Source organism: Lepisma saccharinum, chromosome 14 (genome assembly GCF_977018435.1).
Source record: "Lepisma saccharinum chromosome 14, izLepSacc3.1, whole genome shotgun sequence".
Lineage (NCBI taxonomy): Eukaryota > Metazoa > Arthropoda > Insecta > Zygentoma > Lepismatidae > Lepisma > Lepisma saccharinum.
This window is the reverse complement of record NC_139242.1, coordinates 50,775,657-50,847,745: the sequence shown is the minus strand read 5'-3', so window position 1 is coordinate 50,847,745 and position 72,089 is coordinate 50,775,657. Positions and strand designations below refer to the sequence as shown.

The 72,089-nt window shown below is 39.9% G+C and overlaps 1 protein-coding gene across 1 annotated transcript; it reads right to left on the bottom strand.

Annotated features, from left to right (window-relative positions):
* Positions 1-16,300: 16,300 nt before the first annotated feature.
* LOC145998359 (uncharacterized) lies at positions 16,301-21,511 on the bottom strand. The gene has a single exon (XM_083134767.1). It carries the CDS (start codon positions 21,509-21,511, stop codon positions 16,301-16,303), a length of 5,211 nt encoding a protein of 1,736 aa, XP_082990893.1.
* Positions 21,512-72,089: the final 50,578 nt, after the last annotated feature.

The window sequence follows — 72,089 nt, the reverse complement described above, 5'->3', positions numbered from 1 at the left end:
ACCAACACAATGTAATTTCCTGTTCATTCTCGTAACCTACTCCATATTCGAGTGAACATATTTTTGTTTAATGTCGTAAGTCATTTCAAATGTAGGTCAAAAAGCAAGGTAGCATAAAAGCAAAATTTGCAGAAGGTAAAAAATAGCTTAAAAACTGATGCCGGAGCTTTTCTTCTGTCTAATTTTCTCTCATTGTAGGTTAGTTTAGTTCGTAAAACAAATTACGCTGAGAACCAAAAGCCTATTAGCAGGTTGTAGTAGATTACACTGAGGGGGAGTTTACACTAAAAGAGACAGCCGCCTTATAGGAAAATGTCGTAAGTCATTTCAAATGTAGGTCAAAAAGCGAGGTTAGCAAAATTTGCAGAAGGTAAAAAAATAGCTTAAAAACTGATGCCAGAGCTTTTCTTCTGCCTAATTTTCTCTCATTGTAGGTTAGTTTTAGTTCGTAAAACAAATTACGCTGAGAGCAAAAGCCCATTAGCAGGTCGTGGTAGATTACACTAAGAGGAGGGGGGGGCGCCTTACAATAAAAAAAAGCAGCCTTATAGGAAAATATCGTAAGTAATTTCAAATGTAGGTCAAAAAGCGAGGTTAGCATAAGAGTAGGAGGTAAAAAAATAGCTTAAAAACTGATGCCAGAGCTTTTCTTCTGTCTAATTTTCTCTTATTGTAGGTTAGTTTAGTTCGTAAAACAAATTACGCTGAGAGCAAAAGCCTATTAGCAGGTTGTAGTAGATTACACTGAGGGAGCTTACAGTAAGAGGGAGGCAGCCTTATAGGAAAATGTCGTAAGTCATTTCAAATGTAGGTCAAAAAGCGAGGTTAGCAAAATTTGCAGAAGGTAAAAAAATAGCTTAAAAACTGATGCCAGAGCTTTTCTTCTGCCTAATTTTCTCTCATTGTAGGTTAGTTTAGTCCGTAAAACAGTTTACGCTGAGAGCAGAAGCCTATTAGCAGGTCGTGGTAGATTACACTGAGGGGGGAGGGGAGAGGGGGGGGGCCTTACAGTAAGAGGGCGACAGCCTTATAGGAAAATATCGTAAGTCATTTCAAATATAGGTCAAAAAACGAGTTTAGCATAAAAAATAGCTTAAAAAGTGATGTCAGAGCTTTTTCTGTCCATTTTTATCTCATTGTAGGTTAGGTTATACCCAAAAACAAAAACCTTGGTGATTTTTCGAGTGAGGAGTTGGCAACACTGCTCATGCCTTACGAGAGAAATCCATTAAGGCGAGAAAGTAGGTCAAAGGACTGGCCCAGAACGTAGCATTCCACCTACTCGAAATGAGCTCCAAATAACTTTTGATGGAGCAGAAAGAAAATAGTGATCTTGGTGTCAAACATTATGTTTTTGTGTATGCTGAATCCGAATATTATGTTTCCTAATCTGACATGTTTGAAAATTGTTGTGGTTTTTTTCCTCTTTTTTAAACAAAAGAACCACAAATATGACTAAACCTATGATACATTTTTTTTCTTTTTTTTACTTTATTTCAGAATGATAGAAACATAGAACCATGGATCCACTTATGAATTTGAAAAGACCTGCACCTGTGAGCCATCATCTTAAGATGTTTCTTATCAGTTCCTTCAGAACATTGCCACAAACAAAGGATTTAGCTACTTCAGATATTCAAGATACTCTCCTCAAAGCTGAAACACTGGGTCAGGTAAAGCTAGACACCTTCGTGAAGGAAAGGATGATGGCCCCTGGTAAAAGTCGCACACAAGGCAAGTTAAGTGATCCTCTAAATAAGTCAAATGCAAAGACCTTTAAGTCCCTCTATGAAGTTAAATTGGTAGTAAGTGGCAAGGAAACCATTTTGAAAACTACCAGGAATATTCTCCAGCGCCTAGTAACTGCCTATGAGGCAGGTCGTAATGTGGATCTAAATCGCATTTTGTGTCATGAACTAATGCCAATTCCAATCTTCCTTGCCAACACAAACGGAAGTCTGAGAACAGGAAACAAAGCCATTCTATCTGATGTGATGACCAAGAATGTAATTTGTACACCTGATATATCAATTCCGTCTGCGTCATGCCTTATAATAGATGGTCAAGCATTAGTTGTTGCACTTGGAAACCCTGCAGGAGTTTTAAACTTTGGTCAACTGGCAGATGCATTTCTTAACCTTGTTGTTTCTATGGGAAGAAGCTTTAAGAGGATTGATGTCAACTTTGATCGGTATAACGCAACTTCAATCAAGGCTGGAACAAGAGATAGGCGCTTGAAACATGCTCATTTAGTAAGGAGAGTAATAGAAAATGGATCCGTGCCAATCCCCAACAAATTCAGTGACTTTCTTGCTAACTCGGAGAATAAGAAAGATTTGGCCTGTTTTCTCTCTAATCAATTGATCAACAACGCTCCTGAAGACAAAATATTTGTGGTTTCCGGTGGATTTCACAAGGAGGATGACGTACGGACCAACAATCGTGATTTGTCTATTGAAGGATTGCAGGCAAACCACGAAGTGTATAGTGCAGGAGGCCTTAGAAAGATCGCTTCGCGGGCTTACAGCAGACGACAATATGGGGGTGTGTCTGCGAGAACCAATCAGGTCTGCGAATGAGCGAGCCCGGTTGCCACAGCTAGCTCGCTGCACCCTTCTGGAAGGGTGAGTGACCTCTGCCTTTTGCTACCTCGGCCTGTTTGTTCGGCTGAGGAGCAGACGACACGAGAGGATCGGCAATAGTGTGCGAGCGACGTCTGCTTTTAGCCCGCGAAACGCTCTTTCTACGGCCTCCTGCACTATAGTTCACTGTCTTAATTCTGGTGCTGATAACATTGCTGTCTCAGCACGTGATGCAGATGTATTAGTGCAATTGGTAGCGTTATTTCACAAGATTAGATGTACGAAATTGTGGTTGCGAGCAGGAACATAAAAAAAATAAAAGAAAATACATTCCAGTACATGAAGTCAGGCAGAAGCTTTCATTTACGGATCCTGTCTTCGAAACTCTCATCCAATTCCACGCCATAACAGGATGCGACACAGTATCCTACATTGCTGGGATCAGTAAGAAGACAGCATGGAAAATATTTAACACTAATAATAATGATCTACTAAATCTTGGTGTTGACGAATTGAAACAAGAAGCAGCACACAAGGCAGAGAAGTTTATATGCAAGTTGTGTGGTGTACCGAATGCAAGCAGCTGTGATGAAGCCAGAGTAAAGCCGTTCAGCAAAGAAAAAACACCACAAGCACTGCACCCCACTACCGATGCTCTACGGTTTCATGCACAACGGTCCCACTATCAAGCCATGGTGTGGAGGCAGTCGGTCATACCAAAACCTGTGTTACCACCACCTACTATCTTGGGATGGAAAATGGTTGATGGACAGCTCGTTCCAAAACTTCAATCGCTGCCACCAATTCCACAACCCTGCTACGACATTGTCACCTGTGGATGTTTGGGTGGTTGTATATCCGCTTCATGTTCCTGCAGGAAAGGCCAGCTTGTATGTACTGCAGCTTGCAAATGTGCAGATACTGGCACTAAGGAGTGCATGAATATTCGTGACTAGAAAAAACGTTATACTATTTTTGTAGGCAAAATAAGGTTGAATAAGGATAACGTGCGGATTTATCATACACTGGTACTGTTAATATTTCAATATGATCTTATGCTTTGAATAATATTATTATTTTGCATCTTTACTTCAGAAATGTTCTATACTTTTTTTCTGTATTAAAAACGTACTGTTACACTGTTTTATTCCTAGTTCAAAAGTATGGATACGAAACATTGCATGGATGCACGTAGCCGCCATTTTGTTTTTTAGCGATTTGGAACAAACAGCTTAAAATTTCAGATTAGAAAACATAATATTTGGATTCAGCATACCCAAAAACATAATGTTTGACACCAAGATCACTATTTTCTTTCTGGTACTTCAAAGTTAATAGGAACTCATTTCGTATAGCCGCCATTTTGTTTTTTAGCGATTTGGAGCACATAGCTTAAAATTTCAGATTGGAAAACATAATATTTGGATTCAGCATGCCCAAAAACATAATGTTTGACACCAAGATCACTATTTTCTTTCTGCTCCTTCAAAAGTTAATAGGAACTCATTTCGTATGGCCGCCATTTTGTTTTATAGCGATTTGAAACATATAACACCAAAATCGAGAGTGGCAAACAAAATATTCGTAATCAGCACATCAAATACATTCAGAAAATGTTGTTTGCCCGCTTTTCCTCAAAAATGCTTCCTACAGTCGGAATTTTCGAAAATTGTCCCAGTCTAATATGCAAATTTTCAAAAGTGAATGATTTTCGATTGTTGGACAAGAGAGCCTTGTACGTACATGGAAAAATTTATCTCGATTTCCACCCGACACAAGAGGAGTGTACTTGAAATGAACAATATCACTTGAGACACTTGCTGTTAAGTCACTTTTAATTCCATGGAGTGCAAATCGCTTCCCTGACAAAATGTCCGATACAGAGTACAAAACTTTGTACCCCTTGTTTTTTAACAATAATCCGTCTGGCGACAATGTATTTACTGATAGAGGGGGAAATCACATTGTTTTAGCTGAATTGTTACACAACATCTTGTATCAACAATACTGCACAGAATTTCTTTTGTTTCTTCAAACAAAGTCGTTCAGAACTGTGCTGAAGGCAATGAGACGAGAGTCTGGAATCTCTCCCCTTCAAAGGGTTACATTTGCATGTAAAATGCCCCTTCTTTCACCAAAATGTAGAAAAATGCATAACATGACTTTTAAAAGGTCTAAAAAGTTTAAAAAATGACCTACACTCCAAAAAGGGTCAAGAAATGCAAACAAATGCCCTAACAAAGGCATCCCAATTTATTAACTTAAGTGTAATACACGTTCCTATCTACTTATGCAATGTTTCTGCATTACCAAAAAAAGATGCATTTGCATCAAAATCCTAGCCCTAGTCATTAGCCTCTTATGTAGTTGATTAAAAAAAATAGTCAGGAAAGATACGGTTTGCTTATCTTTACGTTTACTTTATGCTTAGATAGGTTAATCAGGACTGGACCCTTCTTATACTCATACACTTTGCATTGAGATCTGAACCACTTCACAGTGACACCATTGTGAATCGAAACCTCAAGGCAATCAGAGAATATCTCAGGTCTTCGGGTAAAAATGTGGCTACGGATTCAGGACAACATGTAGTCAATAATTGATGACTTATAACTGGAGAAAATACTTAATGGTAAGGAAGGTACATCTGCATGTAAAATAGAACTAGAAATGTGAAGAATGTAATGGGGAAGAAAGAGTGAAGTTGGAGAAACCAAAATGTAAAGTAATCTTGAAACCGAGAGAAATTGTTGATAAGCCAATTCATGAATAAAAAATAAGACATCGTGTGTCAAAAAATCGGGAATGGAGAGTATATGTGAACTCGGAATATCCTGTTCATCGAAAATGAGACATGCAAATAATATTGCTGGTTTAAAAACTATTAAATTACGTAGCAAAATGGATATGAAGGTAGTATTGAAATACAATCTTCAGGATTGCGTAAAAAATATGTATCTTCATACATAAAACGTATCTGCCCGTAGGTAATTAAACGAATGGGTTCTTTCTGGCATAATGCTGTAATCAAAAACTTCCTATATTCGTCCCAACACGACATCAATGGACCATCCAACTTACGATATCACTTTAATAAAGACATGCCTAACAAGGAAATGCTATGATACCAACTAATTAACGTTCTAGTCTTCTTAAACCCGAAGGTTTATGGCTACAGCAACACATGCCTTTCAACTGTATCTATGCTGGGCAAGATCAATCCAATCTTTTCCAACCTTACCGATTTTCTGCCGGCCCATCTTGGCTACAGGTCTCTTACCATCAGTTTTCCCAACAAGAATCCTGTAAACTCTTCTTTCCTGACCCATTCTTGCCACATGGCCTGCCCACCTAAGTCGTCTTCATTTAATATCTTGACATGAATAGAAATTATGAAGTTCTAAATTATGTAACCTTCTCCACTCACCTGTCTCGTCATCCCTTTCAGGTACAAATATTTTCCTACGGATTTTATTTTCCAATAGTCTCAATTTATGTAATGTCTCTTAATGTATATGTATATTTTATTGCTATGATACATCTAACGATTATTGTACCTTGTTCTTTCTTTCTTTCTTTCGTTTGTCTTATTTTCATATTTTGCACCTTTATAGGCCATTTACCCGACTTCACCATTGACTAAACGAATTAAGTGTACTCTGTTTGGTAACGTTAACAAAGATAAAGGAATAAATGCATCAACCTAAATAAAGTTCGTACATTCACTCGCTGATCTATTCCAACTCGCTTACAAGCTAAAAGATGGCAACACCTGGCTCTTGACGGTTTAATGACCCGCCAGTTTACGTCCGCGTGGAAAAAGAGTGCACGGAAATGCCCCCTTTTAGGCAAGATTCCTCCACCTAATTGATCGTCTTCTAACCCGCGGCAAATTCTCCCGTCTCCTCCAATCTTTATGAATGACCGACCTCTCCTCTACGAAATGGGTCTCAATTTACCCCTCAGTGCGATATTACCCAATTCTACCATGTAGAGCTTTGGCTAGATTCCCCCTTCGGCTGATACAGCGACAGACTTTTACCCCCCAATCGCACGTTCCACTCCAACTTTTCCCCTTCTATATAAACAAGAGATAGACGGAAGACAGTGTTGCCAGCAGTCAAAAATTAACAATGTCTTTGATAGCTGAAGGTGTAGTTAAAAATGCGTACTCCAATTTGTGATGGAAAGTAGAAGTGTATACTTCAGAACGGTGGTAACGGAAATGGCAGGTCAACAAGAAATATGTACCTATGTTGTTGTTATGCTCAGTATTACTGTATTTCTGTAGTTACTCTAGTTTAATAGATGCGGTGGTGACAACACAGCCTTCCCGTTGGCGTAGAGGTAACATCGTCGCTTTGTAATTCAGAGGTTCCGGGTTCGATACACGGTTGAGGCACATTGCACAGTGGTTCGGATTCCACTTTAAATGTAGGTCCAGTCCCGATTAGCCTATCTGTGCATAAAGTGGACTTCAAAGAACAACAAGTCAAATCAAATAGAAGAGAACACAATTCGATTCTCTTCCTTTTATGACATGTAATAATTTATAATATTTTTCTTTTCATTCAACCAAAAGATCACTTTTGATAATGTACATGTTTTTCACTATGAGAATCCACTTTATACTATTTCGGTTTACTTTAAACAATATTTATCCAGTGGGGCATCTCATCTTTATTTAATTCTTAGGCGAGATGCCCAGACGTATCGTTTTATGAAATGTAGGTCGTATTTCACGTACAGAAATTGTAATATGATCCTTTGAAGCAAGACTAATTTAAGGTTGGGTCAAGAATATAACGTTATCAGTAGACTAAAAAATGTAGGTTTTTAAGCCGTTTATTTCTTAGGTCTGGCAACTCTCTTCGAATTACCCTATGCTATGGTATGGCATATGGGTAAATGTTTTGAGTTCGAGTTTTTAAGTTAAGTTTTATGCACAGGTAGGCTAATCGGGACTGAACCAACAGTTTAAAGTGGGATCCGAAACACAATGTACCTCCACCGGGTATCGAACCAGGGACCGCTACATGTTTTTTTTTTAATCAGTTTAAAACTTTGTGTCATTTAAACGTAACGATCCCTAACAAGTAGCATAATTTTCCCCAATGAAATTCCCTCTCGTTGAATGTTAACAAATAGAAACAACAGGTTCGTGGTAGGAACAATAATGACAGTCGCGACAAGCAATCTTGTCCTCAGTTGACGTCACACATGCTTTCTCTATACTCTTCCATACTATATGGTAGGAACGTCCATTTTTTTTTGTATACAGGCTAACTTACTACTTCAGAGATTTGTCATGGGTCATATAATATTACACTTTCACTAAAATAATGCTCCAAATAAAATTATTGGTTTTATTAGTACCAAGATGGGTACTGAAGAAACCTCGCTTGTGTGGCTCATTCCGCTCTGAGGGAGGCAGCCATCTTGGATTGTGGTTTCTGACATGTTTTCCATGAGCCGACAGGCCTGAACGTGCTAGTACTTCAAATAGTGGAACCCAGCTTATCTCCAGAACCACCGTCTGCTGCATGAATTACTATTGACATCTTATTACTTTTTGCCTTTCCCTCGTATATTCAGATTGAGATCGATGGGAAAACCGCGACCCAGTGCTCAGGTTCCACCATAAAGGTCTACGCAAAAGTAAACATCTTCAAGCGATAAGAACTCTGACGGAGCGAAGAAAAAACCCCATCAACAACTTGTTCGATAATTTGTGTGTTTGTATCCGTGGACGTTAGATCAATACTGAATTGGCAGAAGCCTTGAAGGGTCTGGGATGCTGTGCATGGTACGTAAAAGCTATCGAGAAACTGCGCATCGGAAGAGGACGGCAAATTCATCATCGCCACCGACCGGAGGGAAGATTGTTTGCCTATTAGCGTTTTCCAATGGGAAAGGAAAATTCAACAAGAATAAAAACTTTTATGGAGGCACCTCATAGTGCAATCAGAGGTCTGGTTCACTTTTTAACCTTCCGGCATTCGCGCTTATATCTGTCACGTGAGTACTCGCGCGTGTTATTTTTTTACAACACTAACTACACTCATGCTCATAAATTAAGGATAATGCTGAATCTTGTACAAATAAATATTTGATATGTACGTTGCAGCTTGAAATGATGTCCGTGTACTGTACCAAAGAACCTGTGTTGGCTATGACCTTGATCCAGTGTGTGGTGGTGCTGTAAGCAGACAAATGACTCACAGGAACGAAACTGCTGACCAGAGTACAGTGCCTGTAGGAAGTGTGCAGTTGTGTTCGGTTGTGCAAATGGTGAGTGTGTGTGTGAAATGGCTCAACAAACACATATTGATGATGTAATGAGGGGAAGGATACTTGGGCGGCTAGAGGTGGGTCAAAGACAGCAGGTCGTGTCACAGGTGCTCCATGTGCCATAAAGTATCATCTCACGATTATGGCAACGATTCCAACAGACTGGAAACGTGTCTCGGCGCTACAGCAGTGGACGTCCACAGTGTACAACACCACGAGAAGACAGGTATCTCACCGTAAGTGCCCAGTGACACAGACGGAGTACTGCCAGGGGCCTTGCTCGAGACCTTGCAGCTGCCACTGGAACAGTTGTTTCCAGACACACTGTGTACAGACGACTCAACAGGCACGGTTTATTCACCCGGAAGCCTGCAATTTGCATTCCACTGTCGCATGGTCACAGAGTAGCCCGTAACAACTGGTGTAGAGAACACAGGACATGGACAATGGAAGAATGGTCTCAGGTACTCTTCACTGACGAGTCGAGGTATAGTCTCAACAATGATTCTCGTCGTGTAACCTACTGGCGTGAACCAGGAACCAGATACCGACCCGGTAACATCGTCGAAAGGGACCAGTATGGAGGTGGTGGTGTCATGGTGTGGGGTGGCATTATCCTGGGTTCACGTACACCCTTGCATATCTTTGACAGAGGTACTGTAACAGGTCAGGTGTACCGGGATGATATTCTGCAAGACTACGTTCGTCTTTTCAGAGGTGCAGTCGGTCCTACGTTGCTCCTGATGGATGACAATGCGAGGCCACACCGAGCTCCAATGTGAAGGAGTACCTTCAAACAGAAGACATCATACGAATGGAGTGGCCTGCCTATTCCCCCGACCTCAACCCAGGGGCGGCGCCAGAAATTTTCGACGGGGTGGGCAGAAGCTGTACATTCATAAACTAGGGTGGGCATTATAAATGTAAGACCTTATATGAGTTTACATGAACTCATGCCCCCTCCCCTTCAACATATACGGGGTGTCCTAAAACAACTTCAACAACAGTTTGATGCTCGTAGATATAAAAAAAACCTTTTCCTCATACACATAACCTTAAAAGTGTTTACTTTCTGATCTATGAGCGTTGAAAATCTAACCTGTATGTATTCAACCCAACTCACCAAACGATCGCTCTGACGTAACTTCCAGGGACGCGTAGCAAGGTTGCCACTTGAATTGAAAACAACAACTTGGGAGTCTTAGGCAAAATACACAAGAATAATTATACTTGCGATGTTGTAAGCATAGGTGTGCTCAGACTAATTTATTTTGGGGTCCCTTAAGGGAAGTTTCAGTTACCTATCTGGACAAGGCTAGCCTAATAGTCGTAACTTCATGCTCCTTTTCACAGAAACTATTAGGTATATGAACATGAAATCTTAACATTATAGAAGAAGTATATATTTGTTATCACTTTTGCACAGGTTTTACTATCCCTGTGTCAATATTTTAAGAAATGAGAGTAAACAATTGAAAATGATAAATACAATGCTATATCTCTACAGGTACTATCAGCTGAATCACTCTCACGAAATACATCTGTAGGTTCAGTTTTATCATGTTTTATAGTGCACATTACTTCATAAAATATATTGCTGTACTGTTATATATCATTTTAAACCGAGAGCATTCATGAAAGTCTTTGAACATTAAAGTCTTATTGGAAATGTTGGAAGGTTACATTAACAAACAAGTCGGTCCTTGGGAAAATAATAAGTACGGGCCGATATGTGAAGGGGCTCTGCGGTTTATAAAGGAAAAAATAATTTATTTACTACGTGATTACTGATTACTATAGTAAAGGAATATCACATTGTTTTGTGGAGAGAAAAAGAGACTCAGAGAGAGAGAGAGAGAGCTGGTAATTTCAAATGAAACGAAATTCTTTACTTTTTTAACACGGATATTATTTTTATTATTTTAATGGTAGGTACTTCAACATATTTTTATTAATTTTTTGAGAAGACATTTGGGGTAGCCGGTACCTTTGGCACCCCCGTGCGCACCCCCATGGCTGTAAGAAGTACAGGATTTACAAGCTGGGCAAAGGCGACTGAAATTCAAGACTCTACATTCTAAAATGTCCCCATCATATTTCGAGTGTCGTGCAGTACCAATAATCGTGAATCGCGAGATTCACATACGACATGTTGATGAAATCGACGAACTGAGAAATGCAAACATAGTGTGTTCGCAACTTTGTTTCACACCCAGACTGTTATTTATTTATTTCTAATTGGCTAATCGAGTCCCTCACATAATACGGGGGTAAACCTCTTACTGAAAAGAATGTAAGAACATCGTTTAAACATTAATTAATTCACACATTGAAACTAATACATAATAACTAAAATCAATCCGATCTGAAGAAAGGTGTCACTACATCACGTGTGCATTCCGAGCGCCCAATACAGCTCAGCGTTTGACATAAGTATGGATAATGGCTTATTAGCAAAATTAAAAAAAAAAGAACCCAGGTATAAATCAAATTCTAAGTTCATTCTGCTTAATATTTACCTAGGCTAAAGAAGGACATTTAGGCAAAATATCACCGGAAAGTAATAAATAAATAAATAACATTGTAGGCTTATGTATTATGTTATGAAGCACAAAGTTCTAAAATTTCGTCCCTATTCTATGTTAGTTAATCACAAGAAAATCACATGATTGCAGAACTGATAGGCAAAATGTATCTAAGATTTGTTGCCTCCCTGATGGCATAGTGGTAGAGTCGTCGCCTTGTGATGGAGTCCCAAGTTCAATAACTGGTGGAGAGACATAGTGGTTCGGACCCCACTTTAAACTGTAGGTCCAGTCCCGATTAGCCTATCTGTGCATAAAGTGAACTTATAACAACAACTCATGTAAGAAGATTTCTAAATGCGGTTTTAACTCATTATCAAGTTTTGAAGGGTGCAGAATGGCCTGAAGTGCCGACGCACCAAATTTTTTAAATTAATTCATTCATTCATTATCAAGTCAATAATTTTGCAGCTATTTTTCAAACCTACAAAGCTGTTTTATCAAAAATCTATTTTTGTGATTGCTTCTTATTAGTAGAACGAATATAAAATTGTTATTTTTTTTAAATTTTGGATACCAAGGTAGGTAGCCATAAGTTCGCCACTGTCCCAAAGTTCGCCACCCCACAGATTCTATGTTTAACCGAAATATATCAGAAGCTACTTCATGCCAGGTGCATGGTGCCTTGGAAACTACGTTGAACACTGAAGGTCGATTTCCGTTAGCACGTGCTTGCTTGGAGATAGTCGCCACATTCTGTTGGTAGTGGTTGCTGGCTTGTGATGATGTAACATTTGCTCCGTAAGTATCCGTTTAATACAACAGAATAACTATTGCATTTAGATAGTGTAATATATCATTTCAAAGCCTATGTTGTGTACTTTCTAGGGGTATTGTGAAAATTAAATGTATAATTGTTATGTCGCAGTTTCTGACATGTTTAATAAAAGCTGCACATGTTCTTAAGTTCGCCACTGTATCGTGCGTCATGGCGAACTTAAGAACTTATGTTATGACAATGAAACTTAGTTTCCTTAAATAGAGTAATACTTAGAATTCATTAGATTTGCATACAGATTTTCAACGTTGAGGACCACCAAAACTTAAAGGGTGTACAACATGTAAGATCGACTCCCGAAGATGAACCATCCACAATTAACAGCCGCGCTGTCCAATTTCAGAAAAGTTTGTTCTCCCATCCACCAGATCCCGGTCCTTCCTGTTTCAACGCACTTGGTTACCCAACAGCCACAACCACCCCTAAAACTGTAAGACCTAAAAACACAACCCGTCCTCATCCAAAAAGAATCCTGGAGCAGGCAAATATACAGACAGCTGGTATTGTTTCCTTTGCAAAGAAGATCGTGTTCTACATATGATATACTGTAGTTTATGTCATCGTTACGTTCACGAAGGATGTATGGGATTAACGAAAAATGATAAATGTGTTTTCGTTTGTCCAGAGTGCTCAAATTGATACTTCATTCTCAGTGTGAAGTGAAATTGTCTTGGACTAAAATTGTACTTGTTACAATCTATACTGATTATATGCATGGATATTGTATAATTAATATTGCCTTTGTTTAGTATGAAAATAAATTGCATCCACTCTCTACTAACTTCGTCAGTTGCAACCCCCCCCCCCTCTCTTGGTCATTGTTCGAGAAAGAGGACCGTTTTTCTTCTCACAAATTTATGTTGTTCTATTGAATATTATCATTGCAAAATTATTTTCATATTTTGAAGAAAAAAAAAATCTTCGTGAATTTTAAAACAAATTTGGTTAAAGTGGCGAACTTAGGGAGACACACCTCATATCGAAATTAGAAGATGACAGGTATATAAAATCGTGATGATGAAGGGACAAATCAAATTACCTCTGTATTTGAATATACTTAGACCTAACTAAACAACCTTGTGTATTGCTGGAGGAAGCAACGCGAAGAAGAGGTGTTTATATGTTTAACAGATTACCTTAATCATACCCAGGCCGGAAGCCCGGAGTTGACATCATCAAGCAACTCCTCTCCACCCCTTCTACACTCAATTTTAGTTACAACTTTTTGACTCAGTTTCAGTTACAACTTTTTGGCCAAGTTATGGCAGACAGTTAATTATATTTCTATATTTTTTCCACATTTCAAGCATCTATTTCTTTTCATTATGTGGCACATTTTCAAAGCAATTTGATGCATCGTCCCTGTGAAGACCAAGAGCTGCAGTCGTCCTCAGGCCCATAATCCTGTTCTAATCTTGATCATATTTTGCACAAGTTTGCGCCTCCCATAAAGCCTACTGGCTGCTTAAGCATACAAGTGGGCATTAAATCACAGTTTTGTTTTAAAAGCTTTGGAAATTCCTTTCGCTTTCCAATGATAAAGTTAAGGAAGTTCAAATAAAGAAAAGCTTAAATTAATTCCATTCAACTTATTATTTACTCTGACTTTCGTAAAGCTATTCACCAAATCAGTGTTTCAGAAAAGGACAACAAAGCTTTTTACTGAATGATAATATGTGAACTTGTCTGTAATATAGATAATATTCACATGGAGTGAACACCATAATAAACTTATTTATTGAACCATTCGCATTTTCCCAAGTGTATATAAATATACATGTGTATATTTATTGAATTTGATTGGGTGGGCAATCGGGTGGGCACAGCAATTTTTGGGTGGGCAATTGCCCACCCGTGCCCACCCCTGTCGCCGTCCCTGCCTCAACCCAATCGAACATGCTTGGGATGCTCTAGGCCGACGTATTGCCGCACGTCTTCCACCTCCTCAGACTCTTCAGGAGCTCCAACAGGCACTGGTGCAAGAATGTGAGGCCATACCCCAACAGATGCTCGACAACCTCCTCCAGAGTATGCCAAGCTGTTGTACTGCATGTGTCAATGTGCATGGGCATCACATTCCATACTGAAACCTGTGCACATGCTCAAAGAACTGTGGAAGAACAATTTACACTCTCCCTTGGTTTGTATCATATGTGCGCTCTTTGGTTTTTCTCACGTTTTCTGCAATAAACAGAGTTAAACAGGGTATATGGATGTCTTTCTTGTGTGTTCAACATGTGTCTGTGCTACCAGAACTAGTTTGTTTCAGTGCTGTATCGTGGGGCACCATAACCTCTATTATCCTTAATTTATGAGCATGAGTGTATTTTCGGTCATACAATTGTAATTCTTCAATAAAGTAGTTCTTTTATTTTCTTAATATTTATTAATACTTTTTATACTAATTCTATCAATCATGAATACTAGTAATCATTGAATAAAATAAGAAAGTGAAACAAAAGATACTCTAAAAACTCGGACAATTTTTAGGTAAGATATTTCTAATCTCTACTGAAGTACAACGGAGACACTTTCACTACTTCATTCTTCTGTTGCAACTTTGCCAGACGTCCCGTATATACGGAATTGTCCCCATTTTTAAATAAATGTCCCGGTACCCCGGAAAATGTTGTCGGGACGCCCATTTGTCCCGTATTTAGCTAAAGAAATAACCAATTCAAATTTCAAAATCATTTTATACAACAAGAAATTAGTAACAATTTATAACTAACCTAATTAGATACCAATTACCATTTACCTCTCAATCCTCATATTAACATTGGCGTAGAACTGCTCATTGTCGATTGTCGATATGTCGAACAAGAAGCGACTCACGACTGGCAAAGGCAGTTCTGGTTTTAATCATTGGTTCTAATACAGCTATCACTTGTTTCTTTTCTTGGTCGATGGAATCAGAATGGAGTGGATAATATTCAGGGCTTAGGCGCTGTAAAAAGTTTTCTTTCATTTCATCATGCCAAAAAGAAAGTGTTCTTATAGTAGTGATTATTCTAAACAAATGTCCTATTAAAGGAAGCCAAGAGTTCACTCAAATATTAATATATTTTGTCAAAATGTTAAAAATTAGGGATTAACAGTGCTTTAAACAGCAATTGATTTTGTAATGTTTAAAAATGTTATTAAAAAAATTAACTATATCCATGTCTATATAATCTGCATGTCCCGATTTTTTTATTTTAGAAATCTGGCAACCCTGAACTAAACGATAAATAATATAACCACATATTTAGCATTAACTATGAGGAAGGACCAACAAACGAATACGTTGCTGGAATCCATTGTTGCTGACCAAGCTTTTCATTTTACTTTTAAAAATTATACATTGTTATACTTCTTACAACCGCGTGAGCGCCGGAAGGTTGCAGCTATCTTGAGGGGCACAACACGAATGTACGTATAAAGTACACACACACTCATACTTACGCCTCCCTACTGCGGAGTGTAACGTCGTTGCCTTTTGTAATCGAAGGGTCGTGGACTCGATACCCGGTGGAGGCACATAGTGGTCCAGAGCGCACTTACAACAGTAGGGTCAGTCTCTGAATGAGTCCGGTCACTGGACCAAAATGAATGTTTTGTGTGTGGCCACTGATGAACCAAAATGTGATTGCCTGTTGGGCCGAGATGGGTCTGTCTAATTTGTACGATGCACGCCAAAGAAAATGATAGTACTTACTGCGTGTCGCTATCACAAACCCATACCTCTGGAGTGGAGGACCATATTGAATTCCATAAGGTGATTCGACTCGGATGATTGCAAATGACACTCACTGATACTAACGAAGATATATTGAATAAACAAAAGATTACATGTATGTACAAACTTGGTGCAATGCAACGAGATGAACGGAATGAAATTACCACGCACACTCGGCCATATTGTCTCGCGAACTAAGCGTCACTCTCTCTCTCTCTCTGTTCGAGAGTAAACATAAAACAAAACTGAATTCCCCTGACATCTATTGTTAAAAATATCAAACATATCAATTATGACTTGAGACATATTCCCCCCTCTTGGTCAAACAACGTTTGACCAACAAAATTCACTTATCTCCGTCCTTATTGCACTGAGGGAGTGGAACTAGTCTGTGAATCGATCTCTTGAAGATCCCTGAAGCTGTATGCACTGTGGCCACTCGCACTAAGCCGTCTCTTCCTGGCTGGACGCTGGTGACTCTTCCCAATTTCCACGATAGGGGAGGTAAGTGGTCGTCTTTGATGACAACTATCAAACCTGGTTTGAAGTTTTCTTGGACGCTAGTCCACTTGGAACGTTGCTGAAGACCGTTTAAATACTCCTTGGACCATCGCTGCCAAATGTTTTGATGAAAGCTTTGGAGTCTCTGCCATCTGGACAGTCGAGTTCCTGGGAGGTCAGTGAGGTCTGGCTCGGGAAAGGAAGTAAGGGCTGAACCAATGAGAAAATGTCCAGGAGTGAGAGCACTTAAATCTTCTGGATCGTCGGATAAAACAGTCAAAGGCCTTGAATTTAGGCATGCTTCTATTTGGGTGAGCAAAGTTGCAAATTCCTCAAAATTCAGTGTTGCCTTTCCTACTACTCTAACTAAATGATACTTCATGCAGCGTATTCCACTCTCCCATATTCCTCCGAAATGTGGTGAGTTAGGTGGAATGAAATGCCACTGGAAGGATTCAGAATTCGCGTACTCACGAATATTTTGTGCGAATTCCTGTGACGAAAATAAGTTATGTAGCTCTTTAAGTTCGTTTCTTGCCCCGACGAAATTCTTGCCATTGTCACTGTACAGATTGGCACATTTACCTCTACGAGATGTAAATCTTCGCAGGGCTGCGATAAATGCGTCTGTGGTGAGATCGGAGACGAGCTCTAAATGTATAGCCTTGGTGGCTAGACAAATGAATAAAGCCACGTATGATTTGCGATGAACCTTGCTGCGTGGCGAATGCGATTTCAACAGAAAAGGTCCGCAATAGTCCACACCAGAGTTGAGAAATGGTCTTGACGGTGTGACTCTAGGTGACGGAAGTTGACCCATGAGTTGCTTGGCCGTGGTTGCCTTCAACTTGTAACATGCGAGGCAATTGTGAATTACTTGCTTGATTGTACGCCTTGCTCGTACAATCCAGTATTGTTGCCTGAGGGACGACAACAATAACTGTGATCCTGCATGAAGCTGTCTCAAATGTTCCGCTTCTATTATAAGCTGTGTCAGGTGACCTTTCGAAGGTAGAATAATTTGATGTTTTGTTTCATAAGTCAAATTGCTATTCTTGAGTCTTCCTCCAACGCGAAGAAGGTTGTTGCTGTCCAAAAATGGGTGCAGGCTCTTCAATGTGCTGTTGGCTGAAACTTGTTGGTGCCGTTGAAGATCTTGAATTTCAGACTTGTAGCTTGATAGCTGAACAGTCTTGATGCATGTATGCAATGCTGATTGCATTTCCTTTGTTGAAAGACTTGCTTTTACATTGTTGTTGGACTTTCTGCAGTTATGTATGAATCGCTGACAGAAAGCTATCACTCGAGTTAATTTCGATAATTTGGAGAATCGTTCCATTGTTTGCTCAAGCGAATTCTGGCAAATTGATACTGCCGTTATGCTTATTCCCTCCGGAATTTCTACTTTCCTTGGCTGCTGCGTAAGTGGCCAATGCTCTTCTGTACCTGTTAACCAATGTGGCCCATGCCACCATAAATGGCTATGTTGTATTGAAGTGGGTTCAATACCTCTTGAGATTATGTCTGCCGGGTTATCTGCTGAAGGAACATGTTTCCAATCGCTAATTTGCGTAATGTCTTGAATCTCTGCTACCCGGTTGGCTACAAAGGTTTTCCATCTGTTGGATGGTGCTGCTAACCATGCCAATACAATTTGTGAGTCCGACCAGAGATGTATCTCGTCTACCTTGAGACGTAAAATTGGTAATACCTTGTGGACTAATCTTGCTAGGAGTAATGCTGAACATAATTCAAGACGAGGTAATGTCACCTTCTTGACTGGCGCTACTCGTGATTTAGCACAAAGTAGATTTACTGCTGTTTCGCCTTTGTGGCTAGTTGAATGCACATACAAACATGCACCGTAAGCATATTGAGATGCATCCGCAAATCCATGTATCTGGATATTTCTAACTCTTCCATTAATTAGAACAAAACGATTGACTTCGATGAGTTTAATTGCAGGGAGTTGTCTGCGCAACTGTTGCCATTTCTGATTCAAGTCTTGTGGAAGTTCTTCATCCCACTGAACATTGCATGTCCACAATTGTTGAAGAAATGATTTGTATGTAATAACAATTGGAGTGATGAGACCTAAAGGGTCAAATATTGACGCAACGACTGATGCTACCTGTCGTTTAGTGCTTGATATTTCGACGTTATTCGCTACTTCAGAAGCTTTGCTGTTGATCAGTAATTTATCTGCAATAGGATCCCAAGATAAGCCTAAAGTCTTCACTTCTGAATCGTGAAATTCGACTGGAAGCTTCATTTCACGCATGGCTGGTGGAACTGCTTCTAGCACTGCCGTGCTGTTCGAACACCATTTACGCAAAGTAAATCCTCCACGCTGCATAATGTTAATTAATTCTGCCTGAATCTGCAATGCTTCAGCTACGTCTTGTGCTCCGCTCACTACGTCATCAACTAACATGTCTTCCTTGATGATACTACTAATGCGAGGATGCCTGCTGATTTCGCTGTCTGCCAGTTGCTGTAAGCATCTAGTAGCTAGGAATGATGCCGAAGCTGTGCCATATGTAAGCGTTCGTAGCTCAAAAACTTCAATTGGATGCTTGTTGGAGCTTCTCCACAATATTCGCTGTAATGGATTGTCATCTTTTTGCACCTTAATCATTCTATACATTTTCTCTACATCTCCTGTGAATGCTATAGGATGTGTGCGAAATCTTGTCATGATGGAGAATAAATCTTGTTGTATGGTGGGCCCGACCATCAATATGTCATTGAGGCTCTTGCCACTTGTGGTTTTAGCCGATCCGTCGAAAACAACACGAACCTTGGTTGTGGAACTCTGTGGTTTGATTACTGCGTGATGTGGCAAATAGTAGGCTACCCTGTGGTCATGAGACATAGGTAATTGTCCTACAGGTACCATGTGACCTAGCTGTTCATATTCATTCATGAATTCTGTGTAAGGAATCCTTAGTTCCGGTTGATGCTCAAGTCTTTTCTCTAATTGGAGAAATCTCTTGGTGGCATGTTGAAGTGAATCGCCCAATGCTTCTCGGCTTTCTTTGAGTGGAAGTCGAACGATGAATTTGCCTGTTTCGTCCCTCACCGTGTTTTCACAATAGTGACGCTCACAGCTGATTTCTTCCTTTGTTCTATGCCTGGTATATATCTCCTCAAGGTCCCAAAATCGCTGAAGCTGTAGGTGGAGACTTTCTTCCGTTCGAAGGAAGCATGATATCAATGAATTGTTGCCACTGCATTGTTGTGGAATGCGTCCTGCGACTATCCATCCGAATTCAGTGTTTTGTAGAATCGGCAAATCAGCTGAACGTGTTATGCGATCAGGCTTGAGAATTTCGAAGAAGATCTGGGTGCCTATTAAAAGATCTATCTTTGCTGGCACATCAAATGTCGGATCTGCCAATGTTACATGTCTTGGTATTTTGATTGATGCTCGGTCGACTCGATGTGAAGGTAAGTTGCTTGTGAGCCGCGGCAATATTGAGCATTCAATGTTGGAACGCCATGTGCTTATTCTAGATTGCAACTGAATATCCACCTTGAAATTTGCTTGCGACTCAGCATTGTTTATGTCTTGAATCGGTAAATGCTGAGGGTGTTTCTTCAGTTTGAGACGCTGAACCAACTCTTCAGACGCAAAGTGGCTCTGGGATCCACTGTCTAGCAAGGCTCTACAGTATATCCATTGACCTGCATGATTCTTGACCTTTACCACTGCCGTGGAAAGTAACACGCGTGATGTATGATGCCCTTTGAGTGCACAATAAGAAGCTTGTGGAGTTTGATCTTGATTCTCATTTTGCGTTGCTTGAGAATTTTCATTCTTGCCTTCTTCCGTAGATTCTATGCTGGAAAATGACGTTCTTGATATACCATCATTATGCAACAATGTGTTATGCTTGCGTGAACATTTTTTACACGAACCTGCCTTGCATAGACGCAGTACGTGATTTGGAGATAAGCAGTTCGTGCAGAGTTTATTCCTTCTAACACAATCATACTTCTGCTTGTTAGTCGCGGCGATGAATGATGCACACATATAGAGAGCATGCGGCTCTTTACAAAAGAAACAAGAGTTCGCACTAGTGGTACTAATGAAAGATTTCGAAAAAACCTTGTTTGATCTTACATTGTAATGCTGTGGTTTGATGGATTGTTTATTTACATCACTTGGTGCGGGCTGAATGCTTTCCAGCGCCTGACATCGTCTTTCCAAAAACGAAAAGAAATCATCTATGCTGACAAAATCTGTTTCAGTATTTTGCAGTTCCCACGCTTTCCTAGTTCCTGAATCTAGCTTAGACACAAAATGCTGAGTGAGTAACATGTCCGCCAAAGGTACATCTGTGTAAAGCGCATTTACTGCATTCAAGTTGCTCGTCGCACATCCCACAAAGGAACGCAAATCCTGAGCACTTTCCTTGCTGACTGCCTTGATGTGCAATATTTCATGAATGTACGATGATGCGATTAGCTTCTTGTTTGAATATCTACTCACTAACAACTTCCAGGCAACTGCGTAGTTTGCCTCCGTGATGGGTAAGTTCTGAATGAGCTTGTACGCCTCGGCCTTGAGCGACGAACGTAGATACTGAAACTTCTGAATGGAAGCGATGTCTTTGTTATTATGTATTAAAGACGTGAAAGTGTCTTCATAGGACAACCAGTGCCGATAATCACCCTCAAACGTTGGCAATTCTATTGTGGGAAGTTTGAGCCGGGTTGCTGTGACATGCGATGTGTTGACAGCATCATGCTCCGCTTGAACCTTATCATGCTGCGATAATAAAGCTTGCATCCGGGCACTCAACTTGTAGTACGCCGTTTCCAATTCGTCTCTGACGTCATCCTGCGATGAACCAGTTTCAGCTTCTAACTGATCTTGCACTTGCTCAATGTCCACCCAAATGCGAGACAATGCATTGAAACGAGTACGCACTTCTTGAATGTTTCCTTCACTTTCACTGAATTGATTGACGAAAGTTTCCATTCGAGTGATTTTTCCTTTTAATGTCCCTCGTTGTCTAACGAGACGCTGCTGCACTTCGCTCTCACTCATTTTTATGAAGAACACGAAAGGTTAAAGGAAATAAATGCAAGGAAATGAGCCAGACAAAGTAAATATACTTACCGACCTCCTGCGCCGTTGTCGTGAAGAAAATGATGCATGAAACGTATCGTCCAGCTGTTTACAATCCTTTGCTGCGAACGACAATGGAGCTGCATTGTTGGCAATATGGCTGCTGTAAGAAACTGTTGTTTCCGCACTGCACTAGCACTTGACCTTGAACTTGAACAGAATGTCACGTAGCTGAAACATCCGTGCCGGTAAGGACCAAAAATGAATGAGTCCGGTCACTGGACCAAAATGAATGTTTTGTGTGTGGCCACTGATGAACCAAAATGTGATTGCCTGTTGGGCCGAGATGGGTCTGTCTAATTTGTACGATGCACGCCAAAGAAAATGATAGTACTTACTGCGTGTCGCTATCACAAACCCATACCTCTGGAGTGGAGGACCATATTGAATTCCATAAGGTGATTCGACTCGGATGATTGCAAATGACACTCACTGATACTAACGAAGATATATTGAATAAACAAAAGATTACATGTATGTACAAACTTGGTGCAATGCAACGAGATGAACGGAATGAAATTACCATGCACACTCGGCCATATTGTCTCGCGAACTAAGCGTCACTCTCTCTCTCTCTCTGTTCGAGAGTAAACATAAAACAAAACTGAATTCCCCTGACATCTATTGTTAAAAATATCAAACATATCAATTATGACTTGAGACAGTCTCAATTTGCCTATCTGTGCATAACGTTACCATAAAGGAATCACACACACACACAATAATTATGGGATCATGGGAAAACATCCAGAGGTATATGTCGACGATAAAGGGGCTTGACCAAAAAGGCATTATTTATTCTAAGAGCTCTAAACCTAACTTAGCGCATAGCGGCGGACAAGGGGACGAAATCGAGTGGGCATACCGAAGCAGTACACTCTGCTGCAAAAGCTGGTAACCGTAGTCGCTTCCCCCTCCACGCATTCCCATTCCCTCTCAGGTGTTCATTGGTGGAACCGTCTCGCGTCACTACTTGCGCAGAGACTTGTTTTTGTTCGCTTGCTCCAGAGATGTCCAGGACATTTATCATGACGCCAGTAGACGACGATGTTCAATATGGTATCCGGTAAGTGAGACCCGTCCAAAGGTAGGGAGAAGTACGCAGTTGTGAGGACTACAGTAGCAGTCCGCGGACAGCACAGGCGTACACAGGATTTATTTATTTCCTTTTTTCTCGCACAATTTAAATTCGGTCCAAGTTGCGTTTTGTTACATTAGAAAAAGGTTCCTGGACCGTATTTAAATTCATCCGGAAAAAAGTTCCTGGACCGAAATGAAATTCATTCCGAAAAAAGGTTTCTGGACCGTATTTAAATTCATCCGGAAACAGATTCCTAGACCGTATTTAAATTCAACCGCAAAAAAGGTTCCTGGACCAAATTGAAATGATTTAAATATGAAAAGGTTCTACACTGTCTAGAACTCATTTACGTTTGCTGTTTCTCTCCCGGTTCGGGATTGAATTTATTTACAATTCCAGACCAGGCTTGACCGATTAAAAGTTGCCTTCTAAAAATGTCCGCGAGTACGTTTTACATTGGAATGTCACACTGCAGTTGTAGAAAACGTAGCGCAGGGAATAAATCAAATCGCTGTTGTTCTCTCGTGGGCCAGATTTAAAAACTCCCTTGTCGAAGAGTTACTGTAGTACATAACGCAATGGATTATATGGCGTCACATTGAGTTCAAACAAACCCGCCACGTGTTGATCCGGCATCCGATCCAGTAACCGTAGCCAATAGGAGCCGTCGATGAGGTAACGTGAGGCTGCTGTGATCCCAGCAGATATTACAACAGGGAACTGCAGTGCTGCTACAACCAGGGTTGTTAAACGTCCAGGAATTTTAAATAAATTCAATTCCGGTCCAGGAGAGAAAATCAGCAGGCGTTAATGGGTTCTGGACCGTAAAGAACCTTTTTATCTGTAAAGTATTTCAATTCGATCCACGAACCATTTTTCCCGATCAATTATCCACTTGTGAGCATGAAAGACTAATCCAGGCTGGCTGTCTTGAAAATCTAAGGTACAAGGTAGAAATGGGCGAAACGCAAACGCTGCAGTCACGTTACCACTCTCCATGTAGCCCCATTCTCTCGCGCGCGTTCCTTCACTTGGTTGTAGCAGCACTGCCGTTCCCTGTTGTAATATCTGCTGGGAACACAGCAGCCTCACGTTACCTCATTGACGGCTCCTATTGGCTGTAGTTCCTGGATCGGATGCCGCAGCAACACGTGACGGGTTTGTTCAATGTGACGTCATATAGTCCATTCCTTTATGTACAGTAACTCGTCGACAAGGGAGTTTTATAATCTGGCCCACGAGAGAACAACAGCGTTTTGATTTATTCCCTGCGCTACGTTTTCTACAACCGCAGTGTGACATTCCAATGTAAAACGTACTCGCGGACATTTTTAGAAGGCAACTTTTAATCGTCAAGCCTGGTCTGTAATTGTAAATAAATTCAATCCCGGACTGGGAGAGAAAATCAGCTTTCGTAAATGAGTTCTAGACAGTGTATAATCTTTTCATATTTAATTATTTCAATTCGGTCTAGGAACCTTTTTTCCGGATCAATTTAAATTCGGTCCAGGAACCTTTTTTACGGAAGAATTTAAATTCGGTCCAGGAACCTTTTTTCCCGCATCATTTTAAATAGGGTTCAGGAACCTTTTTTCAATGTAACAATACGCAACGGGTGGACCGAATTTAAATTGTGCGAGAAAAAAAAGGTTCCGGTCCTGCAGCGGAACCCAATAGAACCCATTAGAATTTATGGGTTCCTGGACCTTTAACAACCCTGGCTACAACCAAGTGAAGGAACGCCCGCGAGAGAATGGGGCTACATGGAGAGTGGTAACGTGACTTCAGAGTTGGCGTTTCGTCCATTTCTACCTTGTACCTTAGATCCTCGAGACAGCCAGCACCAGGATTAGTCTTTCATGCTCACAAATGGATAATTGTTTATCGTCAGGTCCGTATTCGATCCAAGTTGCGTATTGTTTCATTTCAATACGGAACTTGGACCCTATTTAAACTGATTCGGACAAAAAGGGTTCCTGCACCGTATTTAAATTGATCCTGGAATAAAGGTTAATAGACCGTATTTCAATTGATCGGGAAAAAGGTTCCTGGACCGAATTGAAATAGTTTACAGATAAATAGGTTCTTCTCTCCTGGACCGGAATTGAATTTATTTAAAATTCCTGGACCTTTAGCAACCCTGTCTCAAAGTATCATTTCCTGCCTGTGGACTCTGTTCCAAACAACGAGAAATGTGACGCACATTGTTTTCCTTATTTGGTGTGACAAGCAGTAGCATCTGAATATTGCATTGTACCCAGGTGCTAGTGATGGACGAAAAATTCCAAATTTATAAATTGGACGGATGTTCGAAAGAAAAAGGTATCTAACAAAATGTGAAGAATCTTGACAATATGATAAAATTTGATGAAATTTTAAAGGTTACCTTACAATTTTCCTGAAAGGAACGACACCAGCTTTGACTGTATGGGCAACGAGGCATCTCCATCAGGTAAAGATCCAGGTTAAAGAAATATCGGCATGGCAGAAAGGTTCCTAAGGATCAACTCTAATATTTCCTCCGAGTGTAACAAAAGAAAAGTGAAAAACTGTCTACGTAAAAATTGAGATTAAGGTTACATGGAACGTATTTCTCAAAGCCCATACCAGCCTTCATTTCCTGCACCGCTGAAAAAAGAGAGTGGGAACTTCTTCCAGGCAACAGATGAGAGTAATAGATTCACAAAAGTGTGCAGTTAACTTCCCATAGTCGTTTCATTTCGTCGTTCGTTATACGCGGGAGACAAAAAAGATTGAAGATAACGACGAATGGAAGGAAGGAAGCTTATCAAAATAAAGGATGAAGACAATGGAGGCCAGAGAATGAAGTGGAGGCACAGGATCTTTGCCAGAAATTGCCGCTTCTGGTGCCAAGATGTTGTTTTTTACTCCTCTTCATCCTGGACGGTGAAAGAGGCCAGACAAGTCAGTTTTGTTCCTTATCTGGGAAGCCAATCGTCTCAGCAACTTGTGGGAATGGGTCCATGTGCATGCAGTCTTTATTGAATATGGAATGCTTCCACTGTTAGATTTCTCGCACCCAACCTGGCTGATACTTTTGTTGCTATGGTTATGGTATGTACTGAGTTGGAGCTGCTGCTCACCTGATTAGAGATGTCATCTATTGGATTGGTGGTATGGTTGGTTCGCTTGGATGAAAATTTCACTCTGATGTTGGAATTACTCTTTACTCGGATTGAAATTCCACTCTGATGTTGAAGTTAATCTTCACGTGAATGAAATTCCATCCAAATGTTGGCGTTACTCTTCACTTGGATGGAGATTTCGCGCAGATGTTGGAATTACTCTTTACTCGGATTGAAATTCCACTCTGATGTTGAAGTTAATCTTCACGTGAATGGAAATTCCACCCAAATGTTGGCGTTACTCTTCACTTGGATGGAGATTTCATGCAGATATTGGAGTTACTCTTCACTCGAATTGAAATTCCATTCTGGTAATGAAGTTAATCTTCACGTGGATTGAAATTCCACCCAGATGTTGGAGTTAATCTTCACATGTCTGAAAACTCCATTAAGATGTTGGAGTTACTCTTCATGGATGGAAAACCTACTCAGATGTTGGAGTTACTCTTCATGGATGGAAAACCTACTCAGATGTTGAAGTTACTCTTCACCATGATGGGCATCTCGCTTAGATCTTGGAAGTTATACTTTACCGGGTGAAAATTCCACGAAGAAATTAATTTATTTCACCCCACTTTTCTTCCAATTCGGCTAATCGCGACGATGAGGATCAATGATGGTATGATGAAGAGACACTCACAAAGAATACCCCGCCCAGGCTGGGATTCGAACCATGATGGAAGTTGCAATCAAATAGAATAGAATGGTATTTATTTAAGCAGGCGTATTTCTTACAACCAACCCTTGTCAAAGATACAATAAATGAATAAAAACAAAGGGAAAAAACATTGATTATGATAATACAATAAAGATACTATAAAGATCATGCAATAATAAAATGATACATTGAATTGATAAGATAAGTAGGGGGCGGTGTTAGGTATGTATTGTGTGATGTGTAAGTGCAGGTGCAATTGTTTACATATGAAGGTTAATGTAGTTGTTGGGACAATAGTAATTTCTTTAGTTGTTTCTTAAAAGTTTGATGACAAATAATGTTAGTCAATGGTGCAAGCAGTTTGTTCCATTCCCTTATCTCTGTAACAATGAAGGACTTGTTATGGGTGACGGTTTTATCTTTGGGGATTTTTAGATTGTGTTTCTTGCGGATATTATGTTCAACCGAAGTTCTACGAGAACAGATCTTATCGAATAAGTATTTAGGGGAACCACCCTTAAGTATATTGTGCATCAAGGTGAGTGTTAAGTATTTTCTTCTATTGTTAATTTTTAACCAAGAAAGTTTCTTTAAGTAGGGGGGATACATGTTCTTTTCTTTTTTAGGTTAAATATGAAACTTATACAACAGTTCTGAATTTTTTGAAGTTTATAGTTTAGGCCCTGGGAAATAGGCTATTACTGCGTACACTGGAGCGCAATAGTCTAGTGTGGATAGGACGAGTGCTTGCCTAAGGCGATCTTTAACATTAGCGTCCAGAGTATGTTTTAAATGATACAAAGATTTAAGTTTTCCCATACAGCTTTTCACAATAAATTCTACTTGTGCCTCCCAATTTAAGTGTCTATCGAACACAATCCCAAAGTTCTTGCTTGTATTCACTTCGCTTAGCGGTATACTGCCGAGAGTTGGAAGACAAGGTGCGTTTTTGTGAAGTTCTTTAAGTATACCATGAGTTTCTATGATCATGAAGCAAGATTTTGTTGGATTTAATTGAAGGGAGTTCCTCCGTGACCAATTTGTTATAGCATCAAGGTCGAATTGGAGTTTGGTCATCCCATTATCGTAGTTTTCTGTATTACACTGAATCTTGTAGATTTGAAAATCGTCAGCATACTGATGGTAGTGGCAATTTATGACAGCATGGTCGAAATCAGCTACGTAAATCATATAGTAGTGAATCTAATATACTTCCTTGGGGGACGTCTTGTTGAACAGCAACTATTTAGAGTCAGAAGGTACGTTAGAGAGAAGAGGTAAGTGCTCTGAGTTGTGGTACCTAAGATTTAAACCAAGACGTTTTTGAAAAATTGATATTGTGAAATTGAGTAGCTCCAAACAATAAATAAGATATGAAATTACATATATCATAGAAATAAAATAATGAGTATATAAGAATACAATATAAGAATGAGAATATAGAGTAAGATATTATAGGAATCCTTAGATCCCATAAATAAGCTAACAATAATGGCACTTGATGAGGAATCCTTAGATCCCAAGAAAAGTAGATATTCATAAGAGTTATATTGAAGAGACATCCCCGAGGAATAGGGAGTTCTCAACCCTCCTCTTCTGTCTTCAATCTTCTACTCGCAGTCCTCAACTGGTAGACAGCATCTGGATACTGCAAATATATACAGGGTGTCATTTTAATGGCGCCCACGGACCACGGAAACGTATAGAGGACATCAAAACAAACAAACTTTTCTCAGTAACATTTTTCTCGTTGGTGCGTCGATTCGACGCTACAGCCGTTCAAAAAAGACCGTTTTGCCGCCTGGATGCCGGCAACCCAACACAACATTTGATCGTATCTGTGACGTCATATCCTGCGGCGAAACAGCGCACGGCAGTGTTGCAAGGAACACACAAATTTTGTGAAAAATTACAAACTACCAACCACATTATTAGTTTTAAAACGAATCGAGAAAAGCGTCCAGTAGACTGAACATCATACCCTACCAGCCATAGCCTACCAGCCAGAAGATCAGCAGTCATCTAAGGAAAGGAGGAAATGAACCAACGATATGGGAAATGGTAAAAAACGTATTCAAAGAACTGTCAATATCGGATTTTGTCAAATGTCAAATATAATCAACAATAAATGTTATTGGACTTACAGCTTGCACGTGGCTGTTTACGCCCAGCTACATGTCAATTATATTTGCAAATCTCGTTGCAAGGTTGATATCTACAGGTTTTGTGCCCATATGCCTTTTGGTATTTTTGTGCTTATAACGGAAGTATCTGAGTTTCACGTTGTTACATTACGGCTGAAAAACGTACAACCACAGTAAGAATCTAATTATGAATTAGTAGCGAATATACTGCCCTGTTCATTATATTATGTGTTGCTTACCTTTTGAATTTTGAGTTCTTCCATTTCTATTTTGACATCTGTTCAGTGCGTCATAGACAACTAGTATCAGAAGGACGAAGTGGATAGACTAAATTGTAGATGCCAACTTGGTAACTAGATTTGCAAATATTTGACATGTAAGCTGAGACAAAATTCGATGTGACCACTTCCACTTGAATTCTATTTTCTTTCTACCATTTTTCGTATCGTTTGTTTACATCCTGTTAAGTTACAGAATGTGTTTTCTCGTTTTGTTTTACGGTACATAATGTGGCTGATTGTAGCTATGTCATTTTTCACAGAATATGTGTGTGCCTGGCAACCCTGGAACGCATCGCTTCACTACGGAATATGACGTCACAAATGCAATCAAATGTTGTGTGTGGTTGCCAGCATTCAGGCAGCAAAACGGGCTTTTTTTAAATGACTGCAGCGCCGAAATGATGCACCAACGAGAAAAATGTTACTGAGAAAAGTTGTTTGTTTTGATGTCCTCTATACGAATCTGTGGTCCGTGGGCGCCATTAAAATGACACCCTGTATAGTGGTTTCAGTCGTCCAATTCTGGTATGTCAGGTTTTCTTCTAAAATATGTAATGTACTGCTTTCTTCTATTCAGGGAAGCCGGTCCTTCTTCATAGTATCTTATTTCATTTAAGCAATTATTTTGTGCAGAGCTGCTTTCTCCCATTAATTGGGCAGCAAGTCTCATGCTCGATCTAGTCTTAGTTCCAGTGGGTTCCATGTTTTCAATTGATGGTGATATTGAAACCACTTGTCGGGCTCGTGACTCTTGATGGTGGTTGAGTTCCATTTCCTCAAGCGTAGATATCAGCTCAGCCAAAGCATTAATTGTAGGAAAGGTTCGTTGACAAGTAAGTTGTTGTGTTACAAGGTCTGGTTCTTTCTTAGCTCTAAGTTCCCTTATTTTGGGGTCTTGAAATTTATTGCAATAGAACACAGCGTGTTCTGGAGTATCAGTAGTCTTACATACTTGGCACTGGTCATCTAGATTAAGGCCAAAGCGTTTCAAATATGCCTTATAAGGGCAATGCCCTGTAATGAGGTGTATCAACCATTTGGTTGGTTTAAAGAGGGAGTTCTTTGTCCAGAATTTAACGTCAGGCATATATAGCTTCGTATGTACTGATCCCGAGTATTGTCTCCACTCCTGTTCCCCTTTGCTTTGTAGAACCAGGTCAATGCCCTGTATGGTATTCACATTAATTCCCAAGAGCATGAGTATCTTAGCTTGGTCTCTCTTCCGAAACCAATATCTAGAAGCGTGCCTTTGAACCTCAAAATCAAGAGGCAAGACACCAGCTAGCACTATAGTTGACATAGTTGATGTTGTACGAAAGGCCCCAAGAATTGTCAACAAGACGTTGCGCTGTGCCGATCTCAGACGATCCCGGACAACTTTCTTCCTAGTAAGGAAAGCCCAGGGGGTCAAAGGTTGGTATGGTCTCAGGGAGTGTTCGGATGCTGATATGAGCACTCTATAAATACTGAGGAACGCCATTGGGTATAACAACTACCAATACTACCAACAAATCCTACCTCCACGTCCTCGAAGGCTGTTTGCCACGTGACCCCTGGGCAATGCAGCAAAAAAGTTCATACGTCCCGCTTCGGCGGGCTGATGCTGTAGCAGACGGAGGAGGGTGAAGGCGAGTATCCAGCGCCTAAACTGGGTGTTATCAGCTAAGGGAGTAAACCCTAACAGAAAACCCTGGTCCTCCGAAGAAATGGGGGTTGAGCACTAGGCCAGCACCCTGGTCTCATAAAAATAACCTTCCGCTAAAAGAGCTCAATTACAGAAAGCCTGATGGATTAATGGAAAACGACCTAGGTATATGAAAAGGAATAAGAAAGATATAATATGTGTAGGAACATGGAATATCATGACTATGCTAAAACCGGGAAAAATGCAAGAAATAACTGATCAAGTCTTAGCAACAAAGTTGCAGATAGTCGCATTACAGAAAGTAAGATGGAAAGGGCAAGGAGAAATCAAGAAAGACAAATACTCTGTGTATTACAGTTGTAAAGAAACTACGGGTCAGCACGGAACTGGATTCCTAGTAAAGAGAGAAATGGTAAAACATGTACAAGGGTTTGAACCGTGTAGCGAAAGAATATCTAAACTTAGAGTGAAGGGAAGGTTCTGTAATGTGACATTTATAAACGTGTATGTTCCAACAGAAGAGAAAGATGATGACATTAAAGATAAGTTTTATGAAGAACTACAAGTAGTGCAAGATAAAACCCCGAGACATGACCTGATAGTCCTGTTGGGAGATTTAAATGCAAAAATAGGAAAACAGGATGCATATAAAGAAGTAACAGGTAAACATACATTGCATGAGATAACCAATAATAATGGAGAATTAGTATGCAACTATGCTATTGCAAATAATATGACTGTAATGAGTACACAGTATGAACATAAAAAGATACATAAAGGTACCTGGGTGTCCCCAGATGGGAAAACTACCAATCAAATTGACCATGTTTTAGTAAACGAACATAAAAAGGAAATGGTGCAGGATGTAAAAACAATGAGGGGTCTGAATTGTGATTCGGATCATTTTTTGGTCAAGGCAGTAATTAAACAGAAATTAATACCTGTACGAAAAAGTATTCCAAGACAACAGATAAAATGGAATAAAAGCAATATGCATAGTAAAGCAATTCTGAAAGAATATAGAAAAAAATTAGCCAAAATTTGGAAAACTTTATTGATACCCAAGATATAAATGAAGATTGGAAACAAGTCAAAGAAGTCATTCTGGAAACAGCAACTGAAGTAATACAAAAGCAAGATGGAAAACCAAGGAATGAATGGTGGGATGATGAATGTAAAATGGTAATAAATCAGAAAAATGCTGCACGACAAAGATGTTTACAGAGACACACAAGGGCAAATTGTGAAGAATATGAGAAAAAAAAGGAGAATTGCCAACAATGTATGCAGAAAGAAGAAAAAAGAATGGATAAATGATTGAGGAATACCATAGAAGAAAGGATTCCAGAAAATTTTTTTAAGGCTGTGACATCTCATGTAGGGAACTACACTCATGCAACTTCATTATGTAAAGATGCATGTGGAGAAATAATATCTGAGAAAGAAAAATTATTACTCCGTTGATAAGAGTACTTTCAGGAATTATTAAATTGGGAACACTTACCGTCTGAAGATGAAATATCCGAAAAATTGGAAAATGATACTGAAACTCCAATACCAACATATGAGGAGGTAAATAAAATCATAAAATCCTTAAAAATGAATAAGTCACTTGGTTCAGATAATATCACAGCAGAACTGATAAGACATTTAGGTTATATGATAAGGAATAACATTTATAATTTGATACTCAACATATGGAATAAAGAGGAAATGCCACGAGAGTGGTTACATGGTATCATTTGCCCAATTTTTAAAAAAGGAGACAGGTTGCAGTGTAATAACTACAGACCAATTACGCTTTTGAATGTCGAATACAAAATTTTTGCAATTCTTCTACAAAATAGAATCTCCGAAATTACAGAAAACAAATTGGGCGAATATCAAATGGGATTTAGACCAAATAGATCTACAGTTGACAATATATTCATACTGCGACAAATATATGAAAAATGTTATGAATATAATATTGAACTGCATAACATATTTATAGATTTTATGCAAGCATTTGACTCAGTAAATAGAAATATAATTCCTACATATCTAAAGAAAATTAATGTTCCAAACAAATAATAAAGATGACATTACAAAACACTACAGCAGTAGTAAAAGGAAACAATGATTTTAGTCAGAAATTTGCAATAAATAGAGGAGTAAAACAAGGAGACCCATTATCAGCAATTTTATTTAGCATAGTCATGGATGAAATAATTCAGAAGTTGGAAATCAGAGGAAACATTTCATCAAGAATAAGACAGGTCTGTGCATATGCAGACGACATAGTAATTACTACAAGAACTAAGCAAGCAATGGTGGGCTCACTAGTGAAACTAAAGCAACAGGCAATGAAATATGGATTAATAGTGAACGAAAAAAAGACAAAATATATGAGGTGTACAAGAAGAAAAATCCAACAACAAAAAGAGGATATAGATACAATGCACATAGAGCAGGTACAGTCATTTAAATATCTCGGGTCAATAGTAAATGGAAACAATGAAATTGAAGAAGAAATTAAAGAAAGGATTGCAGCTGGAAACAGAGCATTTTATGCGAATAAGAGGATATTCCAATCCAAACTAGTTACGAGAAAAATAAAATTAAAGCTGTATAAATCCATAATAAGACCTGTGGTTACATATGACTGTGAAACCTGGGTGCTGAAAGAAGATATAATTCGAAAACTAATGATATTTGAAAGAAAGATATTAAGGAAAATATATGGCCCAACGAGACAATCTAATAATATATAGCGAATAAAAACAAACTAAGAGCTCGAAATATTAATAAAGAGTAAGAATATAAGAAGATTTATCAAAACACAAAGATTGAGCTGGTTGGGTCATATTGAAAGAATGCCCGAAGAAAGAATTGTGAAACAAATTTACAATTGGAGACCTATTGCTACAAGATCACAAGGAAGGCCCAAAACCAGATGGATAGACGATGTCAGAAATGACATAAGAAAACTGAAGATACAGAACTGGAAGAAATGTGTGCTGAACAGAGAAGAGTGGAAGGATGTAATTGAGCAGGCCAAAGCTCATAGAGAGGTGTAGCGCCTTATAAGAAGAAGAAGAAGGAAAGCCCAAGTAGACGCAGCTTAACATATAGTTGTAACAAATATCGCTTTATAATACAGCAGTGCGATCTTGAATGGTATCTTAAATGCAGTATTACCCATGTTTAAGATATTGTGTAAAGCTGACTTGGCCTTAGCTGTAACACTGTTCACATGAGCTCTTAGGCCCATTTGAGCTTCCATGTGAATTCCAAGGTATTTGATGACTTAAACATTTTTATTTGATGAGTTCTGAAACTTGAATATAGGCGCTCGAGCCAGTTTTCCCTTAAGGAGGATTTGAGTAACTATTTAGAGTACGTAACTTCCGGTTCCCGATATTTCACACGTTGTTTTCTGTTGCCTAAATATGAACGAAACCAATTTAACTCGTTTCCGGTAATGCCATAGTGATACAGTTTGCCCATTAACAATTCATGATTGATCGAGTCGAACGCTCTTGAATAGTCCAACAAGACTAACAGTGTAACTTTATTTTCATCTATTCCTTTACTTATATTGTGTACGATATCTACCAGCGCAGTGCAAGTACTATGCATTTTTCTAAAACCAGATTGAAAGTGTGGTAGGAAACATTGAATATGGGGAAGTATTTCTTCATAAATTACCTTTTCAAGTATTTTGGACATTGTGGATAGAATGTTAATGGGCCTTAGATCTTTAATTTCTGTGAGGTTGGAATTTTTAGGTATAAGTGTTACTTCTCATTTTTTCCATTCTTGAGGGAACCAATCTTTCGAAAGGGAACGATTAATAACGTGCGTAAGAACTTCTAAGCAAAAGGGGATCCAATGTTGCAAAACAGTTACGGTAAGTTTATGCCATCATAACCGCATGCGTTTGATTTCATTTTGTTTATTATTTTACGTACTTGTTCGCTACTTACTGGGGTAAAAATGAACGGGTCATTGTTGGGTTGCTGGAGATAAGTGTTAATTTCATCAATCACCGCTGCATTGCTATCTGAGGGTGCATTTGTGTTAACAAAAAACTCGTTTACTGCATCAGGCTGAAATGTATCTGAGGAGAGCGCATTACTCTTTTCATTTGGTAAAAGTTCCCGGCTTCTGAGGTTAGACCATAAGTTCTTAGCATTTTTTATATTCATATTTACCGTTTCGTTATAGTGTTTAAATTTTGCGTTTCTGACTGCTTTTTTGGCTCTGTTACTAAAGTATTTGTATGATAGGAGAGCGTCTGGGTCTCCTGTATTTACGTGCCTCAGATGAAAGAAGTCGCGCAACTTCCAGAATCCCCTTACTCGATTTGAAATCCAGGGGACGGGAGGTTTGTTTACACAAATTTTTCACTGGGGGGCGTGCTTATCTATTAACTTGATAATGTTATCATTCAAGGCCTCCACCGCTGCATCTACGTCCTCGTTTCTTTTGATATTCCATATTTTCCGCGTCTTTTCGAAACTTGTCCGCGAAAGTTCAATACCGATATTATTTGTTTAAATTCGTGTATGGAGTTTAGTAAACCTTGAATATTTAGATGACATAATTTAAAGCCATTTTCAGATTTATTTATTTTAGCTTCGAACTGTTTCTTTATGTTGTAATTACTGTGGCGGATATTAATGGGCGACTCATCAAAGTAACTGGAGTGAATTCTGATTGGAAGTGGCGTTACTGCACCATTGACTATGTTGGTGGGGTCCCTTATATTTATCGTTTCCTCCACATGGAGTATATATACTGTCCCGAGTGTGAATTACATAAGGCAATAACAATGGAAATCTGCATACGTATAACACTTAATTTTAAAAAACAGGGAACTTACTCTTCAAGTGGTCAAAAATTCCACTCAGATGTTGAAGTTACTCTTCACGTGGATAGAAATTCCACTTATGTGATGAAGTTGCTCTTCATTTAAATGGAGGGTCCTCTAAGGGCTGGAGTTGCTTTTCACTTTGACAGGGCTTACTATTGCATGTTCAGCAGAGTAACATTAAGTACTATAGATAAAATTGGCCAGCTCAAGTGGTACCCAAGTAGCACATGCCATATACAGGGTTCTCTGAATGTAGTGACAATGGTTTTTACATTAGCATGCAATATGTATTAGTTGTACATTATCCACTGTGCTCTCTCGAAACTCAGTGTTAGAATAAGTATAGTTTAAAGCACTAGACAATCGTTTACATGTTAAGGTTCGTTTCCAAATGACAGGTAACGACCAAAGTCAATTTCTTCGGTTTAACTCTGCAAGTCATACAAGGACCAATACGTCACATAGTACGTTTATGTTGAATCCTCTGCACCACAATTGCTTAGCCTCAAGCATGGATATTATTAAGACAGAGCCTTTCGAAAGCTCATATGTGGCAAGACGTGCAGGCGGAGCGTTTCTCTGTACTCTCTCCACCGGCTCCAATCTGGTCAGCGTTCGCTCAATACGAGACCCCACAGCTCGTCGCGTTGCGGTTTCATCTTCCTTGTGTGCGGTCTCACAACGTCATGCTACAACAACGGCAGCTTCTGCCTCAAAGCGATTGGGTGGTTACAAGATGTGCTGAAACATTTGCCAATCTTCTCATTATCCCATATAGTTATTACTCACATTGTATATTTGAGAACAAATGGCTATTAAGATAATATTATGCAGCACCAAAAATAATTTCTCTTGGAAATTGTATCATTTTTGTGGTATTGACACTTTGTATATTTTATGTTACCCCTCAAGGAGAGAATAAGTTGTGAATTGTTAGGATAGTTGAGGGAACGAATACAAGCCTCTTTTCTAGGATTTGAACCCGTGAACCTTGTAGCGCGCTATGTTAAACACCCCGAATTAGAAAGACGACCATAAAGTCAGCTGTCGCCTTGTAATAAAGGGATACCGAGTTCGATTCATGGTAGAGGCACATTGGATAGTAGTTCGGTTTACACATTAAACTGTAGGCCCAGTGCATAAAGTGAACTTAAAACACACTTTGACTTTCTTGAAAGGATTTATATTCCTTGTCAAGTCAATATCTGACGCTATGAATATATGGATCGAATTAATTTGAGGAAACACTTGAGATATAAAGGTCAAAATTTGGTGCGATACATGAGTGTAGCATCTTTTGCTTTATAGCAGTGTTCCTCAACCGCCGGGCCGCGTCCCGAAACTAGGCCCTGTAGTCAATTATACCGGGGTGCGAGAGATTCTGGACTTGGACTTGTTGACTTGGAGCTGGCAACCAGCTGGAAAGATGGTTTTTCGTTCAGCGTTCAATAGTGATGAGAGGAAATTCTTTTTAGGCTGCGCTGGTGAGGATTCAAAGAGAATTATACTAAACACAACACCACCTGGCGGCTGACCTTGAAAGCTATTTCTGGCCCTTTCTGTCCCCCAATCATTTTCGGGAGATTTGGTCTGATGAGTGTTAACAAACTCAGTTGCGAAGTCAAAGCTGAAGGGATCACATCGCTCTCCCGAAGCAACGTTGCCAAGCGTACATTTGTTTTTGCCGCCTGCATTCCGACCTGTGAGTGGTCCTTCCGGAAACTTCGTCGTTCGGGACCGCGTGTGCAGTTGTACCTTTAACCGCCGCTGATTTCTGGTGCTGACAATACCGTTGCCCGAGAAGACACTTTCTCGCTTCACGGTACGTTTGACAACATGCGGTGTGCCCAACGTTCATTTGTTTCGCCCCGCGAACAACGTTGGGTACCTTGTGACTCGAAAATGCCCGATCTCAGTCGAAGAAAATTCAACTGATTGCTGATTCGCTGTTTCCCAGCCGCCAGTTGGAGTTGCGTTCAGTTATAGAGAGGATTGTCCCCCGTACAGCCCCCAAATTTGAATTTGAGTTCGGACTGGTAACAACTAGGTTTCGACTGCGATGACAAGAAATCCCTTCACAACAGTGGTGGTAAACGCTCTAAACGGACGACGCGTTTCCCCCCCATGCACTCACTTCCCCTCACTGGTCCAGAACTCTCGAGTCAATATTTACGCAGAGATTTATTGTTGAAGAGATTCCAGATATCTAACAGGAAGGAAGGATGGCGAAAATTATGGACCAAAGAAATCACTACCTTATAGACACACTGGTCCAGTCGGTAGAGCGTCTGACTGCCACGCGGGAGACACAGGTTCGATTGCCAGAGTGGGCGATCTCTGGTGGAAACATTTCCTGCAAAGAGAGTGGTGCTGATCACATCACCTCTAATATGCACAGGCGTACAACTTTAACTTTTTTTTATTACCTTTACCGTAACCAGACAGGCGAAACGATCAGACCTCTGCGTTCAAGATGCGGTCTTAAATTAATACTGCATCCGTAATTTTTCGCCTTGTTAACTTAATGGGCGTAGCACGTAAAATACTCTCTAAGAAAGTTGTACAGAGTCAGAGAGCATATAAACTCTAGTAGAGAGTGCTCTGCTTAATAGCATTGGGAGGCAAAAGCGCATGACACCCATTATGTGGGATGAAAAGTTTGTCGCTTCCAGTAATCTGACATTTCACCGCCACAATTTACTACCGTGTGAGCAAACTCACTAAAAGTTTCCATGCGAGACCCCTTGACGTGCGAAGCGATATAACACCGTGTCTCGGTTTTCAAGGCTGAACAATCTTTTTTATGACTGCTCAAAACTACGAGGCGGAAATTTGTGACGTACGTACCTTGTTGTCTCGGTGAATAATTCCTTATCTGTCCAAGACAAACACCTCCAACATCCTTCGGTACGTGAAAATTTGAGTCCTGAATTACGGTATGCACGGCCAGTCATTCTCAACCCTTTTCCACTGCCACCCCATCATCCACCCTTCAGCGCTATTGTGAAGTTTTCAGACACTTGAGTTTCTGATTGAGTGCACAGTTACTAGGATCTTTTTAGAGTGTAGGTTGGCAACACTGAGTGTGTTTACTGCATATTGTCCCATTTCGACTGTGTCTGAATGTGTTTATTCCTCGCAACGTTGGTTCCATCTCTGTGCGTGTACTGTGCATTTCCTATACATCTTACGTAACATTTGAATCGTCTGTTGTATTAGGTGTTTTTAAGGTGTGAGACAGATTAACAGTGAAAATGCATGAACATTTATTTCTACTATGTTCCTTCAGTCTGTTAGAATCATTGAACATGTGCATATTTTCTTCTTCAGATTTAATTGTCAATGAGAGGGTACCGATAAGTCCTCAGCTGTTGTTCCTTTCGGTTTGAGGAAATTAACAAACTACATATGACTTGAAAGCGTTGTCTTTCTATTTTATTGTGTCTCAGCTGTTGTTCCTTCTGGTTTGAGGAACTAAACAAACTACATATGAATTGAAAGCGTTGTCTTTCTTTATTGTGTCTCAGCTGTTGTTCTTCCGGTTTGAAGAACTGAACAAACTACATATGAATTGAAAGCGTTGTCTTTCTTTATTGTGTCTCAGCTGTTGTTCTTCCGGTTTGAGGAACTGAACAAACTACATATGAATTGAAAGCGTTGCCTTTCTATTTTATTGTGTCTAAAAATAGGGTGGTTCAAGAAAAGCTCCAGTCATCATTATAAACATTCACCCGTGAGTTCCACATTGCTACTAACAGTAAAGCAAGCACCATGATGTGGTCGAAAGTTAATTTCACTGCTAAGCAGTTTGTAAACAGAGTGTATAGTTGGTCTATGCGTTGAGAGCCTTTGTTGGTCGTTTGCAATTAATCAATTGAGCGACCCCTGGTATCTTAGCGCGGTGTGCGATGGCGAAGTGGTAACGTCGTCGCCTTGTAATCAAGGGGTCCCGGGTTCGATACCCGGTGGAGGTACATAGTGGTTCGGATCCCACTTTAAACTGTAGGTCCAGTCCCGATTAGCCTTAATGTGCATAAAGTGGACTTAAAACACAAATTCAAACAAACAAAGGAACTCAGATAGACTATGGTTGACGAACAATGTTTTTCCGAACTGCTGTGCAGAGTGGCGAACCAGGAACCCTTTGATTACAATGCAACAACGTAACCACTACGCTATCGGCAAACGAATGAATCCAGCAATAAGTGCGGATGAAACAGCATAACCTAAAAGATAAGGGAACATGAGAAACAATATAGAAAGTAATTGAAGAAAGCAGGAGATGTAATACTCTCCGAAGCGAAACATGTGCGAATCCCATGGTCTTAATCTCCTTCCTAATTATAGCCCTTCCCGGCTATTACGACGACCTGTGCGCACACAAAACCCCCCCACTCTTATAACCCTCCGTCCACCGCACATTAAAAAAAAGGAAAGGAAATTCCGCCCGTTATTGTCATGTCCTTCCTTCGGGCCAGAGGACACGGTCTCCTGATATAACTATGTAATGGGTTTTCGCGAATGGAACATGCTGTACGTTTTATGCTGGCCACAGGCTTCAGGCATTGTGGAACATATTTTTCCTGGAATGGACCTCTCCAACGAGATAGAACAAAATTGCTGTTCGGAGGAGGAGGAGGGGGGGCATCCATTTTATTTGCATTTCCATAACGATGTCCAGGGAAAGACCTCCAAACAGGAATGAAAAATATAAATAACAGATGGTCGTTTTTTCCTGTTTTTAAATGTCACGGGAAAATTAGAGGCAAGTTTCAGTACCGGTACGAAACCTAGCGACACCAAATTGTTAAGTTTGCACAAATAATCAGAACGAAATACTAGGTACACTGTCAACAGTATGTACGACAAACTAAACGGACTACAATAGAGCGTAAGAATACCAGTGCTTCGAAAAAACTAGTAACTTTTAACGCAATTCCGAGCAAATTATAACTGTAACTGCTTTTAAAAGTAAGTTGCTTTAACTGTAACATTATTACTTTTTTGTAATATAAGTAGCGTAATCAACAGTAACTTTAAGACACTTAAATGGTTAACTTTAAAATTTATAACGTGGAGGAAGGGCAGGTTGTTAGGGAGATTCAGATTAAGGAGGGTGTCAGAAAATTTTACAGGTGAATATGAGTTAAGTTGCTTGCTATGGCCGTTTTGCAAGCGTGTAAGAATATCTTCCTCACGCCCATATGGGCGTGGCAAAGGCTTCCAAAGACTTGATTATTGGCTTTATGGTATCTTGTTTCTTAATCTTTCGAAGTGGCTGGCAGACTGACATTTCCTGAGATGTTTTTGCAGGGCATTAAAAACATCACAATATGGCTGTAACACTTCTAGCTCGATGGCATAATATATGACGACTCCGTGGTTCTAACGTGGTCGGTGTTAAGGCCAAGAACGTGGATAATAAATTAATTCAAGGTGTTTGTGAGTGCAACAAAATAGGTTGAAGTTCAATCTAGTCAGTGGTGGGACACGCAAAAGAGGGTAGCATATTACATCTACTAGGTGGTGGGACCAACTAATTTGCCAGTGGTTCTATCTTGTGGCTTTTGAGATCAACCAAGCAGGTCCCAGATCCATTTAGTAGGTGGTGGGTCAAACCAAGCTGCTAGCGACTCCAATTTTGTAGGTTCTGAGACCAACCAAACAAGTCCTAGATCCATAAGGTAAGTGGTGGAACATACTACATTCTTAGTTGCTCCAATTTTATAAGTTTTCAGACAAATCAAGAGGGTACCAGATCCATCTAGTAGGTAAAAAAAAATTAAAAAGTAAAGTGCTCCCCTGTGCTTAGCACCAAGCCACGAAGGCGTATAGAGCGTGTGGGGGTAACGCCCCACACTTTCTTGATCCGGACATGAGTGGGGGTGATGTGATCAGCATCACGCCCCTGACCGCCTTTACCTCCCCCACAGGGTTTCCCCCAGGTACCCATGTCATTCGACGCTGGGTGGGCGCCGGGGCCGCTTCCAACGTTAGGTTTTGACACCAACCAAGCAGGTGCGAGATCCATCTAGCGGTGGTGGAACAAACGAAGCTGCTATTGGTTCCAATTTTGTTGTTGTTGAGATCAACCAAGCAGGTGCCAGATCCATCTAGTAGGTGGTGGGACAAACTAAGCTACTAGTAATTCCAATTTTGTAGGTTCTGAGACAAATCAAGCGGGTACCAGATCCATATAGCAGGTGCCAGATTCATCTAGTAGGTATTGGATTCAAATAAAGTGCTAATGGCTCCAATTTTGTTGGTGTTGAGATCAACCAAGCAGGTGCCAGATCCATCTACAGGTGGTGGGACTCACTAAACTGGTTCTGGTTCCGATTTTGTTGGGGTTGAATTCAACCATGTAGGTGCCAGATCCATCTAGTAGGTGATGGGATAAACGTAGCCGTTAGCGATTCCAATTTTGTAGGTTTTGACACCAACCAAGCAGGTGCGCGATCCATCTAGTAGGTAGTGGGACAAACTAACCTGCTAGTGATTCCAATTTTTTTGGTGTTGACATCAGGAAAGCAGATGCCAGATCCATCTAGTAGGTGGTGTGGCAAACTAAGATTCAAGTTGTTCCAATTTTGTTGTTGTTGAGATGCCAGGTCCACCACGTAGGTAGTGGATTCAACTAAGCTGCTAGTGATTCCAATTTTGTTGGTGTTGAGATCAACCAAACAGGTGCCAGATCCATCTAGTAGGTGGTGGGACAAACTAAGCTGCTAGTGGTTCCAATTTTTTGTGTTGATATCAAGCAAGCAGGTGTCAGATACATCTAGTAAGTGGTTGCACCAACTAAGCTGCTTGTGGTTCCAAATTTTGGTGTTGAGATCAAGCAAGCAGGTGCCAGATACATCTAGTAGTGGTGGAGCAAACTAAGATTCAAGTTGTTCCAATTTTGTTGTTGTTGAGATGCCAGGTCCACCACGTAGGTAGTGGATTCAACTAAGCTGCTAGTGATTCCAATTTTGTTGGTGTTGAGATCAACCAAACAGGTGCCAGATCCATCTAGTAGGTGGTGGGACAAACTAAGATGCTAGTGGTTCCAATTTTGTTGGTGTTGAGATGCCAGATCCACCATGTAGGTAGTGGATTCAACTAAGCTACTAGTGGTTCCAATTTTGTTGGTGTTGAGATCAACCAAACAGATGGCAGATCCATCTAATAGGTGGTGGGACAAACTAAGCTGCTAGTGGTTCCAATTTTTTTGTGTTGATATCAAGCAAGCAGGTGTTAGATCCAACTAGTACGGGGTGGGACAAACTAAGCTGCTAGTGGTTCCAATGTTGTTTATGTTGAGACCAACCAAGTAGGTGCCATATCCAGCTAGTAAGTGGTTGGACCAACTAAGCTGCTTGTGGTTCCAATTTTCTGGTGTTGAGATGCCAGATCCACCATGTAGGTAGTGGATTCAACTAAGCTACTAGTGGTTCCAATTTTGTTGGTGTTGAGATCAACCAAACAGATGGCAGATCCATCTAATAGGTGGTGGGACAAACTAAGCTGCTAGTGGTTCCAATTTTTTTGTGTTGATATCAAGCAAGCAGGTGCTAGATCCAACTAGTAGGTGGTGGGACAAACTAAGATGCTAGTGGTTCCAATTTTGTTGGTGTTGAGATGCCAGATCCACCATGTAGGTAGTGGATTCAACTAAGCTACTAGTGGTTCCAATTTTGTTGGTGTTGAGATCAACCAAACAGATGGCAGATCCATCTAATAGGTGGTGGGACAAACTAAGCTGCTAGTGGTTCCAATTTTTTTTTGTGTTGATATCAAGCAAGCAGGTGTTAGATCCAACTAGTACGGGGTGGGACAAACTAAGCTGCTAGTGGTTCCAATGTTGTTTATGTTGAGACCAACCAAGTAGGTGCCATATCCAGCTAGTAAGTGGTTGGACCAACTAAGCTGCTTGTGGTTCCAATTTTCTGGTGTTGAGATGCCAGATCCACCATGTAGGTAGTGGATTCAACTAAGCTACTAGTGGTTCCAATTTTGTTGGTGTTGAGATCAACCAAACAGATGGCAGATCCATCTAATAGGTGGTGGGACAAACTAAGCTGCTAGTGGTTCCAATTTTTTGTGTTGATATCAAGCAAGCAGGTGCCAGATCCAACTAGTAGGTGGTGGGAGAAACTAAGCTGCTTGTGGTTCCAATTTTGTTGGTGTTTAGATCAACCAAGTAGGTGCACGATCGATCTAGTAGGTGGTGGGACCAGCTAAGTTGCTAGTCGTTCCAGTTTTGATGTTGTTGAGATCAAGCAAGGTGTCAGATTCAACTAGTAGGTGGTGCGACAAACTAAGCTGCTAGTGGTTCCAATGTTGTTGATGTTGAGACCAACCAAGTAGGTGCCATATCCATGTAGTAAGTGGTTGGACCAACTAAGCTGCTTGTGGTTCCAATTTTTTGGTGTTGAGACCAAGGAAGCACTTGCCAGGTGTATCTAGTAAGTAGTGCGAGAAACTAAGCTGCTGGTGGTTCCAATTTTGATGTTGAGATCAAGCAAGCAGGTGCCAGTTCCAACTAGTAGGTGGTGGGACAAACTAAGCTGCTAGTGGTTCCAATTTTGTTGGTGTTTAGATCAACCAAGTAGGTGCACGATCGATCTAGTAGGTGGTGGGACCAGCTAAGATGCTAATGGTTCCAGTTTTGATGTTGTTGAGATCAAGCAAGGTGTCAGATCCAACTAGTAGGTGGTGCGACAAACTAAGCTGCTAGTGGTTCCAATGTTGTTGATGTTGAGACCAACCAAGTAGGTGCCATATCCATGTAGTAAGTGGTTGGACCAACTAAGCTGCTTGTGGTTCCAATTTTTTGGTGTTGAGACCAAGGAAGCAGGTGCCAGGTGTATCTAGTAAGTAGTGCGATAAACTAAGATGCTTGTGGTTCCAATTTTCTGGTGTTGAGATCAAGGAAGCAGGTGCCAGATGTATCTAGTAAGTAGTGCGAGAAACTAAGCTGCTAGTGGTTCCAATTTTGTTGGTGTTTAGATCAACCAAGTAGGTGCACGATCTATCTAGTAGGTGGTGGGACCAGCTAAGATGCTAATGGTTCCAGTTTTGATGTTGTTGAGATCAAGCAAGGTGTCAGATCCAACCAGTAGGTGGTGCGACAAACTAAGCTGCTAGTGGTTCCAATGTTGTTGATGTTGAGACCAACCAAGTAGGTGCCATATCCATGTAGTAAGTGGTTGGACTAATTTTGTTGCCACCAATTTCAATTCTAATCTTGTGGGATCAAGATTAATCTAATCTTCAATTCTAATCAACTTATGAAACTATTCGAGCAGTACCAACTATTAAGAAAACATTATTCTCAATGAAACAGGAAGTTCGATAAATAGCGATCTTCAGTGAAGCAGACATGTAGCTTGTTTCCTCGTTTCAGTCAGCGGTCATGCTGCTTTGAAAACGTTGCAAAGGACGTCCTGTGGACTCTCCTGGCACAACGGATCCACTAATTATCGGAAATGCGGTCGCAACGAGTTAAAAGGATCTAAAGGATTCAAGCTTTTTATTGCTGTGCAGCACAGATTTGCGGTTTCCTGAAATGCCTTTTTAATAGGCAAAAGCTAAACCTCTGAGCGTTCAGCACACATCGAGGGGACGGTATTGTGGATACAGAGAAAGCTAGTTTCACATTGTCCCGTACTTGTTTTCACACAGGTCGTCATTTAATTTTGTATGTTTTATCCCAGTGTCTACGTCCTAAGCCTTCGATACAGATTAATTATTCTATTGATATCCTATTGTTACTCTTCCCGTACTGAATAGCATTTTTAGCTCTAAACTTCAGTTTTTGTGTCTTTACTTACAAAGTGCATTAATCCTATAATCATCTCCACGCTTTAGAGCTAGTGTAATTTCCACATCTAATGCTTCTTTTGATGCATAACATAATGATAATGCAGAGTTTTAGCCACAGATATTTAATAATGTATAAAACGTAATATGTTTACTATTATATGTTCCGTGAGTATCCCTTTTCTTTTTCAATTTCATCCTCATCGTTACGGTTAGCCAAAACTGAAAGAATAGCGACGATAAATGACAAAAGTGCAAATATCAATTAATATCTAAGGTTAACTTGTTTGTAACATGAAACAAGGCACAGTCTGTCTCTCTCCCCCTCCCTTTTTCGTGATTAGTCTCGAAAACGATTAAAAGAAACTGTAGTAATATTGGCGCCCGCTACATCACTACAAAGTTCACTTTTACGTTTAAATAAACCTTATACTCACAGAGCGCGGCATCAACATTCTATGTACAGTCACCGGCAATAAAGATGGGACACCTAGATCCTGAAGCACGCCTGCTTCCATGGCGTAGTTGTAAGCGCAGCGCGCTACGACGCTATGGGTTCCGGGTTCGAATCCCTGCCTGGGCATGGGTGTTCTTTGCGAGTGTTCTTTCATCAATTTCATCATGTCATTATTCATCCTCATCTTTGCGATTAGCCAAAAGTATCACAAATGCGCAGTTAAATGAAACACATCAATCAATCCAAGATCCTGAAATACCCAGTTCCATGCAAGGAGTTATGTGTATTGCCTAACTCTAAGGCGATAAGTCTAAATTTTTCAGTGGTAACTACCAATACCGCCATTGAAATTTTGCTATAGTTTTTGTAATATTTATGAAATCTCAATTTAATCCTTGCCTCAAATTGTTCCACAGTGCGGGGTTTTGTCTTGTACCCTTCTCCTTTACCCATCCCCACAGGAAAAAGTCACAGGGCATGAGGTCAGGACTTCTGGCAGGCCATTCGTGAGGTCCTTGTCATCCCAGCCAACGTCCCGGAAAATTGTGGTCCAACCAGGGTCGTACGGAAAGCACATAATCCTATTCCATAATGCATATGTACAGAAAATTTCATTGAGATTGCTTAAATATTACAAAAAACTACAGCAAAAATTCAGTGAATAGTTACTTCTCACCCACCCTGTATGTGTCGAATTTTTATTGCCGGTTACTGTATATGACCTTCTTCAAATCTTCGTTACTGTAAATCCATGGGAGGTCACAGTGCTTAAGTTTTATTCTTCATTCGGTGGATCAGAACCGTACAGAATATTGTGCCTGTTCAATTTCGTCCTGCAAGGGGAAGAAAAATGAAAGTACCTCATTGTCTCGCGGACTTAAGAAGCGGGAATTTCCCATCCATCGTTATCCATTTCCCAGCCACCGTCGATTACTACGTCTCGCTGCGCCTCTTGTTCCGGGAATGGGATAATTGGCTTTTCGGGGCTGCAAATCGAATTCCCTTTCCCTAACTCCTCGCCTTCTCCAGCCTCTCAACTGCACAATAGGAAAACTCTGGGTCAACTTTGTTTCTGGGGAGGACGGAATTGCGTTTCGCGTTATCTAATTAATGTTTTTCCCTTTCTTTTTCACCCTTCGCTGGGACTGGAGTTGTGTGTCGTCATGTTGTCCACGCACAACCACAACACTCTCCCTTCACACTCTAAAGTTGAATTTGCACAATATGAATACACAGCATTAAAGAAAATTGTTTGTAACGAAATTTCAAACTGTCGTCTCTAACTATTGTGGAGGAACTGTGATTAGTTTTGTTGCTTATTCGGTATAAACGTGTTCGTGGAAGGTACTCGCAACTCGCAACATACAAACAAGTCAACTTTATGCTCACATAGGCTAATCGATTCTGTACCTAGACTCTGTCTTGAGAAACTTTGGAGCAATGCCGCGCATAATGGTAGAGTAGTTGGAAAAGCTAGTGGGTGGAGTAAAGCAGTGCGCGCTGCTACAAAAGGCTGGAAGCTTCATCCACGTTTTACCCTCTCACGCAATCGATTTCTACTTGCGCAGAGAATTTTTTTTCGTTCGCGTGCTCCAGAGATAACTGGGACAGAGTACACTGTTTAAAGTGGAATCCGATCCACTGTCTGATTTGGCTTCAGCGGGATCACTTGATTACAGCGTTGCCACTACACTGTCATAGTTTTTTATTTAAACTTTAGTATTTTATCATACCTAAAGATATATAGTGTAAATGTTTATACATTGCAGTTGTGTTTACTAGAAATCTTCTTCCATATATATAAAAATAGATGTATGTGTGTGTGTGGGTGAGTGGGTGTGTATATTTGTTTGTTCCGCCATTACTCTCGAACACCTGGAGCAATTTCAACCAAACTTGGTACAGGTATCACTTGCAATCTGGAAATAAATACTGTGGGGGGTAAGACACCATTGGCACCCCTAGTGGTGGGGTGGGAAGGGGTGACATGTAAAAATAATCGAGAACCACCGATAGGGGAAGTCGGGGGAATATGAGCAGTTGGGGAATATGTGCAGGTTGAAGCATTATCGCGCACACCGCCATGAGGAGAATCTCGTTTCCACGTCCGAATGAATACCGTGTCTGGGGTAGTATGAGCAACTTGACATTATTTTGTAAAATATTGCTTTTACAAGAAACTATCTGTTTCTTCTTTTATCTGTTTTGGGTTAAAGTAGAAAACAAGCTGAGGAATCAAACGGAGAAGCGTTTAAAACTGTAACAAATACGGTTTTATAATGAAAAACCTTAACTGTGCTCATATTCCCCCGACTTCTATTAAATTCCGCACAAACAGACATCCGTGACTCTATGCAATCCGCACAACGATAGTGTTTCTCGGGTTGTCTAACATTCAGGCCGTGTTGCGAATGGAATCATTAGTTTTCTTTGACATTCCCAATGCGGTTCAACTGCAAGTTCATCTATCGGCATGGAGGTGAGAAATAAAAATGCCACAAATGACCTACACTAGTGTCGAGTCCATAGTTTTCTGAGACGCTAAGCTAATTGGTGACATTCACGATCACATTTAAAATTAGTTACATTTTACACTGTAGTTAGAATTCATTATTTTCCTGTCTAATTCAAGATTTGGATAAATAAATACCCGGGCAACGTCGGGTAATCAGCTAGCATATTTAAAAAAATGAGTCAGTAAAATTACTAATTAGGTTAACTATATAATGACCGTTAGTACTTCAAAATGGTGATGATATTATCTTTTTAACGGTACACTCTGTACTGGTAATCGGTGGAGCAAGAGAACAAAAACAAGTCCTCTGCGCAAGTAGGGTGCGACCAATTGTCGCTTGAGAGGGGAAGTGATTCCATGCAGCTGCAGCTAACTGCCGTTTGCAGCAGCGCCCACTCGCTTTCTCCCCTTCTCTACCGTTAAGCATGGTCTTGCTCGGCAGACTCCAGACGCAGAGTGTAGTTGGATATAGTCTTTACAGTGTGTGGCTACGTGCATTTCAATCGTATTGTTACCTTCTTCAAGCCACCAGTGAGCTTGATCTCTGAAGTGTTGAATTTCTTGAACTTTTGTGCTGTCATGAAAACACGGTACTTTCTTTGGGAACCTCGCTGCCATTCTATTTTCCAAACCACCGTAATATAAAGTGCCAGGGCCCGAAATTCGTTTTTCACCCTCTCGCGAGCGAAGTGTAGTTGCAAGTTTGAGGAAGAAGATCGTTCTCTTTATACGAGGAAAGTTTTCTTATAAATGACATATATTACGAAAATGATACCGAAAGGACCGTTGCTATCCTGGGATGCATCTCCCAGGCAGAGGAACAACGAAAAACAGACACGTTTTCAAAATTTGGAAAGTTTGGAAATGGATGCTGCGTGTTGCTGGAGAATGGTTATGACAGAAGGCAAATTCATAACTAACTCAGAAAGCAGCGGTTGCAACAGTAGTACGAGGTGGATGAAGAGTAATGCTTCTGACTTTACATCAATAGATGTCAGCACTGAGGCAATAAAACGCACAGTTACTGATATCTCTATACTTTCATTTCAGCATATGAGAAGCAGCTGCACGAAAAGGGTGTGTAGTTATAGTACTTGGAATGAGCGCTAACTTTAAGGGGGTAAGTTACTCCCCCCCCGAAGTACCTCAAGGAGGGGCAGAATATCTTGTCCCCCCTCCACTCCAACATTCACTCTCAGTTAACAATTTTTGTTGTAAATTTGCAGTGAGAAGTACAGGATATAACATTGGTAAACTTTATTTCTTCTTGTCATACATTGGGTTAGCGTGTGTGTGTGTTTGGGTCAATCCATATGAAATGATACAACCTGGTTGCTTGACCATTTTTAAAAAAAGTTTATTTTTTGAGTGGTGTGAGCCTCATATATTGACAGTTCAGAACCACTCTTATTTTATTTTTACTATCACCGATTTGAAGATGGCGGGCAATTTTTTTTTATCATGGCGCGCGTGATTTTCTCCATTCGTAAGCATCAGCGGCAACTTTTTTTTCTCAGCTCTGGTAAGTCCTACGACAATGAGACAAAATCTGTGATGTTAAGCACATTATAGGCTACAATTATATTTCTCTGTAATTTTCTAAATATTATTCCTTCATAATAAATTTTAAGGTTAAAATTGTGTATTTTAATCGCTCAAAATGACATTTTCGGACATTTTTTTGAGGGGCTATGTGAGAGAATGGAGTGAAAGGCCAGGAACTAGAACTGATGGAGGTCATCGGAATCGTGTTCAGCTGGGGTTTTCTTTAAGAGCATGATAAACTCAAGATCGCACAGTACTGATGTCTACACATTCATCCCCATAATATTCCCTCAGTCTCAGATGAATGTCAATTTGTAGCACATTTTCTGCGGTTATAAACTCGATCACGGCACGCTACTTCAGGCGCTTCACCAACATTGCATGGTTACATGCTGACATTTTCCTCGCAATAGTTCAGCACTCCCTGGCGATAGAAGTTTGAAACCTTCAATGGAGAAGGTGGAAAGTCTTATAAGTGCAATGTATGGTTGCTCAAAATCCAAAATGCGTTTAGAAGGTAACAAAGAAAATAAAAACATAGGAAGCGTTGCTTTTCAGCACGCCCTCGTGTATATATACTTTATTGCAGAGCCATTTCAGGATTGTAATGTTGTTCATTGACATTCCAAATTACAGTTTGCAGAATTTCAACACAAAATGTTAATAAGAAATGAAATTAGACATGCCATATTTAATGCAAAATGTTGAATTTTTCACGAGTTTTGTATCTCCTAAACCAATTAAATCTCAAACTCAAAATTTTTAGTGAAGTTACTTATCCTGAAGTACTGTATTGTGTACAAATTTCAGATTTTAAAACAACTGCCCACCAGAGATATTTAACCCTGAACTTGGAATTTTTTAACAAAAAGTACTTGTTTATGACCCTGTAGAAAAACAAATATTAAAGTCTCAAGCTTCAAATAATTTTGACATACTCTATTGGTACACAGGTACTTGCGCAAAAAAATTCAAGTGTCAAGCAAAGTGCCTTCCCTTTCAAAAAAATGTCCGAAAATGTCATTTTGAGCGATTAAAATACACAATTTTAACCTTAAAATTTATTATGAAGGAATAATATTTAGAAAATTACACAGAAATATAATTGTAGCCTATAATGTGCTTAACATCACAGATTTTGTCTCATTGTCGTAGGACTTACCAGAGCTGAGAAAAAAAAGTTGCCGCTGATGCTTACGAATGGAGAAAATGACGCGCGCCATGATAAAAAAAAATGCCCGCCATCTTCAAATCGGTGATAGTAAAAATAAAATAAGAGTGGTTCTGAACTGTCAATATATGAGGCTCACACCACTCAAAAAATAAACTTTTTTAAAAATGGTCAAGCAACCAGGTTGTATGATTTCATATGGATTGACCCGTTTGTTTATGTGGGTCATTTCCATGTAAAATCAGGCAGTATAGTTGACCCTCATAGTCAACGATTTTGACAGAGCTTTGCTTTGCTCCAAAACCGACACTTATGAAAGTATTTTGTTGAAATATGATTATTACGTATTATATGAGGGTTGTTGAAAAACTCTTTTTCACAAAAGTGCAATTATAAATTACGTGTATCTCGGGAAGAAATTAAGATACAGAATCGTTTTTGAGCTCATTGCAAAGAGGAAGGATAGTACAATATTGTAATTGTAATATTGGTTAGTAATTGAAACTTAATAATATATGAGCACTTTAAAAATATTCAGATTTCATATTTGGAAAGCTCAGAACAGCACCAACCGATTCTTTGTTTATTTTTAACTATACTATCATTCCTCTTTAGACTGAGAAAGCCTTATTGTTATTTTCTTTCATTAAGGAAGAAAAATTGAATTGAAATTTGTCCTGCACCAGCAATGACTGATGTCCAAACTCTGTGTTACAGTAAGAAAGATAGATACAGCAGGGATGAGCACTTTGACACACAAGAAACTTTCAAAGTTCGTCTTGTACTACCCTAGTGTTAGTGAACTGTTTAAAAGCAATTTTATCTCAAGAATGCTAATCTGGTCTTGACCTACCAAATAAAAGTAGGATACAAACTTTGATTACATACATGTGTACGTGTCCATGTATGTAATAACCAAGAAGTCAGATGACCATCACCACCAGTGACTTTCCACTGTCATTGAACGACTCGCCGACCGACCTTGGCAAGTATATTATGGGGTAGAAAATGGCGGAGTAATACAAGCAACGGCCACGTCTCCCTTTTTCAGCTGTTTTATTCGCAACGGCTAGCCTCAAGGCAGGGTCGCAAATAAACCTTTATTATTTATGTGGGGAAACGAGAGAGTAGGGCACGTGATTACTAATGATACAGAAACGAAAAGCTGATTACTGTTGGCTTACTTTCCCAAACCCACAGAGCCATTCAAAGAAACACGTGACCGTTGTGGCTTGTGGGGGCTTGTTAATACCGATGTTGCCCGCTGGTAATGCTGGTTTGCAAACTCATAATAGGATTTATCATTGGTAGGGATTAGATGACCAGGTTATCTGCATAAAAGACCAAAACGTGATGTTGTTATTTTTTCAAACCCCCTTTCCCTGTCATCCCTCCGCCCGTACGAAAGGGCCATGTTGGAGGGAGGGAACGAAACATTATATTCTGCAGTAGATCAACAATGCAACGTGCGGCACTGGCTGCTCATTTTCACTCTGGGTTTTCATTGTAACGAGATTATTGCGTTGGAAGGAGCGTCGGAAGCTATCTTGATTAAAAGAACCGGCGACGAGTGGCGCTAGTGTTCCCTTTCCATTTCCCATGATGCAATAAAAGTTTAAAGCAGATAAAACGTTTAATGAAGGCATCGCAAGCTGTTATTGATAGTTGCTTTCGCGGGACGGGAACGGGTACAGAATTTGTTGCCCGGTTGTTCTTCATCTTTCTGCCTTATCTTCCCTTCTTCCTAGGGGAGGAAAAAAAATGAGTTTTGCCCGCAATCGGAATTTTAATGCGGCACATTTGACTCTTCCTTCTCTCCTGTGTCCATTATCCTGGCCTCGTATAATAGAGTTGAGCATTATTGGAGTTGAAATGTGTTCGCCAAACGCAATTATGATTACAAACACAGTATCAAATACAATTACTTTTACAAACGTGCTCGCCCAATTCAATTTTGCAAATGTAGTCATCAATGAGATTACGGTTACAAATGTGTTCTCCAATATCACTGCAGCCTCGTACGCTGAGCGCGACAAAACCGTCTCGCCAACGAAGGTTCAGGGTTCGAGTCCTAGCCTTAACCTGGGTGTTCTTATGTGAGTGTCCGTTCATCATTTTCAACGAACAGTCACTGGTCTTCATCTTTGCAATTGCTTTTCACAGGCTAAAAAGTGAAGTTAAATAAGAAAACACATAAGTATAACTACGTATGTTCAGTAAAGTGTTCTTGTATTGAATTTGTGTTCATCAAAGCAATTATATTTAGAAACATGTTCTTCACCAATACAGTTATGTTCTTCGATGCAATTATTACATTTGTTTTCACAAGTACATAACTGTTCTATAGAATTATTACATTTATATGCAATAATACAATGATATTTAGAGCCTGCCCTAATGAATTAGTGAATACAGTTGTTTTTAAAAACTTGTTCACTTACTTCACTTGTATTCATTCACCAATGGTCTCCAATGCAAATTTTACATTTGTGTTCACCAATACAGTTACGCTTAGAGATGCATTCCTCAATACAATTATTACATTTGTATTCAATACAATCAGATTCACGATCTTGTGTTACAATACAACTATTATACATATATCCTCAATGAAACTTCGACTACAAATTCATTCCCAATACAAAAGTTCTACAAACATAATTTCAAATGCATTCTGTCGTCAGTATTCTGCAAAACAAATGCATTTATAAAGACTTTGCTTTTACAAATACTAGAAAATGTACTTTACAATAAAATTACGATTACCAATGGATAATCAATGCAATTATTTTTACAAATGAATAGGTCAATTTAGTTATTACCACTACATACTCATACATACTCACTACATTTAAGGTTTCTTGTATTTGGTAGCGTCGTTACGTTTACAAATCTATTAACAAATGCAATTGCATTTATGTACTATTTGCGAATAAAATTATCACCTTGTGTATAACTTACTAGAGGAAACGTATTGAAAAAATTGAAATGGGATCTGAAAGACCTTACGCTAATCACTTACATTGTCTGTAAATTTATTATTTACTTGGAGCTTTCTGTCAGTGTGAACAGCAGATGAAATGACAGACATACGAGAAAGGACAAGCACATATTGAATTGCTACTAGAATAAAATGTGGTTTCTCAAAAACTCAACAATTTTGAACGATTTCTGCTGGTTTCAATTTTCCTCTCTCTTGCAACTTTATCCATACAACTCCATCTACATTCATACTTTACAAATACCTACACCCATTATTATTTTAAAATTATATTGGGCGAAATTAGGAAACTGGCATTTTTGTTCTATTTTCTTTTACAAAAAACTTCATTATTAATATTCTTCCAAATACTTAAATATATCTGCAATTTTAATGAAATGAATAATTTAATTTTTTGTTTATGTAATGTGTTCGTTTCGATTTAAATTATTTTAAACCTGCAATTATACTATACCAATTAAGATTGTTTGATGTAGTGCAATTTAATTATTATAATATGAAAAACTTCCCGATGACGTAGTGCTAATGCTGTCGCTTTATAATAAAGAGGTTTTGGATTTGATTCCGGGTAGAGGCATTGCACAATGGTTGAGATCCCACTTTAAACTGTAAGTCCAATCCCCACTAACCTATAGAGCATAAAGTAGACTTAAACCTATAATATCAAACAGGGAAGTGCTCTATTCCCACTGCTCTTCATAATTACAATGGATGTAATTAACAAAGAGGTGGGGAAGGAGATAGGAGAGGAAGATACGAAGACTCTAATGTTTTCTGATGACTTAGTAAGTGAAGAAGAAGTACAGAGACAGCTTGATAGTTGGAATGAGAAAATCAGAATGAAACTCAGTGCAGAAAAGAGTGAGGTGCTAATAACAACAATAACCAGAGCCAGAAATGCACCAAGCATGAAGGTGGACACGGAAGAGTTGAGGGTAGTGGAGAGTTTCAAACATCTGGGAAGCATAATTGAGAGAAGCGGAAAAATAGATGAGGAGGTAAGCAGAAGATGGATGATGGACTCTATCAAAGCGTTCGAAGATTAATATTGAACAGAGGTGTCTATATGAAATGCAAGAAGGTAATATACAATGCATACTATGTGCCAATAATTATGTATGGAGCAGAGACTTGGACAATGACAGAGAGAGACAAAAGAAAGATGCAGAGAGTGGAGATGAAATTCTTAAGGGAAGACTAGAAGGGACAGAATAAGAAATGAGGAGATGTGACAGACAGTTGGGGGTGGAGAGGCTTTAGGACAGAATAGTTAGGCACAGTTACGCACAGATGAGATGGTTTGGGCACATGAAGAGGATGGGTGCAGAAAGACTACCAGTAAGAGCTTACAAGGAGTGGAAGTAAGGCCAAAGAGGAGACCAAGATGGAAAGAGCAGACAGTGGAGAGTGTTAGGAGGAAGAGGACAAGATAGGAACAATGTGGAAAGAGAGGAATGGTGGAAGACCAGAAGAAAATGGAGAAGCTTGACTTCTATGCCGACCCAGTCAGAGGCAGGAAACGGCGAAGGATGATGAAGAATATGATGCGCTAACGTAAGAAAAAAGTACAGCATATGCTACCATGTATCAGTTGGAATATACTTTCTTAAATTGATTTAGTGCATATGCAGGAGTGGGCTCAGTACATGAATATGACAAAAAAAAAAAAATAGAGCTCGGCATTTCTTCTTTACCATCCATAGTCACAATCTAAATTCTATATAACAAAACTGTAATTTTGTCTATGTTCTTATATGCTTCTATTTCCTTACCTTCTTTTTCCAGTAAGATTCGCGAATTCCACGCTTCATCACAACAGCGTCTTTACGAAGCTATTGTTACTCATTGTACAAAAACACGCGTATCGCATAACGGCCTGAAAAGTTACCGAGTTTCATCAGGAGTCAGCCATCAGGCAGTCTTGTGTTTCCGTCCACTATAGCGACATTCTTCGTCTCGTCTATTGTTCCATTGGAGACAATGGAGACAAGAAACGAGGCGGGGTAGAGCGGCTTCTGACGTTAAAGGCGTTTCCAGGTTACGTTCCTGTCACCTCTTTTGCTCGGCCATTGTTAGGAAACAATTGAAGTCTCCTTGATAGTTCCCGGCGTATAATATCGCATCGATCATTCTCTCGCATTGTTCTTTAAAAAAAAAGGAACCATTGTGGGCTGGTGTTAAGAGGAAATTCTAGAATTGAGTGAAGCCAGAGTCGAGCCTCTCTAAAATTAACCATCACGATTTCTTCGGTTGTTCTCGAGACAAAGGTGGTGTTTTCAATTTGTTGTCATTCCATCAGTTCTTGTAAAAAAAAGGTCTCTAGCCGACTTTGTTTCGACAACAACTGACCGTTTTGTTTGTTTTATTTAGTGAAGAAAACAAATCACTACTTCTTGTAAAGAGAGCCTGGCCAATATTGTTTCGACAAGAACTGGTGGTTTGTTTTTGTTTAATTTAGTGAACAAAACAAACCACCTGTTCTTGTAAAACAGTTTAAATAAGATTGCTTTGGGAAGAGCTGATCATTGATTTTGCTTATTTCATTAGTGAACAAAGCAAACTATCAGTTCCTCTCGGAGCAATGTTGACTATGCTCTTCCTACAGCAACTAATGGTTTGTTTCATATAGTTAACAAAACAAACAACCAGTTCTTGTATAAAGAGCTTATTATTGTCTTGGCAAAAACTGGTGATTTATTTTGTTTTGAGAAGAACTGATGATAAGTTTTGCTTGTTTCATTTAGTGAACAAAACAAGATATCAGTTGTAAAAGGAGTGTAGTCAACGTTGTGTATACAACGGATAGTTTGTTTTATTTGTTATATTAGGGAACAATACAAACCATCAGATCTTGTAAAAAGAGGGTGGCCAACATTGTTTCGACAACAACTGATAGTCTATTTTATTTAATGAACAAAACACACCACCAGTTCTTGTAAAAAAGAGATTAACTAACATTGTTCAAAATAGATGGTTAATTTTTCCCGCTGAACAAAACAAGATAAGTCAGTTCTTGTCGGAACAATGTTGGCTGTGAGACTGTTTAAAAGTGGTTCATTCCTTTATGGTTCATCTGACTGTTGTAACTATCATAATTAGTTAAATCGGGTTAATTTAATAATCGAAACTTTTAAGAATGACTACTTTCTGTAGTAACAAAGCAATATGTTTTAACTCTTTTTAATCTGATATGATTTTTATACTTGCCAACAAGTTTATATCTAAAGTTTAAAGCTGATATCTAACCAAGTCAGGCAAAATTATGTTTTGTGTGTTATCTTTTGAACTGTCTACTGTCTAAAGATTATTATGACGCTGTATTTGTCTCCTTGCTTAAGAAAAGCCAGTTGTTTAAGTTTATTTATCTGTTCTTCTTAAAATAAAATCATCTTATTAGAACTTACATTTATCACTTGAAGTAACACAATTTATCAGATTTTGCTAAAATAAATTTAGTTTTCGATATTCAAGTAGATTTGATTTGATTTTTGTTATTTAGCGTAGCTTTTCTGCCTTGTTTGGCTAATCGCGACGATGAGGCCGAGTAACGATATGATGAAATTCATGAAGGGACATTCACAGAAACGCCCATGCCCTGCTGGGATTCGAACCCGAGACCCACGGCGTAATTGTCAAGCAGAAACAACTGATGATTATAAAGAATCTGCCACAGCACTGATCCTCATTTAAGAAGAACTGCTCTTTTACGTAGAACTACCAATGAGCTGGGTTCTGTATTCTGGAAAGTAAATCACGAATCGACTTCTCATCTTCGAATCGCATCTCTCGGTTGCTCGAGGATTCTCTTCATTTCAGCTTCTCCAAATTGTCCCTTCTTCAGGCCTTTGTGGATTCTTTTTCGACTTTCCTCTCTCCATTCCGATAAGTGACTTTTTTTGTCTTCTCTTTCTCTCTGTAAGTGCTGCTTCACAATATGAATTTTATCTGGCACGAGGAGGGGAGGAAATGACCCAGATAACCGAACAGTTTACGTACCGCGTAGAAATCCAATTCAATATAGGAAAGTTACCTCTCAGGGCGAAGTGATTCAAACAAGTATTCTCGGGTTGCCAGCCTGATTAGGTCTTAGTTTGTTTCCAACGTTTTGAGCTCTTATTATGAGGAAACATGAATTGCAACGAGCGTAATCTGATATTTTGCATCGACTAAACAGACAACCTAAAGGTATTCATCTGCTTTTCAATGTATTGGGCGGTTAGTTATTTTTTCAGTTTACTTTAATTAAAATTTATTTTACTACTATTTTACTTTGTAATGTACAGTCACCGGAAAAAAAATTGGACGCCTAGATCCTGAAATACTCGTTTCCATACAAGGCCTTGTGTGTGTGTTGCCTAAATCTACGGCGGTGGTATAAGTTAGTATTTAAGGATCTAGGTGTCCTATTGTCATTGCCGGTGTCTAAACATTACTTTAAAATATTCATCTTTTTGCATAAGAATCGCGTTTCCCACATATTTACTATTTAATACATTTTTTTAAAATTTTCTCTGTGGCTTCAAAAAGTGTGTAAGGTAAGTTTATTGCAGTCGACCTGCGTGGCAGTGCGCGCTACGACACCAGTGTATCCCCGGTTCGAATCCAGACCTTGGCCTGGGTGTTACTTGTGAGTGTCCCTTCATCAAGTGCATAATACAATCACTCATCGTCGCGGTTAGCTACCAGTGGCAGAAAAGGGACGTTAAATAACACATATCCAAATATTGCGTATTGGTTACTTCCAGTGCCGGATCTGCAACCCGCAAAACCTCGCAGTGCGGGGGGGCCCTGAGGCAAGTAAGCCTTTAGGGGGCCCTAAACCATTGACATAGTAGAGGGTTCGTATATGGAAATAATAAACATAGTTACTAAGGGGCACAGAAACGAATACAATGTATACAGGTAAACGTATGTTCCCTGTACATATAACACCGTGCCATGAAGGCATATTTATGGTATGTTGGGTAGGGTCCCACATATTTTCGATGTAGGCCATCTTGGAGGTGATGTGATCAGCACCGCTGCGGCCGCCCTTATCACCCACCCTCGGGTACCATTTGATTTGAGGCTGGTTGGGCCCTAGTCTGAAAAATTCCGGGTTTCCCGCGTTGCAGTCAGGCTAGAATTTCGCGAGAAATGCAGTGATGAAGGTTTCTTCAACCTATCATTAATCAGGAAAAAGTGATGACTGCAGGATTGTAACAAATGTATCATTTCCCAGGTGTGAGAAAACAGTGTCATATGTATATCACATCACCACTTTCCCATTTACAAATTTTGATTTGAATTCAATAAGGGGCCACAAATGTGGTCCCCTTTAAGCCTAAACTGTTTCTATCATGACCAATTGTACCCAGCCGAACTCCTTTACTTCTGATAGGGGGTGTTAAGGGACTTTGAATCACCTTCTATGTCCTTATATGTGACTTTGTCAACATGAGATCAAGAATTACACGCACACACACACACACACACACACACACTATACATATATAGTAATGGTATGTAGAGGGCCATTGGTAATATTTTTGCGGGGAGGCTCATGATTTGTAGATCCGGAACTGGTTACGTCGTCGCCTTGTAATAAGGAAGCCCGGGTTCGATACCCGGCGGACACACATAGTGGTTCGGATACCAGTTTAAACTGTAAGTCCAGTCTCGACTAGCGTATCTGTGTATTTAGTGGACTTAAAACAAATAAAACTCGAACAGAAAACTCAATTACTTTCATGCAGAATTGGGACATTAGCATGGAGCTTGTTATTGATGACGTCACTTCTTCCTGGAGGTGACTAAGATAAGGTATTAATCTTCTTCATTTTTAGTGGGGCAGCAAAATGTTTCTCCTTTCAGGGTCATAACTATTTGAGCAATTAGTGGGAGCCATTTTACATTATACCACGCTAAAGACAATTTATCAGAATAAAGTTTGAGATGTTATAACTACGGGCTATAGTTTGGATTGCCCTGGATAAAATATACCCGTTTCGACCTTACGGGTCATTTTGCAATGCCAGATAATACCACTAATAATAATTAAAACTAATGGATTCAAGCAAATTCTGTGCACGAGTCCACAATTAATTAAAGAATAAAGACAGTATGTAGCTTAGGTGTGCGAATCAGACCTCTGGTCCTTCAGAGTTGGAAACCCTGCTCGGGAACAGGAGTTGGTTTCAGCATTATACATGTGGACAGAAGTTCAGCTAAACCAGTTTCAAAGACCCCTTTTTGCCGTTCCCGAACCAAGTCCCCGAGGAGCCTCGCCATACGTCGGGAACTCCCGAACATTCGAGAGAATTTAGAATTAGTTTAGAGAGTTCCTTCTGCCCTCTCCAAACACAAAATGTCGAGATCTCTTTCAGACAGAACTTTGTGACTTGTGTGACAACGCAGCGTAACTTCCTTCCCAATTCCGATTAGGATGTTACCCTCCCCTCTCCCCACTCGAAAGAAGAGGATGTGCCCATCCACGCATACCAGATAAGGGCGCCGGTGCGTTTTAACCAGCGAGGCGCTAATGCTATTTTACCAAGTATTATTAGCCCAGTGGCTAACGCTATGTGGAAATGCCAGCGGCGGTGTCCCATGGTCCCGCAAAGTGCACGTCCGGTTCGTTGCTGGTTTCAATGTTCTCTTCTAAACAGATGCATCAATGGAATATATCCATCCTCTAGTAGCTGGTGAACTAAGTATCACACTGAACTCCGTATTTGCTGGACTAATATTTTCCGTCCAGGATAACTTCCGCCATGTTTCTGACATGATTGAAGTCTCGTTCTTAATTGCTGTTACCATTTTAGTGGAGAAACCAGCGGGGGAAATTGGATAGAATCTAGTTCGGAGAACCAGTTTGCTAGATAGTTATGAAGGAAACAGAAAGGCTCATTTTCAGTTTGAGAATGAAGTTTAACTGCCAATAGGACGCTGATGTTAGAAGTCTCAGTTACTTCTTGAAGATTAGTATAAATCTGAGATTCTGATATAATATTTGAATATTACTGTACACTCACAGGCAATGGCAACTTGTACAATCGCCTTAGAGTTAGACAACCCACATTACGCGTTGCAGGTAAGCGATTATTTCAGGATCTATGTGTCACATTTTTATTGCCTGCGACTGTACATATTCATTTTATTGCACACAAATACACAGAGAGGGAAACAGATATACTGTATGATATGTTGAGATTCTGAACACAAATTCAAACTATTATAATTTTATTATTATTATTATTATCATCAATTCTCTATCAAGGAACTGCAAATTAGTTCATTTTTACGTATTTATTATGAGTGCAATAATTGACACATCTCTGGTGTATTGCCGGCCAGCGTGGCAGAGTAGTTAGCACATCGCGCTACGACGCCAGGGGTCCCTGGTTCGAATCCTGGCCTGGGCATGGATGTTTGTGAGTGTCCATTAATCAATTTCATCATATCATCATCACTCATCCTCATCTTCGCAAATTAGCCAAAAGTAGCACAAAGAAGTAAAGTAAAATAAATCTAATCAAATAAAAAATCTCTGGTGTATTAATTTTAAGTACTTATTAGCATCTTGAAGTGAAGTGTGTAATTCATTTGTTTTACAAGCGAATTATTTGTGATAATGTTATCTTAAATTGGCTTTAGAATGGCACCAGATTACCGTCTAATAGGTGTTAAATCATGAATAACGAAATACTTTTTTATAAATAAATATATCGGGTTATTTCATGACAAATCAACCAGGTGTTTTACCTTGTCATCTCAGATTTAAATGATTTTGGTATTATGAAATGCTCCCACAGAGACTATGAAAAGTGCAATTTTTCAGAATTTTTGGACATGCCGTTTTCCTGGAATTTGATTCAAACGAAAGAAAAACTGAAAATTTTCCACAATCCTGGTTCACATCAATGCAAATATCTAGGTACATGTTTCATTTTAAAGCTTTTTTAAACACAGCCAAAAAAGTTTTGCATCAGGACGGAAAATGACAAAAGATATATGAAGCACAAGGTTAATTGACAATGACAGTAAGTTTAGTAATAAACAGATGAAGAACAAGACATGTTGAATGAAAAGAGAACTAAAAAAGTACAATTTTCTCAGAAATGTGTTTAAAACGAAAATGGCACAATTCATGATGGAGGCGAAAAAACAGGTAACTGCCACAAGAAGACTGTTCGTCACAGCGGATCCACCAGAAACATTGTCTACCACGTGGTGTGTCCTCCCCTGGCTGCAACAAGGTCTTGAACACGCTGTGGCATACTGAGGATGAGACGATCAAGGTGATCTTACGGTAAGCGATCCCATTCGTCCTGTGCCGCAAGAAGGACTTCACGAAGATTGGTGGGAGCCACAGGACGGTTTGCAATGGCATTTTTTAGCCTTGCCCATGCATGTTCGATGCAATTCATGTCGGGACTTTGCGCTGGCCAGAGCATGCGACGTATATTCGCCACCTGCAGATAATCGTGCACCATCTGTGCGCATTGCGGACGGACATTGTCATCCACCAAGACAGATTCGTCACCGATTTCCTGATGAAAGGGTTCCACAGTCGTCTGGAGAATGTCCCTGACATAACGAACAGCTGTTTGTGTCCCTCTAATTGGAATTAGGGGCGTTCGACGTCCGAGCATGATCCCTGCCCACACCATGATTCCTCCTCCTTGGTATGGATGGACACCCTGGACACCACGAAGCCGCTCCTGCAGTCTAGGGCCTCTCCACACCCGTCCTCTTCGTGAATCTGGCCTTAGACATAGCCTACATTCATCGGTGAAGAGCACATGAGCCCAATGACCAGGTCCCCAATTTCGATGTGCACGGGCCCAATGCACACGGTCGAGTCGATGTCGTGGCAATAGGTACTGGCGCCGGAGAGGTCTTCTGGAACGTAAACCACTTTCTCGGAGTGTGCTACAGACAGTTTGGTTTGACACACGCACACCAGAGGCTGCCTGGAGGGCATGAGTGATGTTCCTTGCCGTCATGGTATTCTGTCGCCGAGCTGAGAATCGTACATAGCGGTCTTGTGCTGGTGTTGTGACCCGTGGACGACCTGTCCGTTGACGATCTGCTACTGTTCCTGTGTCTGTATACCGCTTCCAGGTCCTACAGACATCGCTTTGCGCCACTCCAACAGCCCTAGCTACAGCCCGTTGTGACATGCCAGTCTGCAGTAGCGTGATGATCCTGGCCCGATCAAACTGCACTATCGTACGCCTAGGCATGCCTTGCAAACAGCTGCACTCGCTCGCCTTCGTTAACTGGACACGAGGAACACCTAACTAACCTTCGCCATCTACCGTGGTGCTACGCTCGAACACACGCATGCGCTTTACCAACTCCGGTAGTCATCTGTGGTGATCGGTATTGCACGTCGACCGCGTTACTTCGCACAATGAGCTCTGCTTCATCGTTTCTTGTCCGCTTCGACATGTTCCGGATGATATTTTCATCACTTCTCGGGTGATGCAAAACTTTTTTGACTGTGTTTATATTGCTTTGCTATGATATGCAACGCGGCCATATTTAGAAGAAAAAAATAGCTTTTTCCAAAATTTTGACTTTTGACAATCTCAAAAACACCATATTTGAAAGTGTTCAAAAATATATGTTGAAGAAAGTCTTTTTGTAAGCATCTGTTCAAAATTTCAGGATGGGACAATAATGGAATCATTGTAAAAAAAAAAAAGAGGCTTTTCTTAAAAGTCAACCCCCTCCGATACCTCACTTAACAGTTATTAAGCCATCAAATCTGCAATTTACCATTCAGAGTTAATTTGCAAGGAATAACAGAAGACAAGCTGTGCAGTAGGCGACATTGAGTGTGTGTCTGAACCTGTAAAAACATGTCCATTCCTATTGGGCCCTGCATCTCTTGTATATGAGCCTCGGATGTGCTTCAGTCTTGAACCAAGCAACTTTCATGTTCTTTTAGTTTTTTTTGTGGAAATAATTCTAGTTACATTAGCTACATTTGTGTAAAATGATTGATTACTTATTACTCGTGAATTAGTGAAGTTATCTTTCCTGGAGTAGTAGATCTTTGTGACTATACAATAAGAGTAAATTGACTGCATAAATTATTAAATATATTTCATAACAATGAGTTGTAAGAGAGGAAAGGAATGGTCATTACATGCTACAAAATGCTTTTTCCGAAGAAAATCGCAGAACTGGTAAATCTTCCCACATGGATGTGTTGTTTAGAAAGTTGTGATATAAAATCAGGGCATGTGATAAGTGCAGAAAGAGACTTTCTGAATTTTAAAACTAAAGAACCTTCTGTTGATGAAAATGAAATGGTAGGTCCCAGCAGTGGAGACTAAGATACTTGAACCAAACACTTCTCTTCAGTTGTTGAATAAATCTCTTTCTTACTTAGGTGATTACCTGTTGATAAGAACGTTTCTCACTCAACAGATTATGTAAAATTCAAATTTGAGAAAATTAAACGAAGTCTTGAGGCAAAAATCCCTGTACAAAAACCTTAAAGTTGGTCTAGAGTTAGGAGAATGAATGAGTTCAAAGGTGTACTCTGCTTTCCTCTCGTCTCCTGACTGAAAACCTGGCAGGACACCTTGATGAAGTAATAGTTTTCTTGGTTAAGGAAATCTACAACAATGATGAAGTAAGTAGAATCATGCCAGGAAAGGCAGATGCAGTTTCAGTGTATAGAGGCCCTTCAGAAAAGGCTCATTCTATCTAATTTAAGCAAAGTTTATCAACACTTTAAAACTAGATACTTTAGCAAGAAAATAGGTTTTTCAAAATTCTGTGAACTGAGGTCAAGAATTGTATTTTGGCTGATAAAAATTAGATTCATTTAGTATGTGTGTGTCTCCCATCAAAATGTGAAGCTCGTGATGGGTGGAGTTCATTTTGAAGAACGAAATCTGTAAAAAGTAAAAAAAGTGTGGTAACTTATTTTGAATAATTATTTTTTGAAAAGATAACATGCAAGAAGATAGTGATTTATGGAAGATTTCTGTCAGTTTTTAAAAAGTAAAAACTCGTGGATTCATGTCAAAGATGCAGAAATACTTGTGCAGCACCAAAATTAAATTCAGACTACACCACTGTTGAATATGATGATGCATTGTGGGTAGCATGTATTCTGGCAACAAATGGGAACATCACCAACCTGAAAGTTACCTTTATATACATATTTTGCACCCAAATCGCCCGCCCATCACCATCTTCTAAGCATCCAGTTGTTCGGGACATACATATTATTCTTGCAAGTACAGTGCTCATGCAAGTGGGACCTGACACACCTATGGACGTGTCTACACCTTAAGTACAGGTGATAGTGAGAGGTCATCACAAGGCTTGACTGAAAACTGAAATGCGGTGGTTAGAGGACCTTTTAAAATAGCTTTATAAGAAACTACCCACAACATTTTTAAGTAAGTAGGCTAAAATACGATTAACTGTTAATGTGGTTTAAAACATATAAGCAACTGTTTTTCTAGCACAATATAACTATAAATAGAGTACTGAAGTATTAGGGTTATACAAGTAGAATGAGAATTCAAATATGCAGCCCAAGTTATGATAATACTATATGAAATTTCAGTGCAGTTGTGAAGAAATATGTTTTGACTATGATCCCATGATTGTCCCATCCTGAAATTTTGTACAGATGCTTACAAGAGGACTTTCTTTGATATATATGTTTCTTAAAATTTTCAAAAATGGTGTTTTTTGAGATTTTCAGAAGTAAAATTTTTGGAAAAAGCTAAACTTTTCTTTTCTTCTGATTATGGCCGTGTTGCATATCGTAGAAAAGAGCTTTAAAATGAAGCCAAGATTAACTTTCTAGCTGAAATATTTAGCCGAGATATTTGCATGAATGTGAACCAGGATTGCGGAAAAAATTCAGTTTTTTTTTTTAAATTTACAAAACTAAATTCCAGGAAAATGGCATGTCCAAAAATTCCGAAAAAGCAGTTTTCATCGTCTCTGTGGGTACATTTCATCACCCAAAAATCGTAATAATCTAAAAGGTGAAGGTTCCAAATTAATTGTTTAACGGCTGATTTGGCATGGGATGCGCGTATCACGAATATATTCGTCACAGCTTCTATTTCAGAGTAATGTTATGTTTTATATGTGTAGAGAATCGATAAGCTAGTTGGCAGAGCGTCTTAATTGTCGTGCGGGAGACCCGAGTTCGAGTTCCGAGGAAAATGGTCTTATGACTCTGCGACTCACCTTGTCTCATAGATAACTGAAGGTGACCACGGGGAAGAAAGACTTCGTGGTGCTGATCACGTCACCTCCAAAAGTGTGGATTCCAACTTCCACGTGGCTTCATGGCAATGGAAGAGAAGATACCTCATTATATGCACCAGCACTGTAATCTAATGCCGCGCGTAGAAGTCGAAACCAAAGCTCCATCACGGCTCTTCCTTGCGCGCACAAACGACAGTGCGACGAGCGAAAGAATTAAAACAAGGAATATGGCCATTATTTTACGAAAAGGCGTTAAAAATCACGCCTTTCATCCTGCGAACACGTGGCTTAATTTCCTTACATATCGCCGTAAAATTTTATGGATGCTGGATGCATTGAAAGACACGTGCATAACCTTGAAAGCCCCATTCAATTTACAGCCCGTAATGCATTCTGTTTTACATTTCGCAGCAAGAGCCGAAGTGCCTGGAAAGGATTAACCCATCTTTACGACCCTCCCGCGTCTCACTTACCTGCTGTTTTGTTGTCGGCCACTTAAATTTTAAAGCGCTCTTGCTGTAAATCCCACTGCAAGAGGGAGACCTGGGATCCTGCTGCTTTTGTGTAAGAATCCCTGGATCTATAGACACGCTGAAGCGCTTCTTTTCCCGCTTAGTATTAGTGCTAGATCCTGTTTGGTCTCAAGTGACTGACTCGAGATGACTCGGCAGATTCCGTGCTGTCCCGAAGCGACCTCGTGCTGTGTTCGGTTATGTTCGGCTGGCGTCGTTTACTTTCGTGTCTTCAGGAGCCAAACGCTGCTCGTTTCACGGAGCCCTTAGTGTTTCAGGATTTTTCCGCAGCTCCCAAGTAAGAATGTAGGCCTATCTAATACTTGCAACCCTCAGTTAGTAGGGTTAGTAGAGTGTTGCATGTCACCACTTTCGACCGCTCAAACTACGCTTGATCGTACCGCACTCGTAGTGGAATGATTGACAACGTCCCATATTTCAGAGTCTAATAAGCAGCACTGTCAACCTAAAACCCATACATGGAAGGAAACTACTCTATGCAAGTACAATTCTAAATCAAAATTCCGTATATTATTATATAGGACTGAAATACAATACATATGAAAGTATGCAGACCGAAACGTAAAATGGATGCACATACTGACAGACCTGCCCAAGCAATTACAAATATCGTTTCACAGTGCAACAAGCACGTGTACATAATTGTTTACTTACTGGAAAGGATAATCATATTCTGCAAAATAAGAAAATGCAGTTATAACATTCATTCATACTTTATTGGTTGTAGCTGTTATACCAGCTCTGCACCAACTGTCCTAAAAACAAGTCATGCATGTAACACGATAGTGTTACATCAAATTACAAATTTTGAATATATAGTTTTCATATGTCTAAATCAATATCATGCAAAATCTAAAATTGATAATAAATGCAATTGTTATATTGAATATTTACAATTTTCATGTGTCTATATTTATATCATGAAAAATCTAAAAATGATAATGCAATTGTTACATCTGTTGACGATATTAAAGAGGATATAGAGGTTGGGAGAGGTATTCCTTGTTTTATTAGATTCTTGAATAAAATCTTCCTTTGATTGGCATAAAGTGGACGTTGAAATATAACATGATGAGCATCTTCCTGGTCTAGATTGCACTTATACATAGGTGTTATACATAGGTGAATTAACTAAATTAACTTTATACGTGTGAGACCTGATCTCAATCTTAGTATTAAAACTAAAACTTTCTGGATATATTAAATGTATAATTTTCGTTTAAATTTAGTACATTTTTGTTTAACCCGTTGATACGGTCTAGGTATGGCTACAAGGCTTAGTCTTCACGGCAAGAAGAAGAAAAATCATAAGCAGATATATTCTGTGTAATGTTTGTTATATAATGGTTCAATGTATTTGAATGCTTCGGACATAACGTCCAGTGTATATTAAATGTATTAATTGTTCACCGTCTGGTTATTAATCCTCATTACCAAGTCCTTCACCCCGAACCATATCAATTTGGCGCTGTGGACAGTGAATAGAAAATTTGAAGGATTCTAATCGTATCGTCAGGATGACTTTATCGGCACGGGATTATAACAAGTAAGATTTCTGTAGCAAATCAACAAGACGGTCTTACATGTAACGTTTAAGTTTGCTAATTTTCTACATGCAAGTTTCAGTTACACATCGTAACTTTCATACATGCCAGTGATTTCTATCAGTTAATGTAATTTGAAGTTTCGATAACATGGCTCTCAACATTACATTCAGCGAATTTGCTGAAGAAAATGAAGATATCGAGAGTTATTTCATGCGTTTTGATCAACTCTGTCTCGCCCAGAATGTGGCAAATGAAAGAAAAGCAGCAGTTCTCTTAGCAGTCATAGGTCCTAAGGCTTTTCAAGTACTTCGCAATATTACGGCTCCTGAAATGCCATGTAATCTAACATATGCTGTCATTCACGACAAAATGGTTCAGCACTTCAGGCCCAAAACCAACAAGTTTACAGAGAGGTTCAAGTTTCGAAATTGTATCCAATCTCAAGGAGAATCAGTTACTCAATTCGTAGTGAAAATCAAACAACAAGCAGCTAAATGTGCGTATGAGCAGTATTTAGATGAGGAACTTGTTGAACAATTTCTTGTTGGTGTACAATCTGACAGTACTCGAAAAAGATTATTATCTGAAAGTGATCTTTCCTTTGCTAAATGTCAAGAAATTGCTTTGCATTGTGAGTTATTAGAACGAGAAGTTAAATTATTCTCGAATAAGTACAATGCAGATTCTGTGACTTTTGCCACCAGCTCAAGAAATTTGACGCGGATGAATCCAGATCGCCACACAGGCGCTTCAAAGAGTTTACGCTCGGGCGAAACGAGGCAGAAGAGCTACAATCAACCTCAGAACACAACTGCTACCAAGCAAAATCCTCACTCCCAGTGCGGCAACTGCACAAAGAATCACCCACAAGGTCTATGTCCGGCAAGAAACGCAATCTGTAGCTACTGCAAACGACAAGGCCATTGGAATATACGATGCAGAAAGAAGCAAAAAGATAGAGCCGTGAATAGAACGTCCAGTTCAACCTCACGGAGCACAACACCCGATGAGTTGTCTACGTTCAGCTTCAACCATCTCAACACTTGTGCGCTCAGTCATCGTTCCACACTGATTACTTCTACTCAACACATTTTGGAGCACCAAATCAGTTCGGATAGCTTCATAATAAATCTCCAAATCAATAAGTGTATTGTTAAATGTGAAGTAGATACTGGGTCTGCTGTTACTCTTTTCAACGAGAAGTATTTTGATCAGTTGTTTCCACACTATGTTAAATGTAATTCTAGCCTACGATTACGAGGTGTAAACGAAGGATATGTTCGTGTTACAGCACAAACATCCGTCAAACTATACTTAGACAATAGGGATTATACTTTACCTGTCTTTCTCTGTCAGGAGAAACTTTTATATCCATTGATCGGTCGTACATGGTTGGACATTATTCAACCATCTTGGAGGCGATTATTAGTTACGGCCAGTGTTCTTTCAACTAACACAGTACAAGGTACTATTACTAACGCTGGTGCCGACGACCTAAGGCGAGAAATTTCTTCTAGATACGAGAAAATCTTTGATGGTGATTTGTCCAAGCCAATTACACCTTATTTGGTCGATATACCACTGAGATCCAACTCTGCACCAATATTTCGTAGACATTACGAAGTTCCTTACGGTATTCGAGACCGTGTTCAGGATTCTATTCAAAATCTAGTGAAAGTAGGGTTATGGGAACCGGTCGGATATTCTGATTGGGCCTCACCACTTGTCGTCGTTACCAAGAAAGATGGCTCACTTCGTCTCTGCACTGACTTCTCAGGAACGGTGAATAAAATGACTGAAAACGTCAAGTTTCCCATTGCTAGAGTCGAGGATATTTTCTCTAAGTTGGCCAGGTGTAAATACTTTACGGTAATTGACCTTCAAATGGCTTACGGACAGTTGGAACTTTCTGAAGCTGCCAAACGCATCACTGTCGTCAACACACCTTGGGGCTTATATAAACCTCACAGACTACCTTTTGGCATAAACATAAGTGGAGATCTGTTTCAAATGGTCCTAGCGAAGATTCTAGATGACATTCCCGGAGTTTCTTTCTACTTTGATGACGTCATCATCGGAGGTGAAACATTGCAAGAATGCTTCACACGCACGTGTGATGTCCTGAATCGTCTGGCCAAACACAATGTCAAAGCGAGCGCCAGCAAAAGCCAATTCCTAACCTCATCTATCGAGTACCTAGGATACAAGATTGACGTCGCTGGTATACGGCCGTCAGACAAGAACTTGGAGGCCATCCTAAATTCTCCCCCACCTCAAGACAAATCACAATTACGTTCCTTCATCGGGATGATCAACTTTCATCGAAAGTTTGTACCGAACTTAGCTTCGAAACTTCACTTTTTACTTTCTTTACTCAAGAAAAACGTCTCTTGGAAATGGGACGATAACTGTCAACACGAGTTCGACAGCATCATGGCGGAACTTCGACAGATAAATCCTATTGTGCCTTTCGACCCAACAAAGCCAGTTGTACTTATCACTGATGGCTCTCCTTTCGGCTGTGGCGCACAATTGTGTCATCGAGTTGATAGCGGTCTACAGACCATCGCCTGCTCTTCTACCACCTTCAGTGAGACGGAGCGCAGATACTCCCAGGTAGAGAGAGAAGCTCTAGCCATAGTTCACGGTATCAAGCGATTTCACAAATTTTTACTCGGATCCAAGTTCGAGATTGTTACAGACGCACGTGCTGTAAAGTTTATATTTTCTCCGGATCGAGCCATTTCAAAACATTCATCCAATAGATTGATGAGATGGGCTCTACTTTTATCTTCATACCAATATAATATAATTCATTCCAGCAAGGTAGAAGTAGCTGACATGCTAAGCAGGTTGCCTACGCAAACACGTGACACAATACCAGCTGGAGAAGAAGAACTTCATGCATATTTCGGGTCCATTGAAGACGCTGTAGCTCCTCTTTCTCGAGACTCAATACAGAACGCCACTTCAGAAGACCCACTGCTCTCATTAGTTGTCTCCTGTGTAGTAAATGGTTGGCCAGATCAACACGACACGTCTACCGAACGGAAGAAGCTCGCACCTTTCTTCGAAAGAAGAGCTCACCTAACGTACGAGCAGGGAACGCTCATGTGGTCGGGTAGACTTATCATTCCCACAGTTAAACGGAATGAAGTTCTTAGAGCTTTACACGATGGACACATTGGTTCAACTCGTATGAAAGAGTTGTGTCTTTCCAGATTTTGGTGGCCAGGCATGTCAGCAGAGATTACGGATTTTGTAGCGAGCTGCAATACATGCCGAGCAAACGCTCCTAAGGTCCGAAACGGGCCCGATTCTTCATGGCCTCTCGCTTCGTATGTGAACGAGAGATGGCATATAGACCATTTTTTCTTTGCAGGGCGTAAGTTCCTACTGATAGTAGACGCCTTCAGCAAGTGGACAGAAGTATGGCCTCTACACACATTGGACACAAAGGAAACGATCCGCTGGCTTATGCAATCTTACGCCACGCTAGGGATACCAAATACTATCGTATCCGACAACGGCCCAACGTTCACTTCCCTCGAATTTCGTAACTTCTGCCTTAAGAATGGCATCAAACATGTTACTTCACCACCTTATCACAGTCCTAGCAACGGCTTAGCCGAACGATACGTTCGTACTGTCAAAACCGCTCTTGTCAAGCTTATAACTGAAAAACCCAATCTCAGCACGCTTGAACTTGATATGGGGATCGCCAACCTTCTTTTCATCCTTCGGAACACGCGACTGGGTGGAAAAGGAAGCCTGCCGGCACTTTCGGTCTTGAAATACCGACCAAGATTTTGGTGGGAACCAAACAATCTGCCTCTGTCGAGTGAATCTCCGTTCAAGCCGAGGAAGTCAG

Bases quoted from the DNA above. Each gene is read 5' to 3' on its own strand.
- LOC145998359 (XM_083134767.1), bottom strand. From the start codon at position 21,511: ATGAGTGAGAGCGAAGTGCAGCAGCGTCTCGTTAGACAACGAGGGACA.